At 45.5% G+C, this 64,324-nt stretch overlaps 1 protein-coding gene across 1 annotated transcript; it reads right to left on the reverse strand.

The window, feature by feature from the left end:
- Positions 1-8,161: 8,161 nt before the first annotated feature.
- LOC144111866 (nose resistant to fluoxetine protein 6-like) lies at positions 8,162-60,720 on the reverse strand. Its single transcript, XM_077644892.1, has 15 exons — positions 60,175-60,720; positions 52,132-52,343; positions 49,978-50,089; positions 49,679-49,763; positions 49,498-49,589; positions 48,451-48,630; positions 47,146-47,239; positions 40,432-40,518; positions 31,016-31,187; positions 30,370-30,452; positions 28,804-28,926; positions 26,205-26,325; positions 24,840-25,029; positions 10,903-11,045; positions 8,162-8,799 (listed from the first exon to the last, which is right to left on the reverse strand). Exons 1-15 carry the CDS (start codon positions 60,461-60,463, stop codon positions 8,503-8,505), a joined length of 2,280 nt encoding a protein of 759 aa, XP_077501018.1. The 5' UTR covers positions 60,464-60,720; the 3' UTR covers positions 8,162-8,502.
- Between the last annotated feature and the right edge of the window lie 3,604 nt (positions 60,721-64,324).

Consider the following 64,324-nt stretch of genomic DNA (forward strand, 5'->3'; position numbering starts at 1 on the left):
TTGGCAAGTTCCCCTCTCAGAAAGCGCGAGCGGGTATGCCGCTTTCATCTCCCCAGCGGGCACCTTTCGACCCTCCATGCTTAGTTTTGGGTTGAAGAATGCCCCCTACAGCTTCTCGAAACTCATGGACATCGTACTGAAGGACATGCAGTGCTTTGCACTCCCTTATTTAGACGATGTGGCAATTTTTTTGGAAACCTGGCAAGAGCATCTAGAACACCTAAAGACCGTGTTTTCCAGTTTACGACAGGCTGGACTGACACTGAAGGCAGAAAAGTGTAGATTTGGTTGCGCACAGGTGACGTACTTGGGCCACGTTGTAGGCCAGGGAACTAGGAGCCCATTCGAGTTAAAGATTGCCCCGATCGCAGCATTTCCGCAACCACGGACGAAAACGGCCATTCGCTCATTTTTGGGATTAGTTGGGTACTACCAGCGATATATTCCTAACTACTCACAGCGGGCTAGTCCCTTAACTGACGCCTTGCGAAAGGGAGCACCTACTAACGAAAGTTGGGATAACCAAAAAGAAAACGCCTTCAAAAGCATGAAGGAAGCACTCGTGTCCCGACCCTTCCTTAGACCCCTGACTATGGGAAAGAGTTCATAGTCCAGTGTGATTCCAGTGATAGAGGGCTGGGTGCTGTCTTAAGCCAAGTTGGCTACGACCATGAAGAACACCCAGTTCTCTACATCAGCCGCAAACTGACCAGTAGAGAAGAAGCGTACAGCGCTTCCGAAAAAGAGTGCGCGTGTTTAGTTTGGGCAGCGCAGAAGTTGTCGTGTTACCTGTACGGAGCAAACTTTGTATTTGAGACTGACCATTGTCCTTTAACGTGGCTGCGACAGATGTCCCCCAAAAATGGACGCTTGCTCAGATGGAGTCTGGCTCTCCAACAGTACAATTTCTCGGTGCGTTATAAGAAGGGGAAACTGCACGGAAATGCTGATGGCTTGAGCAGACTGATGTAAGCGGGAGAACTAAGAGGAATCTCCTCCTGTGTGAGTGTTTTTTTTTATTTTGTTCCGAGTAATCCGGCTGTGGCAGTTTCAAAAGGAGATGTTTCGCGCTCAGTCGGCACAACATTAACCCAAATTTGAACACAATTTTTTTAAAAGTGTATTGTTGTCAATGGAAGAAGCCTGGTGATTCTTTGGCGAAGTCCGAGCGCTTGCGGGTGGGGCAGTGCTTTGCTGTTTGGAACGTCCCACCTGCGCTTTCCTTTGTTGGTGGTGCTTTGGGTTCTGCCTTGGGGGCGATGATATTGCAATCCAGGGGACCAACACGGACGCCATCTCATCTCTTCCTGCCCAGCGGTCGTCAACGCTGGACATTCGAGATTTTTCGGGCCGCGGAGGAGCTGTAAGGTTTCTGGCGACAGCCGGTGGTCTGATTCAGCTGCGTATTCGGCCAGGACACCTGCAGCCGGGGTCCCTGCACGGCGATAGGCATCTGGGTTCCCACGCTCGGTCATCGCGAGGTTTATTGGATTCAAGACGGAGGATTCCACTGCCGTTTGAAAACAACATTCTTCCCGGAAGACGTGTCCGGCTGGAGCGTGAGAACTGTCGCCCCTTCAACTGTGCCTGCTCGCCGGCGCCTCGCCCATTCGGACTTCCCGGAAGACGGGTCCGGCTTGAGCGTGAGAACTGTCGTTCGGAAGCGAAGACACCGCTCTCTCTGGTGGGGGGGGCGATTGTCCAGCGGCACCCTCTCTCTCCGGCGAGGCATGTGACGGGGCCGTGTCCCTATTTGAAGTGGTGTGTGTGTGTGTGTGTGTGTGTGTGTGTGTGTGTGTGTGTGTGTGTGTGTGTGTGTGTGTGTGTGTGTGTGTGTGTGTGTGTGTGTGTGTGTGTGTGTGTGTGTGTGTGTACGACCGCGCAAGTTAGGCCACGCCCAACCTGACGAAGACATTCTCGGACCTGGGGAATCCTAGGGACCGGACCCTTTTAAAACCGGACGACGAGTGCCATGAGGAAGGAATCCTCGATCATCCTCAGATCTTCTCAGATCCTCCGACCTTCCCCCATCACCCTCCAATGGATTCCAAAATCTTGTAAATAATGTAAAATAAACCCGCTATACAGTTTCCTTCATAACCAAGTCCGACAACGTCATTCGGAGGAGGGACCTGCGGCGCTGAAAGAGTCAGCTCTCTCAAGGACCCCTCGTCCCCAACAGCACCATGGCACGAATCTCGCTTTCTCAAACCTGTTTGCTCTCGCTCACAGCTAAGCTGTTCGTCGCTCATGCACCGTTCTCCGATATCAATTTATCCATTTTTCGGCTATAAACTTTCCTTTGCGACAACAAAAGTTCTAGAAAAGATAAGGACCATTCCCCCCCTCCCGTCAACTCCCCCATCTCTCGCCTTGGAATGACGCGATACATCACCATTCCACCGCTACGGCTGCTCTATATCCTGTGCCACAGCCATGGCTCCACGCGTCCTGCCTATGGCTGGCACGGTGGCGCCTAGCCGCACAACCAGCGCGCCGCGAAAGCATGCACGATCGAGCTGGCGCCGTTCGTAGTCTGCGCAAGCGAAAAGCCACACCTGACACCAGCTCCAATGTATTTCATAACCTTGACCTGCAAGGTCTTATATGTAAGTCCACCATCCTTATATCTTGTGATAAGTTTGAAAATTAATGCGCTTTTGAGATTAATTATTGCTTTCACTACGCGCCACTTCATTTTTTTCAGCAATCGGCAGGAGAAGAGAACGAAACAATGTGCGAGGACGACTGCTGTGTGCCTACTATCACTGCGAAATGTCTAGCTTGACGTCGTGCGCAGTGCAGTGCTGCCCGAATAGTAAGAGTTTTATTTTCGTCTTTGGTGAGATGAATTCACCAAGCATTGACCACCTTCTCTATCAGCTCTTTGGAACGTCATGTGCTCTAACATATGATGCGTACGGGAAAACATTTGTCATCTACCGCTTATGCTCGACCGTAATCATAACCTCTTGTTCTTCCACTGCAGGGCAGCCCGCAAATATATGTGCAATTCTTGCGTACTGTTTCGCTTTGGCCTTCATAGCTGCAGGCGCGCTATATGCGGGTTCAACTACAGTAACGATGCGGCAAATGCTTCACAAAGGAGCCCCTCCAGCCAATGGCGCGGACCGATTCTCTCCTGCCCCTTGGCCGACCCCCTGGACCTGCTATCGTGAGATTGCAGGGGGTGGCTGATGAATCACCATGGGTTAATCGCAGTAACCGTGACGTCAGAAAAATCGGTAGATGCCATTGGCTTAAGGGTCTCCTTTAAGAGGCATCTGCCGATCTTTCTTGCATTGTATGTGCCTAAAGAAATTGAGCAATTTCTAGTTTCAGCTATATTTGCTAACTTATCGCCAATGAAAAAAAAAAAGATGTAACTCTGGACTGTCCGACGGGTGACTTTGTGTGCTTTTAAAGACAGAGTTTCGTTTCCTGCGCTACATGTACGGCAAGCGACAAAGAAGAACTGTTTGATTTTTTTTTCAAGAGAAAGATGCTCTCAGTTACCTGCGTTCAGTGTATTTCGAAAAACTGTGCAAGCCGTCTCTTTCACTGCATACAGAAACAACTTTGTTCAAAGATGTTGTTTTGATGTCCATGTGCAGGAGATGCTACAGTCTGTGCCTTAACTGCACTTCAATAGAAAGGTTAAAAAACATGTGGTCCCAGTTTAAAGGTGCGTAGTTATGATACAAAAACAAGACAATACGTCAATTTGCTTTGAAAACGTGATTAACTTGATTTTGTAACTTTGAACAATTTTTATTGGGGGTGCGACACGGCCTATTATGATTATAAATCAACCATTTGACAAATTCATGAAATTCAAATCCGCTTTCTTCAATTATTATGATGACTGTTTCTAAGTATCAAATAAAAATTATTCTGTAAACTGTCTTGCGAGTATCTTTACGCATGCGGTGTCTCACAAAATTCAGTGTTATTTAATCATTTCTCTTTTTGCCCTGTGACGGCCATATTTAGGCTCATCATGACATCATGCATCTCTTTGCAGGTTTGACGTATAGGGAGGTCATTGTACAAGAACTGGAGGAGGAATTTGTTTGAATGCAGTGCAACGGTCCTCCTGCAAGAGGAAAGCAATGATTAGTCCCGATATCACTAATCAGTTCACTGAAGTACAGATTCATTAGCATGAATGCCTTAGCCGTGCCACAACAGCTTGCCAAGCTTCGTACGTTGTCGAACCTGAATTTTCAAAAGCTGGATACCAGTGCTTGAAAGCTGGAAAGCCGGTCTGAAAGCTTTATTGACCCATGTGGCGCGATGAACGTCAAGACAGCGTTGGGCGCTCCATCACCCGAACGCTAACGTCATGTCAGCTGGAAAGGCGGGCCAACTTTAGAAAAGAAAGCGCTTTCCCGAAATGCCAATGTGGGACCGATCCTGATGCCAGTTCTTGCCATCGTTATGCCGTCTGCGATCCAACGTGGGTGTTGAGCTTGGGCGTGCGTGCACGGGAAGCGTCCGGTAATCTGGTTTATTCCTATACGGTAGTACGTCTCCGCTATGCTAAAAATGTTTAGCTCACGGCGACGGCTACGCTAAAATAGAACTTAACCTGGGGCAGCTAGTGCTGGAAAAAAAGGACGGCGCCCTTTTTGCACGTAGAAATAATATTAGGTCCAGCTATGCAAATTAGGATGCAGTTTCGTTCCACGCCGATTTGTTCCGAACGAACATCAAATAGACTGCTGAGAAGATTACAGTTTCATCCTGGACAATCCTACGAGCACTCATACACGTAAAAAGGGGCCGCGTTTATGTTCCAGAATATTCCATGCCTCAGCTATCGGGTGCCAGTTTTGGATGCTTCTGGTGCTGCTAAGTTTTCACTTTACCTGATGCGTATCACATGAGTCAGCTTGTTATTGACTTCCGAGTAGTTGCACATTATCCACATGCTATCTTTATGGCGGGGATTCCTGGGCTCCAGCATACGCTCTGATCACCAGATAGCCAGTGCGCCAAGGCTTGTTTTAACGTGATAGCATTACGGCACGTTCACCAGAAAATTCGGTGCCGGCGTTCTCGACGTCGCTGTTGTGAGCGAAAAAAATCACGGACATGGCCCTGGCAAATGGGGCACATAGGTCACATGACCTTGCGGCATCATCACAATCTGCCCAGCGTGGCAGGGGGCAGTTAAATTATTGGTCGCACGGGAAGAGCGACCGGGGCCGAACGAGGCCCACCGCTGGGAGCACCTACCATCGCAGGGCAGTGGGGCATTCCTTAACCATTGCACCACTGCGCCAGGAGTGGTATGAGGACTCCCATATATCTAAAAATGTAAAGTATAGAACGACCTTCCACATTTGTGGAAATGATTCCATTACGCTGTCGCATCATACCCTTCAGGCGATGCTTAGGTGTCCGTTCCAATTTTTCTTTTTTCTTACAGCTTTAGCATCCATTCTGTGCGGACTGTACTACACTTCTGCGCTACACCGGCACACGTGTAACAAGATTCAGAAAACTTAACTTCTTTCAGAACGTATCGCGATGTACTAGCATGTTTCTGATAGGGTAGTGCCCATGCATAGCGAAATGAAGTCGCAGTCTTGTGTGGGATACAGTTTGTCAGTACGACCCCTCGGTCATTCGAGGGAGGTTTGCTCGATTTTCAAGTGCAAGTACTTCTCTTGGGCACACTTTCGAAGATCTAGTGTAACTTGTGAAATGGACGTTCATATTTTACACAACGCGATTCATCTCCGGCAAGTTAATTCAATAGCACCCGGGCATTCATGTGTGACTTTTTGGCACTAGTGCCACCATAATCGCTTACTGGCTTGCGATTTTGAGATTGGTGCGTGGAATGGTTGATGGAAATCAATAAAGTTTTTCTTTCTTGGTGACCCCGTGCGGGTCACCAACAAGAAAAAACCATGACAGTTCACCTAAACGCTGAACCGCGAGAAATTTCCTCCAGGTCGGTAATTATAAGTACATATACGTAACCTTAAATTAGCATCTCAGCCCGGCCAGTCATATTGAAACAATTCGCTCTGCCGCTTCCAAGAAACTTGGCTTTATCCACCACACAATAAAGCCTGTCCCACAGCCCATAGGGCTAATAGCTTATAACAGATATATAAGACCTAAACTTGAATACGCGAGTGTATCATGGGATTCATTTTTTTTAAACGATGACCATTTCCTGGCGGTGGCACAAAAAAAAAGTCATCCGCTTCATTTTCAACAGTTATCAGAGGCATGCTTCAAAGTCCGATCTCATGACTGCAAACAATATTCCACCCTTGAAAAAGACAAGACCACTCGCCAGGCTGAAATTTCTTCTCTCACTTTATCCTCAACGGTTTAATTTCAGCCACCGGCGACAACCTGCGCCCACGTTTAACCCGACATACAAGGCACATTCATGATGACCACAGCCTTACGCCATACTTCGCGCGCACGAACTTCTTTAAAAACTCGCTCTTTGGTCGCATTATTGCTCAGTGGAACAGATTGCCAGCTCATATCTTTGCCGCGCGTGTTGTTGCCGATTTTGATGCGCGACTGTTTCCTCCCAACTGAGTTAGTGTCCTCTTGTTCTCTGCATTTTTTTGTTAATTGCATTTCTATTTTTTCTTGAAGATTCATTTTAAATGTTTGGTTATTGTAGCACTCGGCTGCTTTACAAAAACGTTTTTCGTGCCACTTGACTGTCGGCGCCTTGATTTTTTTATTCTGGGAAAGTGCGGTTTTTCGAGCGATTCCTGTTACCCCCTTTTGCCGGTATGCTCCTCGTCCGCATGTCAGATCCTTTGTGAAGATCGTTATTCGTTGTATTTTGACGTACTGGCAATTGTTATCTCCTTGGCTGTTCTTGTAACATTGTCCACTCTGCTTGTCCTCGGTCTTCAGTTATATTACACAAAGAACAACAAAAAACGCTGACACTGCTGCAAGCATTCAAAAATATGTTTTTCTGCAGGTAGCTAACTGACGTTTATTTGCAAAATACAAGTGATGTTGAATAACCTTTGCCTCCTGAGGAATAACGTCGCTGATCAGAAATCGCTGATCACGCGTGGAAAACGGGAATTTATCAAGCGCGAAGCGTTTTCTTAATATCTGTATCTGTAATTGCCCGCATTATAACGCCGTGCGCGCTTAGGGATATGCTATTGGTTATCCACAGAAAGAGATACGGGATGAAATATGATAGATAATATATAATGAAGTATCTTTTCATTCGAATTTCACCTGGCTCTAATTCTTTTAGTACTTCTTTATTGCCCCGTGTCCGCGCGTTCTTCAAGCAGTAGGGGAAATGTTAAGAACTACATAGTATCAGACAGAAAGAACTCTATCATAGCAGTCTTATACTCATTACATGCCTTCCAAGTTCCTGCACTGCTTACGAATAAACTTAGGGCACAAGGTGCGCTTACCTGTCCTTAGAAAAGGGTGTGCGGAAAAAGGCGACCTAATTGTTATCACTTTCCAGCGGTAACCATGATTAGAAAACTGCATTAAAATTTAAAGCAGTACATGGTAATAAAATTCTTGAGTGCAAATAAAAGCAAAAGGGTGCACCTTTAAAAGCTGGAGCTCCAGCAGCGGTGACTGTTCATTTCTTGTTTACTTCTTTATTGTGCAAGCAGCATTAAAATCACTGAATCTTGCCTGCCCGTAGGGCTAAATACAATAAAATTCTCTTTTAGATTGGTCATTCAGCTCTTCATCATCAATATCACTGACTTTAAATTCTCGATAAAGTGCACGCCGACCTCATCACGCTCCTCTTGCCCACCGGCTGTTTTGGAACACCAGACAGCAATTTTTTCCTTGTCGTTCGTTTATTTTTACACTGGAGAGCAACTGGCTCATGGGAGTTCGCCATCATCGGCAAACAACCGTGAGTTTTCTGTGCAGTTTGAAAGCAAGCGCGATTGTATCTAGGATGCTCACTGAAGGAGCCCTATACATAACGCTGCCTTATTAGATAGCGTTGCTTTATGTGCTCAATATAGGATTTCTTTAACCGCCACCTCCAGGTCATGAATGTCGCCAATAGTCTTGGCAGATTCAGGGTGTCCGGGCTTGTCGGTAGTTCAGGGTCGCTGAAAGAGCCCAGAAAAGGCAAAGGCGAAGAAGTAGCACAGGAAAACGCAAGTGGTTACTTCCAACAAGATTTATTTGAAAGCACGTCAGGTTCCTACACACGGGAAGCGCCCATAACAACAAAAAAACCCTTCTCGTGGCCTCTAGGAAAGTGTGAATGTGACCACAAAAAAACAAAGACTACTCCAGCGTGGCTGCTTCATTGTCTCGATAAAAAGCTTACTCTAATGCAGTCCCCAGAAGCAATTATATCCTTAAGCCACAAAAGGGCGGGATTTGTGATCCCATCTTTTATAACGGACTTTCAACGGCACTAAGGACATAGCACTTGCATTACTTTTCTCGAGAAGCATAGCGGTCCTGAGTTTGTTCATTACGATCTGTGCAACTAGAGATTCAGAGATGACACGTTGTCAGGTTCCCCTTTTCGTAATGCCACCCATTAGACGTCTTCTTGTCGTCGCTGTTTTCTAGCGAGGCTACCTTTTCAGCTCGCCGAGTCGGGGCTACCCTCGGTAATTTGTGTTCAGCACCATCAGCATGTGGCAGCACACCAATAGCCTCCTTGCTCATCCTTCTACGTAGTGGCTCGAAGATGAGTTTCTCCAGCTTTCCCGTCGGTGCCTCGCAGATGATGAACAGCAGGTAGCTGAGCAGGAAGCTCCAGACAAGTATAGTGAAGAAGAAGGACATCTGTCAATAAACGGAAGCAAGGCACAAAATGAATCAGTGCTTGAAATAACGGGAATTATAATTTGTTTCGTAAACACCTTAAGCATGCAGATGAGCGAGCCAAACATTGAGTTTGAAAGGTGCATGTGAATATCTCTCTAAAGGTTTCAGGCGCAACACTAGTGAACTGGTATCACCAAATATGCTATGGAACAAAAAAGTTTAGTTTAGCTGTTCCCAGTGTGTGCCACTTGAATGCAAGCAAGAGATTGTTCAGATAGCTTTTTTATTGCTTTTTTGAACTTTTTCGTTTGCGTTGAGCTTTTCGCAAGCTTGCCTAGCTCTGCTGTGTTTTTGCAGTAGCCGACGCAGGGCGGCAAGCTCACACTTCGGGTTTTTCGCGTCATTCGCGATTTCGCAAAACATCCCGAGCTCGCGCTTCAAACTTTTGGCGTCTACTGCTTTCCCGCCGCAACCCGAGCCCCCACTTTGGGGTCTTGACGCACCGCGCAGTTGTATACTCGACATTCCCCTTTTGTTGCATTCGCTTGCGACGTTGTACAGACTACCCCAGCTCCCCTTTGGCTTGCCGACGTTCCCAAGCGTTGCTTTGCTTCATACATTGCACTACTCAGCTGCCACAGCGACAATCCGGCACCGTTTGTGACATCAGTGCCGCTCCGTCGCTTCTGGCGAGGCGCCCTCTACCCATCTACGCAACTGCGTCGCTCTCTGCTCTGGTGCTCCAAATCTCCGCCGCTGCATCGTTGACCGCTCCGGCGACTGACTGAGCCGCATACGCAGTTCTTTCCCTTTCCCCTTCTGTTCCTCCTTTCTTGCTACGATTGCGCTCTGCCCTTCACGGTCGTGTTATGGTGGCGACACTAGACGCGAATGCGCAAGATCGTTCTTGTAACAGCTAGCGCTGTAAAAAAGCTAGTGCGCGCTGCCAGAGTCACACTCGCGCAGCACTGACGCTGGTGGCTCGAAGGGAGCAGGAACGCTCTATGAGTTATACCCATTTATTAGACTTATACTAGAGAAGATACACTAACGGTTTCATGAACCTAACAAAAGCGGGCAGGTGAAATTGTGGTATATAAATTCCCCCATCGCGCTGAAGGAAGCGCTAGAGCGCCGAGTTCTGGGAGCTCGCCAAACTGGGTCGGGTTTACTAACCAGTCACACTTGAGCATGTCGGAGAGCTAGGTGGTATTTTACTGTGTCCAGTCGGGAAATCGGAATTATAGAGTGCAGTTAAGAGCAAGTTTATGAACGGAATACAGGATTATGAATGCAACATATTGCAATTTTTTTTATCTGCGTACAGTATTTGCATTCAGCGTATAACTGACGCGCACAGCCCATTGTGCCCATTGAAAAGTGCACCGTTAGATCTTAGACAACGCGCCCGGGGTGAAAGTGAATTAAATATATCCGCGAACATCACATTGCATGAACCCTTGAAGGTCGGTATGCGCCTGTTCAGCCTATATTTCAAGACATTCAAGACATCTACTGAGTACCACCTTCTAGTGCCCTTTAGATGCTGCTGTGCGCCACATATTACGCGCTTACAATTTACGATGAATAATAGAAATATCGTTTCAATTGGAATATTTTAAATGTTTATTGGTTAATAGATGCATCTCGTATGCAGCGTACAACGTCGGCAGTCTGAAAGCTTCCAGGCAGCTTTCCTTTCTCTTTTGCCTTCCTCTCACCTCATTTTGCTCTGCTCACGGCAGTGCTAGTGGTGGACATATCACCAGTCACAAGCCAGTGCACGTTCTCTCTGTTTAAACTAATACACTCTCTCATGTACAACATAATTCATTACTTCCTGCGGTCATACGAAATATTTATTAACGCGGCATAGTAGGTGAGTGCAGTAAATTTTTCTCGCCTCGTTAGTGTCAGTATTCTAATAGATCAATAAACCTGATTTAAAAGAACACAATATACAGTAGCATTATAAACGAAACTTGGTTCTCAAAAGTCATGCGCGCGTACTGGTGAAGAAATTCAAAAAAAACGAATTCACGTCTCGACCTAAAATGGGCTCAATTTTTCACATGTGCATATCTGTTAACAAAAATAAAATATTTAGGTCAGGTTACTTACCACAAAAAAGTGCGAGAAGAACAACCTCTCCCTGGAGATGTGCAACCAAAGCTGTACAAAGGGCACGTGGATGATGTACACGCCGAAGGCTAGCCTGCTCAGGGGCGTGAAGAAGCTCCACGACAGGAACGTGTTTAAGAAGCCTGCGTTCGCGGAAAGACAGGTGGAAATACAAAAATGATTTCGTTTAATATAGTAAATAAAACAGAATACACATATGTATGAGCAGAGATGGTAAGAGAAAAGAGCACAGTCGTGTTAATGCATTTTCGAAGCACTCGCTGCAGTTGAAAGGGATACACTAGCGTCGTAAATTACTGTCCTTTCTAGATATACGAGAAGATACAGGGGTTATGAAAACACACATGGTGCACTGTGGAAATTAGGCCTGTAGTAATGTTTTCGAAGGACCTAAAAAAGCCTTCCTTCCACTTTACAGTCGTGAACAGCCGCGCTTCTGAAAATACCTATTCTTTTCAGTCGTATTTAAGAAAAAAGAAAGCCACTCGTAGACTGCCATCAAACCCTGTTTGATTTCCAATAGACGTGTGTTATTCAATGTGAATGGGATTTCGGTTCCTCCGTTGTGGGGCCGGTTGGATAAAATATAAAGAAGTGGCCATTTTATTGCAACGAGTGCTGGCGTCATCCCTCGGTGCGAAGGTGAGACGGCCATCAAGATGTCCTCCGTGCTGCTCGCATGGTCTTCGCCCGCGTTTACGTTCTCAGCAATAGATGGTGACATTGCGCCTACCATTTAGAATTGACTAAACGAACAAGAAATGAGCACAACTACGATAATAAACAAAGACCAGCTCCTAATTCCATCGCTGTGCAAAATCAGAGCGAGAGGCTCAGTCGACAGACACGTTTACAGCTGTCTTCCAGAGTGAGAGTACGCACATTCTGTAAGTAGACGTGATTTTGCCTTGCCATTGATTACTTAAAAAAGATGTTAAGAATTATATGGCACAACTGGAGCGCTAAAGCGGTTTGTAATTGACCTCTAAGGCGCCCTAATTTTTCTCAGACTGCGACACCTGAAGCCCTTGTTAAAATCCACTTAATGACACCGCACATGTAACATCGACTACATTACCTATATAGATTTGCGCTCTCGGGCATGTTGTAACAAAGCACAGTTATTAGAAAGATGAGGATTTCGCCTCAGGATGTGAGTACCTTTTTAGAGTGTACTGCACGTTCATGTGGGCAAAAAAGGAAAAAGCAACTAGGCACCATTTCTGGTGACTACGCTGGGTAATTGTAGCTCATTCTCCTGGGGCCATATTCTGTACGCTGTCCATTCTTCATTGCCCATTTCACGTCCATTTGGTCCTCTGTGAATGGTCATTCAGATATACCCTCCGCTTTCAAGCGTCCATGGGGTGCGACCCGACCATTGAGCTGTTGGCGACTGGACACCACCATCGGCTGCGATTGGCTGCTGTATACAGCTATAGTGGTGAGGTGCATCGCAGCGCTCTGTCAACAGCAGGTGATTGGTCCTGACCTCCGGTTGCCATTGGCTGCGATAGGCGGCCAATGGTGACGTCCGGTCGCCCACATCCAATGGCTGTGTCGCATCCCACAGACGCTTAAAAAACGCGGGCATATCTGAATAACCAATGACCGAGGACCAAATGGACACGAAATTGACAACTGGAAATGCACAGCTTTAGAATACTGACTCTGCTCCTCAAAGAAGAAGGCAATTGGTGGCATTCACACCGTCTTAGTGTCGTGATGAATCGCATGAGGAGTTTGCTGTGAATTATGGTTATTTCCGAACATTTTATTATTTTCGCCGGTCTTGTCAATTTTTCATTCCATGCGGCGTGTCTAGTTTCTTGTCCATCTTGCCACTGAATGTATTGGCGCTGCGAACTAATTAAGGCTTCGACTGCTTCGGGCATCGACATGACGGGCAGCAGCGAGTATAAAAAGCTTTCTTCCTGATGCAAGGTTTCTCTCTTTAAAAGTGTCATAACGGCTGTGCATATCGTCCTTCCACCTTTCGGAAAAAAGTTAAAGAAGCATTTTACAGGCGTATGTAGCTTCCTGAACAGCAGGAGGGCAACGAAATCCGGTCCGGGCATGGCGACTTTTGTGCAGCATTGCTCAGCTTTGTGCAGGTTGTTGGGGACGAGGGGTCCTTGAGTGAGCTGACTCAGCGCCGCAGGTCCCTTTTCCGAATGACGTTGTCGGACTTGGTTATGAAGGAAACTGTACAGAGGGTTTATTTTACATATTTTACAAGATTTTGGAACCCATTAGAGGGTGATGGGAGAAGGTCGGAGGATCTGAGAAGATCTGAGGATGATCGAGGATTCGTTCCTCACTGCACTCGTCGTCCGGTTTAAAAAGGGTCCGGTCCCTAGGATTCCCCAGGTTCGAGGAGGTCTTCGCCAGGTTGGGCGTGGCCTAACTTGCGTTGTCGTACACACATACACCACTTCACATAGGGACACGCCTCCGTCACATGCCTCGCCGGAGAGAGAGGGTGCCGCTGGACAATCGGCCCCAGCAGAGAGAGCGTTGTCTTCGCGTCCGAACGACAGTTCTCACGCTGTCAAGTCGGACACGTCTTCCGGGAAGTCCGAATGGGCGAGACGCCGGCGAGCAGGCACAGTTGAAGGGGTGAGTCACCCCTGCTCGGTTCTGGCGGTCGCTAACTGCCTCCGTGCCGCACGGTCGATCTTCCGGGAACAATGTTGTTTACAAACGGCAGTGGAATCCTCCGTCTCGAATCCAATAAACCACGCGAGGACCGGCCGTGGGAACCAAGTTGCCTATCGCCGTGCAGTGACCCCGGTTGCAGGTGTCCGGACCGAATACGCAGCTGAATCAGACCACCGGCTGTCGCCAGAAACCTTACAGCTCCTCCGCGGCCCGAAAAATCTCGAATGTCCAGCGTTGACGACCGCTGGGCAGGAAGAGATGAGATGGCGTCCGTGTTGGTCCCCTGGATTGCAATATCATCGCCCCCAAGGCAGAACCCAAAGCACCACCAACAAAGGAAAGCGCAGGTGGGACGTTCCAAACGGCAAAGCACTGCCCCACCCGCAAGCGCTCGGACTTCGCCAAAGAATCACCAGGCTTCTTCCATTGACAACAACACACGTTTAAAAAATTGTGTTCACATTTGGGTTAATTTTGTGCCGATTGAGCGTGAAACATCCCCTTTTGAAACTGCCACAGCCGGATTACTCGGAACAAAGTAAAAAAAAAACTCACACAGGAGGAGATTCCTCTTAGTTCTCCCGCTTACATCAGTCTGCTCAAGCAATCAGCCTTTCCGTTCAGTTTCCCCTTCTTATAACGCACCGAGAAATTGTACTGTTGGAGAGCCAGACTCCATCTGAGCAAGCAACCATTTTTGGGGGACATCTGTCGCAGCCACGTTAAAGGACAATGGTCAATCTCAAATACAAAGTTTGCTCCGTACAGGTAACACGACAACTTCTGTGCTTCCCAAACTAAACACGCGCACTCTTTTTCGGAAGTGCTGTACGCTTCCTCTCTACTGGTCAGTTTGCGGCTGATGTACAGAACAGGGTGTTCTTCATGGTCGTAGCCAACTTGGCTTAAGACAGCACCCAGCCCTCTATCACTGGAATCACACTGGACTATGAACTCTTTCCCATAGTCAGGGGTCTAATGAAGGGTCGGGACACGAGTGCTTCCTTCAGGCTTTTGAAGGCGTTTTCTTTTTGGTTATCCCAACTTTCGTTAGTAGGTGCTCCCTTTCGCAAGGCGTCAGTTAAGGGACTAGCCCGCTGTGAGTAGCTAGGAATATATCGCTGGTAGTGCCCAACTAATCCAAAAATGAGCGAATGTCCGTTTTCGTCCGTGGTTCCGGAAATGCTGCGATCGGGGCAATCTTTATTTCGGATGGGCTCCTAGTTCCCTGGCCTACAACGTGGCCCAAGTACGTCACCTGTGCGCAACCAAATCTACACTTTTCTGCCTTCAGTGTCAGTCCAGCCTGTCATAAACTGGAAAACAAGGTCCTTAGGTGTTCTACATGCTCTTGCCAGGTTTCCGAAAAAATTGCCACATCGTCTAAATAAGGGAGTGCAAAGCACTGCATGTCCTTCAGTACGATGTGCATGAGTTTCGAGAAGCTGTAGGGGGCATTCTTAAACCGAAAACTAAGCATTAAGGGTCGAAAGGTGCCCGCTGGGGAGATGAAAGTGGCATACCTGCTCGTCCTTTCTGAGAGGGGAACTTGCCAATATCCTCGTACGAGATCGAGGGTGGAAATGAATTTCGCGCCGCTCAACCTTTATATCCTTTCCTCTATGTTGGGAATCGGGTATAGCTGATCCCTGGTAATTGTATTCAGCTTTCTATAATCCACGCAGGGACGAGGATCTTTCCCTGGGGCCTCAACAAGAATTAGCGGTGAGGTATAGTCACTTTCTGCTGGCTCTACAACCACTAACTCCAACATGCACTGAATTTCCGCGTCCATTATTTCTTTTTGCCGCGGTGATACCCTGTAGGGTTTCGACCGTACCGGCTCATCAGAGGTGAGCTCGATTTCGTGTCTCAGGAGGTGTGTCTTTCCCGGGCGACTGCTAAACAGGTAAGCGAATTCGCTCAACAACTGCTTTAGCGTGTCGACCTGTGTCCCGCTTAGGAAATCTGCATTCACGGAGTGAGCCAGAATGTTCTCCACGTTGTCACTAGCGTCAGCACCTCCCTTCCAACCCTGACTCTCGCTGTCCAGCTCTTCTGGTTCATTTAGAGTCAGATTGACGATCCCGCTGCGTTCCACGAACGGCTTCATCAGATTACAATGATAGATTCTCACCTGCTTTCCCCTGCCTGGAAGCCTTAGCGCGTAATTCGTCTCCGAAAGTTTTTGGAACACTCCTACTGGACCATCCCAGTGAACTTCCAGCTTGTTTTTTTTTCGATGGCCGGAGGATCATCACGCGATCGCCCGCGGTGAAACCTCGAAGGCGCGCGTTTTTGTCATAATAGACCTTGGCGGCCTCCTGGGCAGGTTTCATATTTCGATTTACTAATTCCTTCGTGTTGTTAAGGCGGTCCAGTAGGTGAAGCACGTACTCAACCACTGTCTGGTTCTCTCCTGTCCTTTCCCACATTTCTCTCAGCATTCGGAGGGGAGAGCGGAGGGCTCTTCCATACACGAGTTCAGCTGGGGTAAACCCCGTAGCTTCATGGGGGACTGTTCGTAAAGCGAAAAGTGTGGCCGGTAGACAATCCTCCCAGTCTGCTTTATGCTCATAACAAAGAGCACGTAGCACCCGCTTCAGCACCGAATGCCATTTCTCTACACTGTTGGACTGCGGATGGTACACCGAGCTGTGTAACAATCTTATTCCTCATCTTTCTAGGAATGTGGTCGTCAAGGCGCTTGTAAAGACCGTCGCCTGATCGGCTTGGATTTCGGCCGGAAATCCTATTCTCGCGAACACTGACAAAAGGGCGTCGACTATTTCTGTGGAGCTCAAGTCCTTCAACGGAATTGCTTCGGGAAATTTTGTGGCGGGACATAGCATAGTAAGCAAGTACTTATAGCCTGATTTCGTTGTAGGCAAAGTGCCTACTGTGTCTATTACAAGCCGGCGAAAGGGTTCCGAGATCAATGGAACAATTTTCAGTGGAGCCTTCCATGTCTCTCCCGGCTTGCCCACGCGCTGGCACGCATCGCATGATTTTACGTAGCGTTCTTCATCTTTGAAACAACCCGGCCAATAATATTCCATTAATAGCCGCTTCTTTGTTTTATTGATTCCCAGATGTCCTGCCCAGCCATTTTCGTGGCAGAGACTCAGAATGTCCGATCTGTATTTTTCGGGCACGACCAGCTGATCAAATGCTTTGCCTTTTCTGTCCTGGTAGTGTCGGTATAGTAAGCCTCCCTTCTCATGCATCGTTATGTTGCGTCTCGCGATGCCCTCTTTAGCTGTAAGGTGCAGTCTTTCCAAAGTGGGATCCTGCTTCCGTTCTTTTATTAGGGACTCCCTGTTCACCTGCAGAAGGCGATCAAAACTGCGCGATGTTGGAGATAAAACGGATCCTTCAGCGTTTTCTGATTCCTCTACCGACTTAGTGGTTGAAGTCCCTCGTCGCTCATTTGCTCGGTCAGCTGTCTGGATTTCATTCCTCGTTGGTTTCCTTCCCTCCTCATTTGATTGCAACGATATGCTGGCTGGTGCGTCTCTGGCTACCTGAGGTTCGGGAATCTGACTTAGCTGAGATGCGAGCTGACGAGTTTTCGATCTTGTGAAAGCTTGTATCACCCCGCTTCCGAGTTTCTGGCCTCTCTCGCGTAGCAATTGGTCTGATCGATTTGAGAAGAGGTAAGGATATTGAAGTGGCACGGCCTTCGAAACTGCGGCCTCAGTGATTAGCTCTCCAAACGGTCCACAAATTCTCACTCTAGCTATGGGAAGGCATACACTGTGTTCTTCTACTGCCTGTTTTATCCACAAGACTTCTCCCGCAAAATCGTCCACTGACACGTAAGACGGGTGGACAACGTCCATCGTCGCGGCGCTATCTCGAAGCACCCTGCACGGTTTCGCGTTAACGTGCAGCTCGTGCAGGTATGGCTTAAGGAGCTCTATATTCTCGGCGTTATCCTCGACGCACGAGAACACCAAACGTTGCTTTGTACACTTGGCTGCAAAGTGCCCGACACCATTGCAGTTGTAGCAACGAAATGGCCTACTAGCCTCAAACTCTTTTTTCGCGGCTTTGTCAGCTCCCTGTCTCTTCGCCTGTTCTTCAAGCTTTTCTGGCGCTACCTTCGTTGCCTCCGATATCTCCGAACTTCTAGCACTTCGAGTCTTTCTGCAAGGCCCTTTTTTCGCATCGCGTTTCGAGCGTGTGACGCACCCTCTTCAGTGCTCAAGCTTCTGCGCGAAACGTACTCCTCTGCTAGCTCAGCTGCCCTTTCAACTGTGTCGACTTTTTTCCCTGTCTTGAACCCACAGTTTCACCACTTGGGGAATGCTTCGGTAAAATTGCTCAAGGCAAAAACACTCGATGATTTTGTCTCGGCTTTCACAAACCTCGGCTCCTTTTAGCCACTCTAGCAGATTCGTCTTTAGGCCATACGCGAAATCCGGATAGCCCTCGCTATCGTTTTTCATTGCGTTCCTGAATCGCTGTCGGAAAGCTTCGGCTGACAGCCGGTACCTTTTTAGCAGGCTGGCTTTGACGTTTTCGTAGTCAGCTGCGTCTTGTGTGCTAAGTCTCGCTATGACTTCAGCTACTTCACATGGCAAGAGTGCCAGAAGCCGTTGCGGCCATGTACTGCGAGCAAAGTTCTCCCTTTCGCAAGTTCTCTCAATGTTTCCCAGGTAAAATCCTATGTCCCTTCCACTTTCATAGGGCTGCATGAATCTGTTCATTCTATATGATTGTACATAGCTTACTCTTTCAGGAGACCCGGCTCTCGTACTGTCGCCTTTTTTCGATTTTCGCTTTCAAGCTGCAATCGCTTTATATTTCTTTCTTTTTCAGCTTCCCACTTTTGCCGTTCTTTCTCTTTTTCCCATTCCGCTTCCCTTTTTCTTTTTTCTTCCTGTACCAAATTCCACGTATCTACCAGCTGATCGTCATCTACGTGTTTTTTAATTGTCTTGCATATTTAAAGTTTTGTAATTTTTTCCTGTACTTCTATTGACAGTTCCTCGCATAACAACAGCAAGTCCGACTTTGACAATTTCATAAGGTCCATGACAACGCTTTCTCCGCTTTGGCAATGCTATCTTCAAAATGTCGTGAGATTACCCTTTCTCAATTGACATACACTTCCCAGTGATTCTAGATTATTCTCTCAACATCTGAAGCCTGGCGAATCCTATATCAAAATGCCGAAACGCTTACCGGTTGAGAAAGCACAATGTCGCACGGTCCATCCCAGCTGCTGCCAACCAGTTGTTGGGGACGAGGGGTCCTTGAGTGAGCTGACTCTTTCAGCGCCGCAGGTCCCTTCTCCGAATGACGTTGTCGGACTTGGTTATGAAGGAAACTGTACAGGTGGTTTATTTTACATATTTTACGAGATTTTGGAACCCATTGGAGGGTGATGGGGGAAGGTCTGAGGATCTGAGAAGATCTGAGGATGATCGAGGATTCCTTCCTCACGGCACTCGTCGTCCGGTTTAAAAAGGGTCTGGTCCCTAGGATTCCCCAGGTTCGAGGAGGTCTTCGCCAGGTTGGGCGTGGCCTAACTTGCGGTGTCGTACACACGCACACACCACTTCACATAGGGACACGCCCCCGTCACATGCCTCGCCGGAGAGAGAGGGTGCCGCTGGACAATCGCCCCCACCAGAGAGAGCGTTGTCTTCGCGTCCGAACGACAGTTCTCCCGCTGTCAAGTCGGACACGTCTTCCGGGAAGTCCGAATGGGCGAGGCGCCGGCCAGCAGGCACAGTTGAAGGGGTGAGTCACCCCTGCTCAGTTCTGGCGGTCGCTAACTGCCTCCGTGCCGCACGGTCGATCTACCGGGAACAATGTTGTTTACAAACGGCAGTGGAATCTTCCGTCTCGAATCCAATAAACCACGCGAGGACCGGCCGTGCGAACCAAGATGCCTATCGCCGTGCAGTGACCCTGGTTGCAGGTGTCCGGGCCGAATACGCAGCTGAATCAGACCACCGGCTGTCGCCAGAAATCTTACAAGGTTCGCATCCTTTCAACACATGCTCTAAGGCCCCACTGTGAGTTCAATTGTGCTCTTAATTTCTGTTAGTGTTCTGCACTGTGTGACGCTGTTCCAAGCCGCGAATTTATGAAAGGCACATTCGACTTCGGCACTTGTGTAATACAAGCTGAAGCGTACATAACCTCCTAAAAACATTGATGGCCTGCAAACTAACAAGCAATAGACCTTTTGGGTGCAAATTTCACAAAACTCTTTTATTGCATCGAAATTCTTATCTTGAGTACTTTAAGCCAACGTGAATTTCTCATATTTCGTTTTATCGAATGCGCAAGTTTTGAAATAACGATTATTAGAGGGGTTATTGGACGATTTTGTGAACACCGTAAAAAGCTTGCGGCGTGTTAAGGTGGTGTCATCGTGAAGATTACACGCAGCAAGAAATGCAGAAAGGCTCAAAAGTTGGCTCTACCCTTCCATAAATTTGTGTCCCTTCAGTTCTTATTGTTTAGTAATATAATAATAAAAGTATTATTAATTTTTATTGCCCTTCGAATTTTCATGTACACATTTTTTACCACACGTATGTATAGAGTGCTTGTGGGTGGGTAGGCAGGTCAGCGGGTATGTACCAGGCAAGCATGTATCATTTAAAGAAATCATCAGAACAAGAGTCAACTCGGGTATGAAGCAAGATTTTATTACATTTGTAACAAAAGCAAACAATCAACAGGAAACAAAGAAAAGGAGCAGGCAGTTTCCCAATAAAAAAGTCCAACAAGCATTCAGAAGAATCTAATTGGAGTAGATCCATGAAGCGGTGTCGGTCCACATCGAATGCATACTTTTAAAGATTGGTCCATTGTTAATGTCGCTTTCTTTTCATTCGTAGTCCCTTCTGCAGACTCCAGTCCTACTAAACCCTATTAACTCTGCCAGCTAAGTTCATACATACTTTTATTCCAGGCAGCCACTATCGGAGATTCTCAAGCAAGGAAATAAACATGACGTTTTAAGCAGTGGTCTTTTATATCTTGCCGGTTTGTAATCTTTAAGGAAAAAAGGAAGAAAAAACGGACCGTGGTGAATTGACAAGCAAATATTCGACGTATCTCGACACACGCAGCAGATGTCAAGCACGGATTTGCGGCGTTCGAAGGTCGCCATAGCCGCTCAGGTTTTTACTGCAGGCGCCATAAAACTACAGCCTGCGGAGTTGTTCCAACCGCGTCGGGGCGGGTCACAACCCAACCACGGGTGCACGGCCCCAAGCCCGCGCGGCGACCACGCACGAAACCTGGTCTCGCGCATCCATCGCGTCAGACTTTTTATTGGCAATTATTTTCGACTAGCACTCGATCATGCTAGAAAACTGTTTCTGTTTTCAGTTCGCTCATTTTGACGGATCGGACCTGCAGCCGCAAGCAATTTGTTACACTTCAAAGATGAAGTACGTGAGATCCAAGTAAAGATCCAATTTGTCTGATGAATACTTGAAGCCTCTGCTAATTATGCGCACAATAGGTTTGTAGCCACGGTTCACATCAGCTGCACTGTTCGCATTACACCTCTCCTTTGTGCTTCTCTGTCTCCCTTGAAGGGAATATCTTTGTACTAACATTCCTACGGAGCTAGCAACCACAAGACGCCGCGCATATTTGGACATTTCATTTCTGCTCATATGGCCGCGTATTTATATTGTGTGCGTTTTGCATTTCTAAAAATATTAATTTCTGTTTGTGTTACTAGCTATTTGTACATTTGTGTCCATAGGTTGTGTACTGCCCAGAGAAGTTGAATTGAAATATTAAATATAAATAAAAGGTTGCCATTTATGCCGTAGGTCTGTGTTTTATATTATTGTACTTTTTCAACTTTATCTGCTTGATAAATCTAAAATTTCTAAAACCTAAAGCATTGATAAGTCTGAATTGCATAAGTCTTGCCGAAAAGTTGGGAGAACCCTGGTCTATATAGTGCTGCTGAGCACCACTCAAGTCCGACAGAACTGTAATCGGTAGTACGCGGGGCATCTAATGCCACGGGCAGTCTAACCGCGGTTAAGCTTAACAGTTGTTAGAGAACTGAAATTATCGCGAATCGCAGCTCGCCGATGTCACACGGCTGTCCTCGGTTCTTGGTTAGCGCAGCCAATGGCCGCTTGGGTGGAACAAACTAAGTGAGAAGATCATCGGCAGAGCGAGGCTACATTTTCAGATATCTTTGTTATTTACAACGCAGTATCTAGAGTGCCGTTCGACAGTGCCACCCGTTGATAGCACTGCCTCAATCATCATACGCCACCGCGCCTCCCACAAGCCGTCTGCGCCAAGCAAACACGTTGCTGGCGGTTTAGCATTGCTAAGCACGAAGTACTTTGCGAAAGCACAGTTTTTCGCAGGTGGACACCACCGCAGCTTACCTGAAAGCACGATTGAGGTGTCCGCTGACACAGGGTGCCAGTTATGCGCGTGTTCAACTTTTGCATCGTCAATGAAAATTCACCTAGTGCACACCGGCGGCCTATGCTCCAGTACCAGGTTTGTGCATCAATGTTGCCAACGTCAACGCGTATTCCTCAAGTGCTGTGTATCTGCCGCAACGTGTTCCACACCAACGCATGCAACGCACATCTCTCCGCCACCAGATAGCTCAAAGCGCGAATAAGTTTGACAGTAGTATTTGCGATGAACAACACCACGTGCAATGCACTGCGCAAGAGGGTGTTGCAGTTCAACACGAGGTGTGTGCGGTCGAATCACCGCGATCGTCGAAATCTTTGTTTCGTGGGCAGTGCGCTTTCTTGTGGGGAGTATATGCTGCCCTATAGAAGAGCAGCCTAGCTGTCTCCCCTGACAAGATGCATGTGTGTGCCTCCCAGAGTATTGATGTAAGGGAAGGTGGGGACGTGCAGGGGTATGGTGGGACCGTATTACACAGCCTGGTATTTTGAGGCATACGCACTCAGATTTTTCTTTTCCGCACTATATCCATGCAATAAAGAAAAAACGCTGCGGCGATAGCCTATAGGGCTCTCGCGCTGCGGCCTGCGAAGCTTACCTGTCCGCTCAACCGTGGGTTTGACTCTCAGTCAGGGATATTTATTTGATTTATTTTATTTGTTACTTTCCCTTGGCACAAACCCGCAAACACCGCAAACGTGCAAACATACCAAGATCTTGCTCAGGGTTGACCCATCGAAATAGTACCTTCGCACTCAAAGGGTTGTCCCAATAAATAATAAGCCCTGGGATAAAAGAATGTCAAAAAGGAATTCTTCTTAAGGACGGCTGACCCGTATCGAGAAGCTGGTTGCAGTGAGAACTGCGATACTAGCAAGTTTCTCCTCACAGCTGCATAGTATGGCGGCCAAAGGCGCGCCGCGGCTCGCCAGGTCTGCTTGTGCGCTAGCGCCCCTGCTACGGCGTCGCTGGAATAGACCACATCTTTATTTTAGTACGAGACAGTGGGGCTGACAGCAGACGTTTTTAGCATACCGGAGACGTGCTACCGGAGACATATACCGGTTTACCAGACCCCTCTTGCGCACGCGCAGTGGCCCCCCTCATCCCAACAATGTCCCTGCGCATGCGCAAGAGGGGTCCGGTAAACCGGTATACATCTCCGATAGTACGTCTCTGGTACGCTAAAAACGTCTACTAAAACTATGCCATGAGTAGAACGTTTGCTATCGCGCTAACGAATTGCAAAGCGCTGTCCGCTGTAGCTTCCATATGAAACCAATTATGCCTAGCGACGACTAGAGAGTAGCGCACTGCCAGAGCGTCGTCGTCCGCCACGCTCGCGGGTTGCACCACTGAGGTAAGCTCGCGGCATCCGGCACTGCGAATGTTGGGAACTTGTCGTCTGCTCTCATGATGCGGTAAGGAGCGGTCATTTTTCGACGTTAGGGCGATAGAATGCGCAGCCTGAGCACCGTGGTACGGTGCTGCAGTGCTCTTTTGCGGCCCCGTCGGTCGGTCTCGAAGGATGTGTAAAAGCGCCATATATGACGGCACTATAGACACTGCCTATTTTAATGTGTCGCTCTTAAAAGGTGATTTGGTGTGAAGAATGTACGTTGTTGATACGGGCCAGCTGTTACTAGGACGCCGACGAGCACTTTCCTTCCGAAGAGGCCGCCATTCGGTTAGAGACGCAAACCAACGTCGTCAAGCTCAGTTCTCGATAACCGTGGTTAGCGGTGTACTCGCAGTTTGGTCCGCAGTGTGAACAGCAGTAACCACGGGTAGCGAAAACCACGGTCATCGTAATCGCAGTTAAGCGTGCTATTTTCAGAAGGGTATAAGAGAGGTTAGGTCATTTGAAACGCCTCTTTAAAAGTTCCCCTCGGAGGCGACGGCTCAGCGAAGAGAGATACCATGGTCTGCAACGATTTTCTTTTCGCCAAATAATGTAGCATAACCCGCTCGAATGACCATCCGCTATTCTTGTTTAAAAGACTCTGATAAACTATCACTGGCACAAAATTTCTCTCTCCGTTTTCTGTTGAACTTTCAGCGAACGTCTCTGTTGTCTGCTTTGATTGTTTTACCGTGTACAGCTGCACCATCCGCGTTCTTTCTTGGCTGGCACTTAAATATGTGCGCTGAAACTGCTGCGTTTGTATCGCCTTTTGTCAAAGGTAACCAGGCAACGGCGTTTGCTTCTGAGACGTATTGTGGAGCATGCAGTTACGGCACCCCTAAATACCAAACGATCTCCAGAGGTGAAGACAAGGGTTTTTCGTTCGTAACGTAGATTTGTAACTGAAGTTTGTCATAAGCGCTCATATACACGCATCAGAAAAAAACCGCGTTGCCTAATTGTACTTTCGGCAAAGGTGTTACATAAAACTGTGGAAATGCACTCTCCGGACTGAAGGGCTAGCCATTTCTGTTAGAGCCTTTTCAATTGATCTCCTCCAGTGTTTCCAGCCTTTCTGTCTCAAGTTGGGTTTTATGCCTTTATTCCACTTCTAAATATATTTGAGTTTCTTTGACGATGTGTGGAACTCGCCACATCACGTTGGATTGAAATTAGCTTGAAATCATTAGCTCATTAGCTCTTGCTTTACTCATTAGCTAATGAGAAACCGTCTACCTAATGAGGAAACCCTAATTAGCTTGAAATCAACTTTCTGTCGGGCGTATTAGATTCGCCTGACTTAATTTTATTCCATTAAGACGGAATTTTTCTCTTTGTTCTCAACTGACTTCATCGTTTGTGGAACATTTGGTAAGAATGGAGACAAATGATGGCAGCATATAGGGCTTAGACATACCTCCTCGTCCAGTGGCGCAGGCGATAGTGACCCAGGACATAAGAATGGACCACAGGATCCGGTCGAAGAACGCCAGAGATAACTTCCCAAACTCAGTAGTCGGGTCTTTGACTTGGTACCAGGGTACCTTAATGAAGATGCAGAAGAGCCCACAGGCTATTGCGAACAACCAGGCCGCGAACTGGCATGCCTGAAAACAGAGAGTTTTAGATCAAAATGAAATGCAAACGATCATTGTAAAACGTGTGGTCGCAGAAAATTTGTGTATAAATGTTTACAGAAGGTGGCACAAGAGACGTAGGAAGTACACAGTTTCAGCGACCGCAAGCAAAGGGGCCGATTCAGCAGGAATGCCCTTTAAATTTACATAAGGAGTGGTCTCTACTCATTTTAAGGAGAGAATTTCATTGCGGCCACATTTTGAGTATGAAACTGAAGATGTTGTTTGCGTAAAGAAGGAAAAACCTTAATTCTTCAAGAGAATCTTACCAAACATTTCTGTACAAAATAATTTTTGAACGGAAAGAAGAGTTTATCAGCGCAATTTTTTCATAGATTGTAAGATTTCACTATAGCAATCAATATATCCGCAGTTCTCCCTTCGGCAGTATTGACTTTTTTTGCTATCGTCAAAAGTGTTAGCCTCTGGCTTTCTATGGCAGTCTTAACTGCTTGATGCGAGCGATGGAAAAACTATAAAAGAAAGATTTTGTTATATATTGGAAGAGTGGACCATTACCTTGAATATTTCGCTAGCAATACATTACAGTTTTCGAATATTCAAAATTTTGTCCATGAATGTTGGACATGAAACCCATGCTGGAGCTGAAGTCCCTTAGCTGCTCTTCCAGCTACAGAAAGAATCGGTTTCCTCTGCTTTAAATGAATGTCACACTGAACTCTCTGACGCGCTACCAGAGCAAGCTAACTCACGGACGGTCCCTTGGCCGGAGACTTGGAAGGCTGTACAGGCAAAGCTGGAGCTCCTTCGTTTCTTGCTCAACACGTTCGTGAGCTGGTGGTCGTGATTAGGCTCCCTACTTACGTGCTTATTGCCAGGTGTGTCAGAGAAGCCCACCATTAGTCCTTAAAATTTTGCTTTTTGCTTTAAAGAGCAGCTGTGTGTGTCATAGTGAGGCCTGCATGTATGTGAAAGGACTCCGAGTTAGCATTATAGATTACGGTTATATGCGGTACCATACTGAAAACCACCAACCAACTTGCTGAATGTTAATGAGGAGGCGGGCTTCAACTAAAAAACAGAATGTTGAGGAGTGGGCCAAATGAGGCGAACAATTCGCTCGGGAATCTTGGATGCCGACAAAGCAACTTTTCCCCGAAAATAAACAATGGGCGAGCTTTCACCTTTGAAATCTTTTTCTCCTTAAATATTCCGACGAAGAAATATGTCATACAGCCGACGAAGTAGCACACGGCGTGGTAGAATGGGTAGAAGTAGTAGTGGAAACCAGTCCTGAGGAATGTCCTGCGGAAAAGAAAAACGAAACATAAAGAAGTATTGGTGTCTCTCTTAACTGTTCATTAAATGGGCGGATCTGTATCCCCTTCAGTCCCTGTTAATAAACAATGTTAGTAATTTTTCAAGTTTTCAGATTCTACAATATGCATGCATAGACGGCATACATGCTCCTTGATGGGTTATATTAAATTTCTGCCGAGTCCTGGTACCTCCATATTTCAACCCTACACAGTGGAAGTCAGTATATAGCATGTGTATTATGGCAGGTACGGAGCTGTCATGTATAGAATTTTCGATAAGGCCGCTATGGACGAGGGTGGCTATGATGAGCACTCAGCAGACTAGGCAACAAGGAGCATATATAATGCCAAAATATATACCACCAAAATGCCACCATAAACATAAAAGTAGAAGGTTGGACGGCCGCCGCCATAGTTCAATTCCTAGAGCACCGTAAGAGACATACGGCGGTCGTCGGTACGTATCGCATTGGCGGCATATTTTTTTCCTCGGCTTACTAATCATTTTACTCCGCAGCATAAAATGAATACACTACTAATTTGTCATTGACCAAAACGAGAAATTAAAGAACACAATTCTTTCACGCTTTCTTCAATTTCAGTGACTTATGGCTTCCTTCATATCCTAACGAGTCCCTCATTCCCCTAGCCTTCTCGACTGAATAGGGTCAGTAAGGCCTTGGTTCTGCCAGTATTGATGCCCTAGATAGCATATGATGGTTCTCGCGCGGATACCGCCTTCGCCGTTTGATCACCTTCAATGTGGCACTTGCGTTAGTTCAATACGTGCTGTTTCCACCGCTCTGAATCAGGGTGGCCCTGGTTAAATCCCTCATTATTAAGTTATACGCAACAGAAATATCGCATTCCCAGCCTCCTACGTTTTCTGTGCTTCGTCATCAGCGCCGACATCAAATGATGCCGACCGTCACGCCTAGGCAGTCTTGAAACCCCTCAAAAATCTAAAAGCAGCGCCCTCTCTTCTCAGCGCCCCCTGCTCAACAGTCACCCTCTCCCCTTGAAACCGCGGCTCCCCCTACACGGTTCTGAACAAAAAAAGCACTTTTTAGAGCACGGCTACCGTTACACGGCTGCCGTTGAGCCCACAACCTGTGTTTGGCTTCAGCTAAGCTATTACAGCCTTCGCTATAAAAACAGTTTTCCTGTGACTGTTCGCTACCTTGGTTAGCATTTCTTATGCAAAGGCTGCTTATCAGCCGATTTCTACTAGATTACTCGATACACTGTCGCTCTGTACGCAGTGCTACGCGTATGCTATAGTGCGATAGCATTGGGATATTAATTTGGTTTTGGGTGCATAATGAACTTGTTTATACTTTCCACGCAAGAGAGCTTCAAAACAGAAGAAATTTTCGCCCACGACTTCTGAAAATGTTAAGATAACAGAAAGGTATTAGCCTGAAGTGAAAGTACGCCAAGTGGCAGTGCGAATTTCTTTAACTACAAGTGTCTCTGTTTATGTAGCGCAGCATAGATTCTAGCATTTCGTTCGGGCTAAACCGTCATTTTTTGCCTGTTTCATTCGTACTAGATTTCACTAATCGGCGGTTATTATTGTTACCGTGTGTCCATCTTGCATGCATGCGGAATCTCCGCGACTATTTCGTTATTTTCCAGACAGAATTCGCTATTGTACACTTTCATCTAGAAACCCTCAGTGAAATTAGTAGTCGCCACCGCCGTCCTGTGTTCATTTACTAGTGCGAAACAATTACTTCAGCGGTACCAATCCCGAGCAAGAATCTTGTCTGGTGTTGTCCCGTGCTCCGAGTGACGTTGCGAAAGCTGCAGCCAATGGGTAGAAGCTCGGGTGAGTTCGGAGGAGCGTCGCGCCAGCTGTCGCCCATGGGAGACAGGTGGCAGTTAAATTATTGATTGGTCGCGAGAGGTTGCTCGGGAAGAGAAACGTCGGTCGTACAATCCCTACCGGTGGCTGTCAGAGAAACAGCCACCTGCCAGAGCAGTGGCTCATCGCTTAACCGCTGCGCCACTGAGATGGTAGTGGTACGAGGACTCACCGCGATCTATGAATGTTAAGTAAAGAATAACCTGTTTAGCATATATGGATATTAACCCAATAAAGCTATCGCGTCACACCCTTAAGGCGGAGCTTAAGTGTCTTCTCTAATTCAATAATGAACACCTGCTTTCGCAGGTCTACTCGGTTTAACTACGCTAAACCCTCATCACGTTAAACCCGTACCACTTTTTTTTCTGTTTCCTGAAATGAAGAAATGCGCGCATGATCGCTCGTCTTGAATAAACGCGAGCATGTACCCTGAAAGTGGAAGTAAACGCCAGGGATTATTAAAATTTTTGATGCTTGTGCTTGCCGTCGGCTGGATATTGTTGCATGTGTATGGTAGAAGGCAACGAATTGACTGCTTTTGTTCCGAGCAGGTCATGTTAGGTAATGAAATTCCCAACATTTTTTTTTACTCACGTTATTGACTCGGTCAATGGAACGATAAATGGTGTCATCTCGTTGCCGGCCACTTGCCATGTTGCCACGGAACAGCCTACGAAGGACAACAGCACGAAGGCAGCCGCGGCTATCCTTGGACGACTGCAGCGGGGAAAAGAAAAATGAAACAAGATATTTCTCAGCAGCCCGACCTGTGCATCACTCAGGCTGGTAAACTTGGCACTAATATAAAAGAAATTGTGGGTGACTACTGTGCTCTTTACTTGCCAGTGATTTTTATATTGCATTAAAGGTGGGCTGTCCTGCCCTGTGAAACTTGAAGTATCTGCATGTAAGGATCACTATAATAAATTTTTATGCCTATTCTGCTGCTTCTTTCTTCATTTGTTCAGTATGCTTAGTGTTTTACGTGGCGCGCTTTAAAAAAATGACGCAGCTGCTGTTCATGTTAATAAGAAGACAACGCAATTCATTAAGAAAGAGCGGTGAAAAGAGCAAGTTGCCACCGAGACTACGTTTGCCAATGCAGATGGCAGTAAGGCTCCTTCAGAGCCTCTTTAAGCAACCTTGTAGGCTTCTATCGGCTTCCTGTTAACTACGTGATCAATGGTAAAACAAACTTGTTTCTTTTCTTTGAATACAAGTAAAGAAGACGCGAGTCAACTGCTTAGATGAGCAGTTTTGGGGCCTGTTGCCCGCATAATTAACAGCATTTGGTAGTATTTGGCGAGTTATTGAAAACAAAGCTCATATAACTAGAAAAACAGAAAGGTGTGATAGCACTTGAGCTCAAAAAGTACAACATTCGTTCTCCCGGAGAAAAGTATCAAATTAAAGACGGAGACATAAATCGCACGCAAAACTGCTAGTCTGAAGGACTCTAAGGAGGAGGTGAGTAGTATGAAAAACAAAAAGAGAACCGTTCGTTGCCGCTATACTAGTTGAAATGCTCAGACGGTAACTCTGATCAAATCACGTACTAATAATTAACCGGCTGTTTACTAATCTACATTCACGATATTTAAAAAGTAATGGTCCAACAATGTCAGCGTGCCTGCAAGAACATAAACACACAATAGAAAAATGGACGTTATTTCAGAGAAATCACTGGCGCAGTGATTAAAAAAAGCATCAAATCAAATGTTTTATGTGCAGATAAAGCCAAAGCCATTTCTGCGAATCCGAAAGATCTTTTGGCAGGTTACAAGTAGTCGGAGCCAAAAATAGCTGCAGAGTGTTTGAAGAGTTTCGCACGCTTCATTGTTCCAAAGAAACTATCAGCGGAAGCAGCACGCTGTCGTCTCAAGGCGACACCATAGGACCTGATTTGGACCACCACCGCGTGTTTCCTGTTTTTCTCTTTGATATTGAGACCAAAGTGAAAGCAGCCCCCCCCCCCTTCCTTGCAATCACCATTCTCTCTCGTCACTTCAAAGAGAAACAGGAAAACGGCACGCTTTCAGTCACTTCATTCGCAACGTTAACAAGTAGATTTTTTGCTAATACTGCACCACGGGCTACGCGTCTTCTGTAATGACTGAATTGGGGTATGACTGAAAATAAGCATATAGAAGCTTGTCTTACCTCTTCAGCAGCAACAGAATCGGCAAACTGACAAGGAAGAACTGGAAATCCAGAGACAGGTACCACAAGTGTCCAAAAATTGGCTGTAATCAAAGCATAACGGGGATATGCTGACATCCACTGTGTTCTGGCATTTTCGGGGCGCTTAACTGATTGCTGTTTGGAGAGACGGTCTTACTTTCAACATATATTGAATATATCAGATGCCTAGCATTTCTAACGCGGAGTGCCAAGCAGCAAAGATTGAGGCGCGCTTTTGTAAATCTAAGACGCAACCTTGAAAACCTGTCATACTAATTCAGTGCAAGCTTATTGAGAATGCCACGTGCTGCTTATTCTGGTATTGCCTGTTATTTTGCGGTGCGTGAATGTAATCCAGGAGTGAGAGGTCAAACTTCATAGCGTAGAACGTCACCGGCACTGTATTGATGCTTTTCTGCACTCTACAACAAATCAGTGAAGCCACCGACGCACTCACAGAGGTATTGAGACTGGCTCGAGGAGCTGTGAGGTAAAACATAGGACAAAGCTCAAACTTTGACCTATCTAGCGAATTTATGGAGTTATCTTCCATGCATGCAGCGCTTTCTGATTTCTGCAGCGGCCGGTATAGATTATACGTCCCCGTACATAGAGGCAAACGTACAGTATCTACAGTGACTTCGAAGTCATAGTTTTGGACTTGAAGAAGCAGATACAGCCACTGCCTCTGAAATTCGTCATTGAGCTTGCGGAAGTACGCCTTAGCGTCTGGTCCGGAGGTGATAAGAGGCAGCAAAAACAGGCACATGAGGCAGAAGAACACCGGAACCATGGTTCTGAAAAAAAAATAAATGCACAGTGTAATCAATCGCTGAAGCAGATTCGCGGTTCAAGGTGCTTAAAATCAGAAGTTACAGTCGGCTAATTAAGGCTCGAAGTGTGAAGGGAAAATGAACGCTGCTGTCTCAGTGTCCAGTTTCCGCTTTGTGCTATGTGCCTAACAGGTCTGCCTTGTCAGTTCGGGCCCTGAAACTCATTTTGCTAAACCACATCAACGGCGGAAATATTTTTTAATTGATTAAATCTTCGTATCAATACTACTGGTTGTTTGATAGAAAATAAAACAAAGATCAGTAATCGCGGTCACACTAATCGCCTGAGTGCACGATGGGAATCTCAAATATCCCACTACCGAAAAAGCGTCTTGGAGAGCTAAAGGCGCAGCGGCGCATATTACATGCAAGGGAAGAACTATGAAGTGGATGAGGAGCAGATGAGCAGGGACACATGGGTGGTAACGGTAGAAAAATTGCGATGGGATTCTCCAAGACTCGTTGCAGGCAATGCGTTTAGACGAAAGAATAGCCAGTCCTTAATGCTGACTTTATGAAATGCTGCGTCGAGACGGGGACCCTCTGGAGAGCGCACATGCCTGTCAAACTTCTACAACCGCTGTTGGAGCCACCTATAGCTGCTCAGCAAGGGGCAGGTCCATCTGGCGCCCTCGCAGGCACTGGAGATAGACGTGAAACACAGCAAGGAAGAGCCACGCGATGTAGGGTACGGCTGTACCACTGCCTCAATTTTACCGAGAATCAGGGTCCGTATTCCGAGTATGGGTCATAATAAAAGCGTCATAATCTGCCGCAGTGGCTACACCTCATTTTTCAAAACGCCGGAAGCGGATGTGGTGGTCCGGATGCAGCAAAAAGGGTTGAAGAAATCGGACGGTGAAGTCAGACACATAGCGTACGCTCCTCTACAGCAGATGCTCAAGGACAGCCAACATGGCGGCACACTCTGAAGCCGAGCGTCTCGCTTCGAAGTGAACTCGTCGGTATTACTGTGTTTTTCGGCGCGTGAACAGGCTATAAACAGGTTACGGGACTCTCGCTTCGTCTTATCTTGCCTATAGCAAATTGGATGGACGATAAATTTGGCCTGCTTTTTATTTGGTTGGATAATTCTGTAGCTCCTAGGCCTACCGAGCAGCGGTTTGTTGCAGAAATTGTTCTCTTCATTCAAACCGAATGGTGCCACTATCACCGGAGTTATCGCGTCTGCGTAGGTTATATGATGTAACATAAAGCATAATGACCCTCGAAATAGTTGCGTTTACTTCGCGCAAACGTGCATTACCCATTCTAGAACTCTGTATTAGCTGTTTAAGCATCTTGCATCATGATCGTGTGTAATGCCTGCCAGCGTGAAACCGCTCATGTGCACGGATGGTCACTCGACAGTGACGCGCTGCTACACCGACGCGTTTGACATGCCAGAGGTGGTTTTTCGGCGTCCCTTACTGTTCTCGGTAGCCGCGGTGGTGTGGCTCTGTATTTTTCTCAGGAGTTAGGATGCAAGTTGGTTTTCATGCGCCAGTGTAGGCATGCCGGCGCCTTGCATCATGGCGAACTTATGAAAATTTGGTCTGCGAAGTCTCCCAGCGCATTTATGAAGAGAAATACAGCAAATTCTTTTTTTAGCTGACCCCTTTTATTTGTTGACGGCAGAAAATTAAAAACCTATATGCGGCATTTCGCGGCTCTTGCAGTACATGCATAAAAGGAATGAAAAACGGAAATTACCCTCTGCACAACTGTCCGATAACAGCGACCACTTACGTTCAGCTATGTTGCAGACGGCAATTCGTCACGGCATCTTGGTTCAGCACAACACGGAGCGCGCATTGCGCAGTGAGTGAGTGCATGCTACAAATTTTCTTCTCCGTTCCCTTTTACCCTCAAGGTAAATCTAAAACGCCATGTTATGCGAGCAAGATAGCTGTCTTTTATTTACCGTAGGCTATCGACGGCTGTAGCGGCTGCCTTCTGTTACTGAAAAGGTATGCGTATTGCGTACAATATTTTCTTCTTTAAGCACACCTCCGACTTTTACGGTGCAGAAAAGAGTATCTGAACTATTGTTTCTGTTCGCCGAAGTCTACTGGGCAAATAAAGCTGCTTTCATATTACCCCTTTACGGTGGAATCCGATGGGCAGCTAAACTTGTGGCTGAATGTTTCTGCTCTCGCATTGGTCTCGTTCCATATGTCGGCAAAGAGCAAAAGCGCCGCTGGACGTTTCCCTGTGGCAACCGCAACGCAGTGATATCCTGCCGCCACTCACAGTCGCAACTGAACCGATATCCGCTTCCGGCGTTTTGACCAATCAGGTGCGGCCGCTGTGGCAGATTATGACCCTTTTTATTATTACACAAACTCCGAATGCGGCCCCAGGTTATGAACTTATCTGTTGGAGAGGTGGCGGGTAAGGGAGTGGCCAAGTAGACATTCGTATTGTGTGGTCTGTGGAGTTTAACCACTCAAAGATGCATATGGACTATGTTTCGGGTACATTTGGACTCCTTTTGGGTACAACGTTCTATATATTAAGAGCGCAAGGCTTTAAAGGGGCGCTGATGACAACTCGAGGCAATTTTTGTTCTATGAAAAAATAGATGCTATGGGTCTTTCTGGCGATGTAGATGCTTGTCCGTCAGTCAAAGAAAGACGCATTAATCGCTAAGAAAAGTGGTAAAAAATTTATCCGCCACTTGATTTAAACTTGAGATTCCAAGACCGGGAAAAGACATCGTCTGCGCTGATCGGAACCAAATATTGCTTTCATTCAACCATAGGGATTTGCGTGCAAAAAAAAAAGAAAAACTCTCTTTACGTAGCGCAATCTGCTTCCAAAAAGAGACAGTGGTGGTGGTACCTGTATTTATTTCTTTTTGTCTTTGCTAGCTTATAAAAGCTTTGTTTTCAATTAATGCAGCGCATTTGTCATTGAAAAGCTGGAATCTATCGATACAAGCCAACTCCAGATTAGTCTTCATTTTCCCTTTATCAAAAACGAGGGCCACTGGGCGACGCGAATGGCTTCCAGCAAGCGCGCGAAGCTCCGGTGCATCCGCTTCTGTGCGCGGCCCTTTCCTGTGAAGGGCAGGGAGTCGTTGCCATCCGGGCTGAGCCCCGTAAACGTCGGAGCGCCTTCAACAAAGGCGCGCGTAGTGGCGCCGGTGGCCTCCAGCGCAGGAGGAAATGTCAGATGGTCTTCGGGCACCACACGCGCCATTATCTCGAATCTCAGTAGTTCATTTTCCTTAAGTGAAGGATGCGGTCAGCGCAAAGATATCGAAGAAACCGTGTTTAAAGGGTCACTAAGGGCAAAGAGGGCTTGTTTAGCATAAAAACAAAGAATCAGAGATTTTTTTTCTGGAAAGAAGAATTGGATGGAGCTGTCATCAGTGCCCTTTTATAGCATGCGCGTCGTGCTTCGCACACTGTCTATGCACTCTATACTCTTAAAAAGTAATCAGTTAGAGAGTGCCGCTTTTTACCAACTACGCGTTACTACTTTTTTATCAACTCTGACTGCTTTCTACTACCTGGTTGCTAAATCTGTTGTGCCGTCTTAAAAGTAGAGTTAGTAAAAGTCGGCACTTACGTTTTACTAACTTCGATTGCTTGTTACTGCTGTAACGGTTAGCAACCATTCTTAAACAGAAGGTTGTATTATATAAATGGCACATATAGTAGTGCGAATGGCATGTTTTTTCAATAGAATATTTTTTCTGCGTCATACGTTTGTGCACATTTGCCATTTCTGCAATAGCAGGTTGCAAAGTTAAGGATGTTATCTTAGCTGACAGAGGTAAGAGGCTAGAGAGGGCCAGACGTACGAGGAATCCATGGCGAGCAAAGAATTAACCTGCGCATGCGCAGTGAACGTGCCTAGTTTGTGTCACCTTTGTGATTTTAGGCTTTCCGCGCATCGCATGAGTATGCTCGTTTGATTATATTGCTTCGAAAACGTAGTAGGCTCTGATGCCACCGTGTCAATGTCAAAGTACAGTCGTCAGCACGCTTAACACGAATGAGAGAAAGCGTGTCCTAGAGCGGCTTGGACTAACGCCAGCACCGCGATGTGTTGCGCGCTCTTGCCGAGATAACATCTTGGTATTTTTGCGGTGGCTGACGATAGCTGGAGCGCAGCTGGATTTGACTACTCACCTTGTTATTTCGCTTGTATCTAGCCGGCAGGGTGAGTCGCTCACTTGACTGTTTCGCGACTTTTCTCTACTGGCCGCGGCTCACGCGGGCGCAGAACACACGTTGCGGTTTGCTCATCTCCAAAAAGCGCTAAAGTGGCGTGTCTTCACACCGCTCGAGCGCTTTTCCAGGTCGGCCTTAAAGCCTGTGATCTAAAGAAATGAACATTCGGAAGAGCAGAGCAAACGTGGGTTTTTGGCGGTTGTAAAGATTGGACAATAAATTTTCAAATACGGTGGCCTCCTTGCGCTGGTCCTTCATTTCTCACATTCTAGGACAGCGTGTGTCGCTGTGCTCTCGCAGGCTAGTGTCTGGCTTCCTGTTTCGCCCACGCTGCACTGGAGATCCAGCGCAGGTGCGCAAGAGCTGCTCGTGTCATGAGCAAGAGACGTCGATGCAATTCAAAGTAAAATTTTAATGTCTGATTATTAGCGAGAGGCGCTATATAAGCATCCGTTGGGATAAAAATCTGACTCTTTTGGAAAACTTCGTTTGGTTTTATAATATTTAATGCCCAAAGCGACTCAGGCTATGGATGCCGCACGAAAGCCACTCAGGTTGTGGACACCGCAGTGGAAGGGCAGCGGATAATTTCTCACATCTGTAGTTCTTTGACGTGCACTGGCGTCGCACAGAACACGTCCGTACAGCATTTCGCATCCACCAAAATACGACCGCCGCGGCCGGGATTGAACCCGGGTCTCCTGAGCCAGCAGCTGAGGACAACAGATATTGGATGCCGTGGTGGCATTATTATGCAAACTAGGAAGCCTCTGGCCAGAGATGCAACGAGTCCAATGGTATAAGCCGTTGGAGGATACCGATTGCCTTATAATTGATTGCTCTTTGGAATATTCTGCGAACTAAGTGAACTGTTGCCACGTGCTCATATCCGGGCACTCTTGATGCGGTCTTTACCAAGTTACTCTGAAATGGCATGCATGGCACTTGATTTTCCGCGAAGATTGGCATCAAGAAGAAATAATACTGTAAAATGGCGTTGCTCGTGTAAGAATATCATCAAGGGCACAGACCACTTGTTACGGTTCGGGGAATTTTATGCCTAGAAGTCTAGAAATTTATAATACGACAGCATGAAGCGATATGGCAGCTCGAAGTGGATAGTTTTCAGGCAGCTAGCCGGTTGAGACAGCATGAACGCGCTAACGCCGATATAGGCGCGGCAACACCCAATGAAATTTACGATAGTTTGGGATGACGCTAGACCAGTGTTATATAAAGTCATGCATCTAACAAGTGTGTGCTAAAGATTCCGCGCAGAGTGCCGAAGGAAGGGCGCCTCGCTATAGTTTACATGGCCCGTACAATGTCGCAGCGAGAAATAACTGCTACAGTTGGGCGGCCAGTTTCCACGGTTAATCCGAATTGTCCGGGCATTCAGAGACGAAGAACGGATAGAGGATGCTGCACGCACAATTCTGGAGCGGGCAATAACCCCTGAAGAAGATATTCTCTTTGTAGCCTCTTCAGTGGACAACCCCTTCCTGACAGCGCGTAAATACGCGATGAGTTTGGGCTACAAGCTAGCACGGACACCATGCGCAGAAGACTACGTAAAGCGGCCATCCAAAACCGGGTCGCCGCTAGGACGCCAGTGTTGGAAGCGCCGCATCGCCACCAGCAACTCCAGTTCGCTCAAGAACGCGAATAGTGGACGCCGGACGACTGGGAATACGTCGTTTTTACAGACGAAGCGACGTTTTCTACGCGGTGAGACCAACCCCAAAGACTTGGCGTCCTGAACAGCACCGGTAAGTCCTTAGTGCATTTTATAGCCATGCGATGCTGACAAGTCGTTTTTTTTCTTCAGCATGACCGAGCCACCATCCACGCCGCGCGAGTTGCGCAAGATTTTCTGGATCGCCAAGCGATCATGCAGCTTGAGGGGCCCAGCCGCAGCTCCGATCTAAACTTAACTGAAAATGTTTGGGGCATGAAGAAATTTAATCTTTCGAGGCGCTTGGGCTCGAGTTGCACAACGGCGGACTACCTCTGGATTGCCCTACCAGAACAATGGGAGATCGTGCGGGCTGGCAGAGAGGTTGTTAACGCGCTCGACAATTCCCTGCCTGAGCGAATGGACGCAGTGAAGAGCGCGGGAGCACGCGCTACTGCATTGTCAATTAGGCAGAATGTTCTTTTTACTGTCAACAAGTGCTCTAGCCTTTATTTCTCGTTGGAACCAGGGCTGGTTTGTTCCTAATTTGTGCTTGTGCTCAAAATCGGCTCGTTTCGGTTTAGTTGGCGCCTCTCGCTAATAATCAGACATTAAAATTTTACTTTGAATTGCATCGACGTCTCTTGCTCATGACACGAGCAGCTCTTGCGCACCTGCACTGGATCTCCAGTGCAGCGTGGGCGAAACAGGAAGCCAGACACTAACCTGCGAGAGCACAGCGACACACGCTGTCCTAGAATGTGAGAAATGAAGGACCAGCGCAAGGAGGCCACCGTATTTGAAAATTTATTGTCCAATCTTTACAACCGCCAAAAACCCACGTTTGCTCTGCTCTTCCGAATCTTCATTTCTTTAGATCACAGGCTTTGAGGCCGACCTGGAAAAGTGCTCGAGCGGTGTGAAGACACGCCACTTTAGCGCTTTTTGGAGATAAGCAAACCGCAACGTGTGTTCTGTGCCCGCGTGAGCCGCGGCCAGTAGAGAAAAGTCGCGAAACAGTCAAGTGAGCGACTCACCCTGCCGGCTAGATACAAGCGAAATAACAAGGTGAGTAGTCAAATCCGGCTGCGCTCCAGCTTTCGTCAGCCACCGCAAAAATACCGTGATGTTATCTCGGCAAGAGCGCGCAACACATCGCGGCGATGGCGTTAATCCAAGCCGCTCCCGGCCACGCTTTCCGTCATTCGTGTTAAGCGTGCTGACGACTGTACGTTTGTTGTGTCCAGCACACAGGCGGTCGCTCTTATTGGTGTCAGGTGTTCTTCATACTTAATGTATAGCTCTTGCGGATTTTTTTCCAGAGTGCAAAATAACACATAACACCAACACATCATACTGGAAACCTAGCACCATGGGATGCAAGTAGTTTTTAGGCGTTTGGTGGTAGCTGCTTCAACCTGCATTTAAAAGAGTGCTATGCACCTTCACCTGCGCAAAGAAGCAGTGACTAAGAGGGTATAGTAGTGCATTCTTCAGTTAAGTGGCTCTGAAACACCTTCCGAGGAGAGCCCATGAACTCGCGCAATCACTCAACTGTGTTGTCTAGGACAATTGAGCCGAACAATACAGTTCTACAAGCAGCATTGGACCCACAATCACGCGCGAAATTTGGCCACTACTTTCTGGTGACTTTTTCCTGCTCGCGCCCTTTTCCGTCGCTCGCACCTGCGTACAACAGTTGGGAGATGGCTATTGGTTATATTCTTTCAGATGGAAGGCAGATGCCGTGGCCAGTAAGCCGCATAGCTCCGGCGGGTCAGGAAGTTCCGCCTTCGGAGGGAAAGGCGCGAAGCCATTGAAATTCAAATTTTGACTTCAGATAACTTAGCTTCTACAAAGGACATTAACAAAAATTCTTGCTGCACAATGTTCGGGAATCTACGTGCTTTAACATCTCATGCCTACTGCAACTTTAATACAGCCCATTTCAGAGCCCCTTTAAAGGTTGTACTTTAAACCAGGTTTTTGCAGAGTAGTTTTGTTTATGAGGGTTTAACATCCCAAAGCGGCTCGGGCTATAAGGGAAGCCGTTGTGAAGGGCTCCGGAAAATTCGACCACCTGGGATTCTTTCACGTGCACTGGCATTGCACAGTACACAGGCCTCTAGAACTCTGCCTCCTTCGAAATTCGACCTCGGCGGCCCGGATAGAACCCGCCTCTTTCGGGTCAGCAGCTGACCGCCATAACCACTGAGCCACCACGGCGTCTGCAGACAAGATGGCATCGCTTACTAGTCATTTGGTAGGGCTTGATAGTTTGATTTGACGTAAATGTTAGTTATTGCTACAACTTTGAAGGGTTAGTAAATTTTGCCGCCATGCAATTAACTACCTCCAGTTACTAACAGCGTGGCTACATATTGGTTACTATTTCGCTAGATAAAGAGTAAGGCGGCCGCTTTTTTTTTAAGTGAGTATGCATCTGTTTCGCGAATGCATACACTCGGCAGAAATAATATTTCAAGAATCCTTCGAAGACTTGCAATACCTAGACACAGTTTTCGCTCGCACTTTATCGCTTGCTTGCGCCTCTGCTTCGTGAATGGCTAACGTTTTATGTTGATCCAGCTGTATGTTGGACTCTTAGCTTTAGTGCCAAAGTATAGAAAACGCTGCTGTGCGTATGTAGTTTCATAAATTGTTTTATTCAGAGCGCCAGTTTGCGGGTCAAGGATGGTTTTCGTTTTGTAATAACGCTACGTCTACAATTGCATCACCACATTTTCTTGCCCTGTGGCCCTGCGAAACGGCCTACTTTTTCACGTAGCGCTTCTTTCACATCTTGTTCAGAAGTCGCAGCTTGAAGTCAAAAGTTCTTTTGGTCGTTTATGAAATAAAATAAAATAATTATTTCATATCATAAGTACTGTCTAAGAGCCACGAAAAAAATATTAGTGTAAAATGAATAATTTACAACAGTCAGACTGCATTCACAGAACCAACGCGAGGTTATGGTATTCTGAAAGATATATCAGACAGAAATTGTCATGGGCTGCATATGACAGACAACCGACTGCTTATATGGGTGACACATTGTACACAGCGGGTAGACAAACGTACTCCATAACGCCAGACAATGCGATGGTGCGGCTGGGCTAGTAAATTCGCAACCATGGAATGGCCCTGGATGGCGGTTCTGCCTAACCTTCCGTGCATATATGTCTGCTGATCTTTAAGAGGGGTGACCCCTCTGACGACTGCTTGATGCAGACATGCGTAGATAAGAAGTATGGACTCTTATCTATGCATATCTGCGAAGGTAATCCGTATATCTATGCATATCTACATCCACCCACTTGTCTACGGATGGACGGAAGATCACGCTTACCTTATGAACCTTCTGACTACGGCAATCACGAAGACGATCACTCCATTCCTCTTTTGCCTGTGCACGACGAAAGCTAAGAGAAATCCGCTGCAAGAAAGCATTTATAATATAGGTACAGTGGTGGCTAATAAAAGCACATTAATGTATTTAAGCGCTGTTTGGACAAAGTACGACAAGGGACGTTTTTTGTACTATCTACGTAGATTACTAATGTGTCATGGCGTGCAGCACAAGGTATATTGGTTGCTTTTACGTGCACATTATGTTACTGAACCCACGCTTTCTTCTCACTGCGTGCTTTTGCGTGAAACCAAGCTGCTTGCTGAAGCATTCAATAGGACGCGGTGGCTTTCATGATTCCGGTTTTCGACGTGGTCTGTCTCGCCTGAACCTGGTTGCGTTGTTAAAGCCGCCTCTGCGCAGTGTCGGTAAACCAGGTTGAGGTCGGCAGCTGACAAAGTTAACCTTCTAAAGCATTCGCGCTTCGGTGATTGAAGCAGCGCGTTTAGAAGAAATCTCTCTCAAAGCTGGGCTTGAATGGCAGATGTAAAAGCGCTATCTGGTCAGTCTTGAGGGTCTTAAAACCGAGAACTTTAAAACAAAATAAAGGAAGGATTCTAGCAAGCATGGCCCGCACTAAACCCTCACATAAGTTTTGCGACATAAATTTAAGAATAAACATGGTTGTTCAGGTGTGTGCACGTACAAGAACGGTTAGTTACTGGGCACCGCCGACCTTTCGGTCGTCAAAGTCGAACTCACGGGCCTTCACAATAACCGCCTCAGCAACGATCCCTCTGGCTAACGTGATTGGCCAGCGGATGGTCGCCGGCCAGTCCCATACCAACATTTGGCAGTCACGTCGAGCGAGTCGCAAGCGTCTTAATCTTCATCGGCCTTCACTGCAGGGCACACCCACGCAGCCGCACTAGGCGCCGGCACTGATTCATCCCGTAGCCTGCCGCTGTGAAAACACGGATTACGCTCTACACCTCCTGGTTCAAGAGGGCGTCATCGTCGACTACTCCGTAACCTGCTACGTTGACTCCCACGTGACCCCATCCACTACAAAAGGAGCACCTTCATCGACATTCGCAGCATTTGGCAGTAACGTCGAGCGAGTCGCGAGCATCTAATCTACTGCGGCCTTCATTGCAGGTTAGTGAAAAGAGCACGTTGATCATACGCATTAATATTAGACGCTCGTCTCTGCTGCCAAGTGTCTTGTGAACTTCTGCTGCTATCGTTTCTGTTTGCTGAACCTTATCGAGTGTGCTGTGTGACTGTAAGGAGACACACGTTTAGGATTGGCTGGAAAGGAGGCAGAAAAAATGAAAGAGGACTTTAAAGCTGATAAGCAAAGTTACGGGAAGAAACTAAAGCTGAAATGAAGCTACTTCGCGAGTCGTTGGAACGGGAAATGCGCAACGAAATTCGAGAACTGAAGAGCGAAAAGCAAGGCTTAGTTAAAAGCATCGAGTTTGCACATGACTCTATCAAAGAGCTTGAAGAAAAGGTAAATGCCGAAATCGCTGAAAACAAGAACCTTGCTTCAAAACATGCAAACAAATCTGGAAAGCAAAGCGCTTGATTTGGACAAGCGACTGATTCTGTCTGAGCCATACTCAAGAAGGGCTGACTTAGAAATTCAAGGTGTCATCAAAAATGACAGCGAGTCTGTGATTTATATAGTCTCAAAGATAGGAAATGCAATTAAAGAACCAATTCAAGAAAGCGAGATTGAAGCCTGTCATCGAGTACCGACAGGAAAGGCAGATACGTCGAATATTGTCGTTCAGTTCCGGTCTCAAGCCAAACGTGATACAGTCCTCCCGAAAGCCAAAACAACGAGGGTGACAAAAACTGACGTTGGCCTGGAAAATTCTGATCCTCTGTACGTCAATGAGCACCTTTGCCCGGCACAAAAGAAACTTCTTGCGTTTGCTGTAAAAAAAAAAAGCATGAGCATCGGTGGAAGTCTGTTTGGTCACAGAATAGAAAGATATTGTTGAAGCAAAGTGGCGGCTCGGCTCTTGTACCGATAACCAGCGAGAAGGACCTCATCAAGCACTTCTCGCAATAAAACATTCGTGCTGAGTCAGCAGCAGGCGACAATCATACCTCACTTGGCAACTAAAATCTCGTCCTTCTGCTCTGTAATCAAAAAGAACTAAACAAAAATGACCTATCACGAATTTGTCCTACCACAACAGGTGAAGCTAGGGCACCGTAACTGTGAAACTGCTTTGTACCTCAGTGCGCCCTCAGTGGGCAACAAACAAGATGAAATCATTCTGTTATTAAAACAGTTCTCTTTCGAATTTACGGTTTTGATACTCTCTGAAACATGGTATCAACCTGGCTGCAGGATGCTAGAGCTGCTCGGTTATGAAGTCTTTTTCCTTAACAGACCTAACAAACGCGGCGGCGATGCTGCTACCTATACTCTCGCGTGCAAAAGGTGCCACATCCTGCCTAATCTTAGTGAAGTTACTGAAGATTATGAAGTGTTAACATTGGAAAAACGAAACCAGCTGGTTTCTGTAGTATACCGCCCCCCAAATGGCAACATGAAAAACTTTAGAGATTATTTTGACCAGATTCTAGAATATGCATCATTTAATAAATGTTTCCTTTTGTGCAGTGATGAATTTAATATTAATATTCTCGACCACAACGTTATTGTACGTGATTTTAAAATGAAGCTTCTTTCCTGTGGGTTTGTGAACTTAATAGAAACAGCAACACGTGTCACGTGCACGACTGTGTCGGCACTTGATTTAATAGTTGCGAATATTCAAACCAATGTGCTCTCTTGCGGTACAATTGCTTCTGATGTTAGCGATCACTGTCCGGTGTTTGTTGTCTTTCAAAATAAGCATGCTAAGCGAAACAACGTGAACGAGACCATTAGTGTACAGCGCATCACAGATGCCTCATTGGCAGCATTTAAGCGCTATATTACGAACTTCGACTGGTCTTGTGTGCTGCAAAAAACGGACGTCAATGATGCGTACGACTTATTTTTCATCATTTCCTATATCTTTATTTGAAGCACTTTCCGCTAGTAAAATACACTCCTTCCAATAAGATAAGGAAACCATGGATCGCACGAGAACTGTTCCAAATGATAAAGGACAAAAATCGTTTGTATCAAATGTTCCTTGAAAAAAATAAAAAGATATTGCTTGGAAAGCTTTAAACGATGTCGTAGGTCGCCGTGCGAATAACTATGTTGCAAAAACTATGCTATTAAGTGGCAAGGAAATAAAATGAAGAGCACTCGCAGAATATTTTAACACACACATTTTCTCAATCACATTTCTTCATCTCAAGATCCTACGGACAATAATATCGCCGGTTACTCTAGTCAGGTTAGCGAGACTATATTTTTCGAGCCTACTGATGAAAATGAGGTTTATAATGTGTATATGGGAATGAGTAACAGCAAAGCCTTAGATATCAATACAATGCAGATGAAACCACGTAAATATGTCTTACCCACAATTTGTCCCTTGCTTTCTCACATCTATAATTTTGCACTGGAATGCGGGGTTTTCCCCAACAGAATGAAAACGGCAAAAGTGTCCGCAATTTATAAAGGGGGCGACCGAAATGTATTAGCAAATTACAGGCCCGTTTCAGTACTCCCTGTGTTTTTGAAGGGGCTGGAAAAGGTTATTTCGTCAAGAATAACAAAGTTTTTTGACAAACATAGGGTAAAAACTGAATCACAATTTGGTTTCAGAATGGGTAAATTTACAAAAACAGCCTTTCTAACAATGAAAGAAATTATTTTGAACAATATTAGTGAGAACTTGTCTACGATGTGCTTTTTTCTCGATTTCAGTAAGGCGTATCATTTCTTAATTCATACGGTTCTTGCTAACAAAGTTCAAATGTATGGTATTCGTGGTAAACCACTCAGTTTGCTTAAAAGCTACCTTCAAAACAGAAGTCTGCCGGTGTCTGTAGATAAGGAACTTTCTTCCCTTTTGCCTATCAGTTATGGTGTCCCACAAGGGAGCATACTAGGACCCCTTTTTTTTAATGCATACATAAATGATATTGTTAGCATAGATCCTCCCATTGATTTTGTAATATACGCCGATGATAGCACAATACTTATTTCCGGCCCTAACCTTTACGATTTAATTGCGGAATGTAATGTAATAAATTATCTAGGAGGTCAATGATGATTCGATTAAACATATATCCTACAAAGTCCAAGGATATAATAAGTCGCGCAAGAAACAAACCGGCAACACCCAATTGTATGCTCAACTTTGAAAATCAACAAATAGAAATTGTTGAAGAGCACGAAATCCTTGGAGTATATTTTTCGTGTCATTTAAACTGGGATGCCCACGTCCAACACCTCTGCAAAAAACTCTCTTCGATCTGCGGAGCCCTTTCACGATGCCGTGAAACTTTACCTCTGAAATGTAAATGACAAATTTATTATGCATTATTTTTTCACAACTTGAATACTGTAGCTTAGTATGGGCCGCAGTGAAAAAAAATAAGATAAATAGCTAATATTGATAACATGACTACCACCAAATACGCCTTCCAAGAACGTAACATTGTCCGCGTTGATCTTTTGTATAATTTTATATCATTGCAAAAAATATATTTTTCCACAGCATCAGTTGTCAATTTTTACTCTACCCTAGCATCTTTGGACACGCGTCGTGCTAACATACATACCAGAAGTACTAACTCATAGAATATACCTCGTTTTCGCACCGATTATAAATTACAAATGTTGTCTTATAATCTGGCCCATTTTTAAACACATATCAACATACAACGGGGTATACAAAAGCTGAGCTGCGGAAATATTTTGTTCAAATGCCATTCAATGTCTCCACTTGTTGATTGTTGAACGTTTGCTTGAGTGTTAACGTATTTTTCTTTCAACATATGTATGACCATTTCAATGTTCTCATTTTTAAACATTATTCGAGTCAGTGTATATATGTGTCGAGTGTTTTCTTTATTCAATCTACTATTGTATGCGTGACTGGTATTGCAAAATGTCCTGTACAGCTGGTGTGCTACTGCTTGTAGGGGTTTCCGGCACCCTGTCAAGCTGCCCAGGCCGCTTTTAGCCAGGAAACCCTCCGGTTGAGCCTGGAAAATAAACTTATTTACTTATTATTTACGAGGTTGCGAAAACGTTTTCATAATGCTCCCCGGCCCCACAACCTCATAACGCGAGGTTGCTCTTACGTGAAAAGAGATCTTGATTTTTCAGCGCTTGTGCGCCTTAGAATCCTGACAGTCGTCATAGGTATGGTGTAGGCGTCAGGAATCAGTTACATTTATTTGAATACGGCAGCGTGAATTTCATCCCTCATTGCATGATAGCCGCCGCTTCCGTATCGCTACGCTGGTTTTAACGGCGTCCGTGGAGGGAATGCGAGGTCGCTCTTCTAAATCTGGCATAACTGCAGACAACGTAAGTGTTGACTTAGACGACCGACTGGAGCGGGTCGTTGTAGGGTCTGACATGCATGGTCGGCTGCCAGGACAACGAATGGGCTAGGGGGATAAACGAAATAATTCCTTGAGGTCCCCTCTCCCCAACGTTCAATCGAAGTCCACATAAACACAGCTCACAGTCCATAGACCGTCTTCTTATCCCCGTAACCTCCCTCTTATAAAACAGATTTGACCACGCCACTCCTCATGGGCTGTGTTCATTGTTTTTGATAACCACAGGGGGCCACGACTCCGTTTTATTCATTTCTCTTTCGTACAGTAATTGAGCACGAGCTTTCACGCATTCATGGGTTTCTGTTCCATGTTTTCTGGAGCGGTACAAATGCGCGGTGTTTTCTTAGGGTTTAGGTTCCTTCTCTCCTAACGGCATTTTGTTGTCATGTATTGCAATTTTCACCTTGCGCCAGCTCACACGACCGTCTTGCAGCCCTAATGGGGCAGCGTTCCTCCTGGAACATGCCTGTTATCACGACTATCAAGGTGTTGCGAATCCATCTTCTAACAATATGACACTGTGAAATGGCATCGTGTTTAAACTTTAGTGCAGGATGTATCTCAATCACTCGCATGCTTGGCTTTGCTTATGGACGTGACTGGACTTGCAACTGCCTGAAAAATGACAACTAGCGCTAAAATACACAACGGACAACGAAAAGACACCGACGGGACACACGCTAGAGTTACTGGAAAAGAACAGGGCCCAATAGGAGCGTGATTAAAGATCTGTGGGCTAGTTGGTTCTTTTCATTAACTGACTGAAACACAGTAAGTAGTGCTGAAATAAATAAGGAATAATAAAAAGACGCCGTCGGGATACACACTAGATTTTAGCGCTAGTTACCATGTTTCAGCCAGTTAATCAAAAACGCTGACTTGCACAACTTTCATCACGCTCCTGACTTGCAACCTTGCCTTTGACCTGCGACGCCGAGGGAGTGCGGTCATGCGAATATCCTACGTCTGGCTCAAGCTTATCCGCACCTCCTAGTGTCGTTGAGAACCCGTGGGAGAGTTGACGAGAAATTCGGCTAACCAAGGAACGGAGAAATTGGACTAGCCAGATTCTTAGTTATTGCAGTTGGCTGCAGTGTTAAAGGGTTGGGAGAAGAAGCAGTAGATGATGCAGGAAGACAAGAGGAGGATGTGATGCGACCACCGCCCGCATCTGCCGCTGAGGGCTTTCCTGAAGCGCCGTGCAATACGCACTTCAAGAAGAAAAAACAGTCGACGCTCATATATCCCACAGTTGTGAATATGTTCGCCCAGTTGTCGGCATATACTATGGCGTTCACCATGTTGGCTGGAGAGGAAAACAGCAAGTATGAGTAAAGCTGAAGGTTTTCTCATTGCTCTGCGCGCGCAGTATGCAAGCTGTGCGGAGCTGTGGGGCAAATAAAAATACAGTGAAATGCGCGACCGCGGCAAATGTGCGACTGCGGCATTCTTTAACGCACGCTGCCATTGCACATCACGCGGGTGTTTTTGGGTTGCGGCTGCATCGAAAGGCGGCAGCCGCGGCTCGTGTTGAACGTCGCCCCCGTACAATCCGAGCCTCACAGCCAAATTCACTACCACCGCGGCATATGCCTGAAAAAAGCATTTTTTGCGTTCTTTATTACACACGGTTGTACCGAAAGATAGTTGCCGATTGCAAAACCAATTCGCTCGAGGCATATTTCATTTATACCTTGTTAGGGCGGTGCAAATGTCGTCACTTTTCATGGGGCATATTAGCTGTATATTGACAGACAAAATTTTTTAAACTTCTCACTTCGAGGAAGCTTCGTCATAAACAGCGCTCGCACCACAGCTTTTATGCATGAGGATAGCGCAATTTCATGTCATAATCAAAATTTCATGTATGTTCACGTGGCTGAGGTTCCTGCGGCATCAAGGCAAATGAATAGCTTTTGACATTTTATGTTCCAATGAGCACAAGGCTAGAAACACCGTACTTTATTATTCCTGTGGCCACATTTCGATGGAGAAGGAAAGAAAAAAAAATGACCACTTGCTGATATTTCGGTTCACGTTCATTATAACAGACTAGTCGAAACTAATTCTCACGCTTATTATGCAGCGTTCCCGCGGTATTTTTGTGGCACATAATTGGCCAATAACCGCTGAACATGCTTGTCTTTCTGCAATGAAGCGTAGTAGGAAAAGTGCGTTGCTAACCGGCGCGCTTCGCTTACACTACGCTCTGGTAACTGGACTGCTATATTCAGAAACACTTGAAACGTTAGCTTCTTAAGCTACCCCAACACGATTAAGGACAGTGGCCGTCATAAACAGCTTACAAAATACAAAAATACATCCCGTCAGATGAAATAATGATACGAATGAGCCCTGGACATAAGCCCCTTTTATGCTGTCGAGGGTGCCTTTTCGTTGGCAACTACATTACAAATGACAAACCGACACCTGTTGCGACAATGATAGAGTATATATGTGCTGTTATTTTATCAAGAACTTGCAATGGTTTCTTTTAGAGGCCAAAGGCTTACGTACCCCAAATGTCCGAAGGGGCACCGTAGCTGTGTCCAACAAGGATATAGACAATGCTGAAGAACCGGATGCCATGCAGGAACCTCATGCTGTAGGCGTCAGAGCTCTTGTTGGTCGTGATTTGAAGCATCATGCGCGTATTTGACACCACAGAGAATGATGTCAGAACCGATAAAAGAACACCTGAAATGAAAATGAGCGAGAAGTAAAGGAGACCGAATACAAAGAAGTTCATATTTCGTGTAAAGATCATTACTGAACTGCCTTGGAAAAAAGTTTGGCTTCGTGAACTGGTTTTTAAGGAATTAAGCTCCACGGCAACGCGAAAAGGGATAGTCGTATAAGGGAGTATATACGGCAGGTCTTCCTTTCCTATTTGCACGTCCATGAATGCGTGGACGTGTGCTTTCGCACTATGATTAATTCGCATCTGCTTTAATGCAACTTTTTCGCCCGTAAGCGAGTTCCGTGGGCATGCACGTGGTTCTCAATGGCACAAAATCCGAGGCTTGTCTCACAACTTGATGCTTTCTGTATTTTTTTTTTTTTTGGGGGGGGGGGGGGGAATATAACAATTATGCGATACTTTAGTCGTCATTTCGCTATTAAGCCTTGGAGAAATTTTCTAAATTGACCTGTGAAATGTGAAATCCGGTTTTAGTTAAAACAAAAATATTTCGGAACGTTGTGAAAAACAATTCTTGAGTAATCTTCAATACTGAAATATCAAGACATGAATAAAGGGAGACAATTTTGAAGAGGCCGCAATATCTGTTTAACGATTAGCAATCGAGCCCTGATAGACTAGGCAATTAAAGGGGACTCGAGGAAAGGTGCATTGCAGAAATTGTCTCAAACGCGAAGATCAGCTCGAAACGGCGAGCGTATGCAGGTTGAAGAATTCGGCGCTCATGTTCTCAGTCCTCTGGAGTTATTTCTTTTGTCAATCGTAACACTTGCTCTACTATTAGTAATGTCATAGTGGCATTTGTCATTCGGTTTTATCTAAGTTGGAATCGGTGACGTGCGTAAATATTCAAACGTTTTTACCTTTGTTTTCACCTTTCTGCTTTCTTCGTGAGCAGTACACATCAACGGCAGTTCCAAGCACGATGAGCAGGACTAGAGTGCCTAGAAATGCTCTGAAAAGAAAGGAGCAGTAAATATCTTTCTCCTCTTCGCAGAACACCTCGGATAAAGTGCGGTGCTACACATAACTGCACATACTTACAAAATAATAACCTGAGTTCTTGTCATATCTGGAGCCAATGCTGTCACGCAGTCAGTGATGGTAACGTCAAGAACCTTTGGAAGCACTGAAAGAACAAATGCAATACGCCTAACAAATGCAGAACTTGAGCAGAAAGCTGGGCGCTTGAGTGTTCTTTACGTTCGCGAATCGTGGTGTCCTTAGCCACAGCAACTAAATGAGATGTTTTCGCCGGAAGGAATGGTAACGGCTGATTGTCCCACGGGAGCGGGGAATTTTTTCTGCGAGCCTCGCATGGGTTCAGTGCTGCAGATACATACCTGCTTTCGCCATCAGCTGCAGTTCATCTTGATTGCAGACGTCGAGCACGCAAATTCCTAATCGCATGATTGGGATCCTCTGCTCATAGATATGCCCTCGAAATTTGGCTACCTGCACAGAGAAAAATACCTGTCGTAGGCACCCCGAGCTTTCGCTTGCCAAATCTTTCTGTCTATAGTTTCTCGCTACGGCGCCCGTTGAGACTAAAACTGCAGGCTGCCAGATGGTTCTACCTAAAACCACTTGGCTGTGCGGCATGCAATGTCGATGCCGATGAATTGTCGACATTGACCGTTCTCGACGACAACAATATTAGGAGCGCCGTGCTGTATCTGCCTAGTGCGCTGCAAAACGGCTTTCTTGAATAAGCGCAGCCTTTTCTTAGTAATCATGCAAAAAGAAACAAAATAGCTCTCTAAATCTCTAATGGTGGTTCGATTATTATATTTGATAAATCGAACGCCTTGAGCTCGCCGTGTTGCCTGAGTAGTCTGTACGGTCCGGTAGAATATTACTAGCAAGCATCAGGCTTCCTATATTTCGTTTGACTCGGAAGAAAAATGTAGCTCATATGAGTATGAGAACAGTTTATTGTTTTCTTGACTTGTGTTATTTCCTATCTTCAAACGACTGATTTTAATCAGTTGTGCCGACGAAAGCGCGCTTTGAGCGTTTAATTGTTCGCTTCAATTATTTTGCGAAAGTTTGTTTCAACTGAACTTCTTTACGCAGCACAATATTTACACACGTCAAAACTAATCGCTTGCCTGGCGGCAATATATGTACTGAGAGCACGTTGGTAATCAGGACTCCAATATATTTTATATCACAACCTAATTATTACGTAGCGGTTAATAAGACCATGCCTTCTTCCTCAGGAGATGTTAGTGGGAAGTCGAAGTTAGTCCCGAGCTCAAGGTCCCTCTGTTTTTTTTTTTCGATTGAAAGTTATTTGAGGGCGTGATTTAACTGAGGTTCGTTCTCATGCCACCCTTATAGTGCAAAGCACGTTTTCGCAGCCCTGCAGGCCTAAGACAGCCAGTCCACATCAGAATCAGCACGTTGTTGACTCTAGGGGGAAGGACAGGGTAGGCACCTCGCACGCAGCACTTTGACGACACGGAGAGTGGGGAAGACGCATGGTAAATAGATGCGGACAAAAACGCATGGGCTAGCAGGCAGGCAAGCGTTATGGTGCGGCGTGTACAGAATTTACCGCGCTGTTGTCTATTCTGCAGACTGCATTGTACGGAAGAATTCGTGGACGTGTGTGTGCTTACTCTTAGGGCCCTGCACGACCAAATTATGCCAGAATTCGTAAACAAGAAGGAAATATTTGTTAACGATGTTTTACGGTATTAGCACTACCATGCCGACAACTGGTCGCAGCAAACTGCAGCTTATAACGGGAAGGTTTTACAGCCGTCCTGTTTTTCTCGTTCCTAGAACAGCATTTATGGGTATAGGTCTTGATGCAATAGATGAGTGCTTTCGGCGAAATAAATAAATGTGATGCAGAATATTATACGAAATAATTGTTCCTGTTTGTTTACATGTAAACAGCGTTCGATTTCGTTAGAACTATACTGAATGGCCAGCATTATCTAACAGCATTGTCGCCACATTCTGATTTTTAATGCGTCAGGTTTTTGTTACGACGAGGCGCAGCTGGGGGAACATGCGGGCTGTCGAAATGTACCAGTAGAATTCTATCTATAGGAGGTGCTATCAGACGCATAGATTCAAAACGTCGCATAAATCCAGCGTGCTTCTAAGGTGTTACGCTGTAAGATTGTTGCAGCATTATACTAATTGTTGTCCAGAGAACGTTTTGCCTCCACAATACAGCTAGAAAGTAAGGAACTGTTGGTACCCCTCGCTGAGGTGATCTTCAAGGGCATATTTCAGACGTATGTAGTTATTCTAGTTTACTGCTCGAGACTCATTTTTCTCTGTGAAACAATAAAAAATTAATGCAGTGCCAAACACATCGTGTCTGTGCAGTTCTGAGGATTTTGCCTCAGACTTCTCTTATGCCTTCTCTAATGTATTAAATATTTAACTTTTTTGTGTCCGGTAATTATGAGCATTAGGTACAGTAACCTAAGAAACCTCTAAGCAATACTCAACAAGCGAGCAGGCGTGATTCTCACCCGTGGATGTGTAATAGACATAGCTGCGGCGATGAGGTCATCCAGGTCGGTTTTGTTTCCGCCATATGCAACCACGTTGCAGTACTGGGCCCGGGCTGTCTCGTGACCGTATTCATTGCGCACAACGGTCTGCACGCATTCATCGAAGGCACCTAGGTCCACCCGCGTGGTCGCCAAAGCTCCGCTAGGGTACTTTGCGGTGGCGTCTATCACTGCGTGAAAAAGAAGCATTTCTCAGACCGGGTGCAAAATCGTTTTCTTTGGTCCCGCTGCCGAATACATGGAAGAGATATAAACAAGACGCCTTTGGTGTAAACTATGGCTTTACTGCTTTACCTGACAATAGCAAAGTTGTAATTTTCTCTAGTTTTGCTGACACCAAGGAATGAAGCTACCGCAGAGCATAATAAATACTGTTTTTTGAGTGGTGCCAAATGATTCCTTTACCAAATTTTACTGGCCTGAGACAGGAACTGTAATATCTCATACGCCATTATGCCTTTAGAAGGGGTGATCGCCAAATGACGATTAGTTTTATCAGTGCCGTTTCACTGTATTGTTTGTTAAAATTGCGTTTTTTGCCCAAGAAAGGCACGCAATCCGCGAAAGCCTTCAAATTCCGAAAGAGAGAGAGGGTAAACGTTTATCCTTTGTCGAAAGTGTGGTGGGAGCCTGTGAGGATGCAGCCTCGTCAGGAGGCCTTGACCCTTGGATTTAGGTCATCTATGTAGCTTTAAAATATTTCGCTGTTGGGATAATTTGTTGTCAGAAATTATGAAAGGATTTTAGCACCAAGATACTAAACCTAAAAAAGAAGGCAACACGGGGGCTTTGTTCTCTTCATTCATGTGTGTAGTACGTCCTGGCGCTAAAATTTTGTATAATCACCTCTATGGTTCTGCTCAAGACGTGGAGTTGGACATCCATGTCGGAGCCACGCAACGTGGCTTGCCACTGATCAGAGTTCGACAGCTGGAGGCTCTCCGGCGGAATGTCCTGAGGGCACTTATGCAGGATGTGGCCAAGGTTAGCCTTGGGGTGACAACGCAGTTTGATAAACGGTATACTCATTCGTACTCCGACTGTAAAGATTTTATACATTTGCCGCCTTCAAAAGCGGAATTAGTTTCTACCATTGCACCATTATGTACTTCCAGACAATTCCGAGAGTCCACTTGCGCTAGATAAATGTAATGCAACCGAGAGTTTCAAGAACTTTCCACAACAAAGCAGCGTGCGTCGTTGGTCTTGAATTACCGCCCCAAGTAACCGACCACGTAGTGCTATTGTGACGAAGGGGAATGGGTTTTCCCTCTTGCCTGCAAAAATGATGGAAATATGACGTCTGATGTTAGTTTGTTAGCATATTATATGTATTTATCAAATTATGAGGCGCTGAAGGTGTTCTTCTATGCTCTATGTTTCTGGGTTTTCATCTCTAAATTTCTTGTAGTTGACGCTACTTGTCACGTGGAAATGCAGGAGGAAGTCGCTCTGAACCTGCCCAACCCGTAGCTATATGAACGCGAACAATTTCAAAGAAAGACGGATACTTCTCCAGTGATGTGGACGCTGAGAACACGCAGCCATGTTGAATCACCCCCGATTACTTCTCTGGCGGCGCCTACGTGACTGCCTTAGGGCATTTGGCCGTTATGAGGCAACTCAACGTGTCATCGTTTTCAAGCAAGCCTACAAAACATAGTGTGCATAAACGCTGTCTTTCTGCACAGTGCACAGTTTCTGGCCGAGGATGTCATGGCCTCCGTGCAACTGTTAAGAGACACGTTTTTTCCTTATAAAAGGAGACACTGAACCCGACGAGTTCAAACATGAGCCGCGCGTGTTTCATGAAGTCTCGCTGCCATTTCTGCCTAATTTCGCGGAGCTGGGAAAAGCCATGGTCTCCAGAGTGACAGCATCGGAAAGGGATCGCACAGAGAGCATCATTTACGAGGTGTATGCAGCCACGCCCAACACAGACTTGAGGATACCTTTGACAGCAGTGGCAGCTGTGCGTTCATTGCGAAATGTCTCGTTTGAAGACAACTCGTCGCATGACGCCTTTGTACGTAAAATCTGCGTGCCTTTATTCTTCAAGGCCGGCTATTCCCCTTCGACCTGTGCGGCCACTTATTGGTAAACTGCTTTCTGTCATGTCTACGGCAAAAATTCATGACGCCGACTATATCTGATCACACTGTCGTGGCACGGTTCTTACAGCACCTCGGCGACGGTTCCTCCACGGCGCTGGAAATAATTTTCTTGTACCATTCCTTTCAAGACTGCGCAAACTTCACAAAAATGGCGAGGAATCACTTAGCATAACGAAGCCGCCGCCATTCTTCGGCGCCATCGATACTACCACTAAAGACATTGGAGAAGAAAGCGCTACTGCGGCATTAACACGCTTTCTTGTTCTACAACGCTTTTAAGGCGACAGCGTTTAATGGCTATTGCTCACGACCGTGTACGTCGGTGAGTCCTTTCGTTACGCTCTTCAGCAACTCGATATGAAAAAAAAACTTTGTGCAGGATGGGATTCGAACCACCATCCTTCCGTTCAGCAGCCGACCGTGCGAACGACTACGCTACTTCCTGACAATTTATATGTACTTCTTGTCTAGGACGCTGGGGAGAGTTTGCTGAAAGGCGTCGAATCAGACGGATGCCTCCCAAACGCCCTGCAGTGTCTCCAGAATTTAAGACTCAAACACAATTGTGTACTTAATCAACATCTTAACCACACATCAGTGACACAAGCAGCAATACCACGCTAAAGGCTTTCGCCTCAACGAACTTTAGGTCAACAAAGTGGCCCCTGAATTTTTGCATATCGCCGTGTGGCGCCGGCCCACATGATTCCCCTTTTTTTAAGGACAGCACCCCAGGACTTATAATACATCCCGTCCGCTTTGTACGAAGGCTATATGAATTGTCAACTGGAGAGATTTTACTACCGTGCTAATTTTCTTCTAATTCACTGTTCCAATTCTGTCTCAAGTAGATGTAGGCGTATAATAAATAAATAAAAAGAAAGAACTGAAGAAACATTTAAATACAAAAATTAATAAATGCCAATATTCTCTTTGGCTTCTTTTCGGATAGTTAAAGATGCAGAGTGGACATAAATATAAAAAAAAATTCTTTAAAATGTTGTCTCTAATTCTTCCGATTAATTATATAGTTTTATAGCCCTAGAATTCCTAATAAAATATTCCCAATCGTCTATAAAGCCGAATGTCAATTTTGTAACGAAAAGACAAAAGGGAAACCTTCAACACGTGGTGTGAATCTCCAAAAACAATTCAAGAATAGACGCAATCAGGAACCCGAAGCAAGAGCAGCGGGAGGTCGTGCTGACCAACCCTGACCTTGCGCACCGTTGAGGCTTGGTGGCGACAGCAATGGCGGGAGCGAAAGTCCAATGGCTTCTTGGAATAGGGGAGCCATTCACCATCATTGGCTGTGCTTAATGGAAGTTTTATTCGTTTATGCGTTCCTGTTTATTGCCAGATGCAAATATATTCCTGGAACTAGGACTCCCAAGCTTCAAATTTTCGTTGATGAAAAGGTCACCACTTGGGAGCTTTGAAAACAATTTTCTTAGATTGTTATTCGTTGGGCTTATGTTCTGGATATTTTTAACAGATTGCTTGATGGGAACTTATCTGCGATTTCTAAAGGCAATCTGACGAATTGAATTATTGAAGATTTAATGGTAAAGTTTCCGTCAAGGTTTAGAGTAATTTACTGCATTGTTAGGTTTAGTTTTAGTTCTTTTTTATCAAGTTATGAAGTTTATCTCTATTACCTTTAATTTTTTTCCTTGTTCATATGAATGCGGATCGCTCTGTATTTCAGGTACGATCTTGCAAACTAACTATAGCCGTTAAGTGGCCTACTTGCGTTGCATTGCACATGACAGGGAGAATAAAAATATTATTGCTTCGATTAAAACATCGCTGTGAAATCGTTTGAATCATATCAACAATGCACAGAACAGCAACCACAGGAACAGTGAAGGTACGCAACATCTAAATATGAAAAATATCAACCAAGACTAGTTTGTATAAGCCGGATTTACAAATGGAAATCATGTTCAAAACAAAACAAGCAATAAGGAAACAAATGAAAACTTGGTTTGTGTGAGGGGACAGAAACGAAGATAAAAAATTAGCAGAATGAACCTACAAGCCTGGATAAGCAACGCAAAAGCATACACTAACAGCATTACTACCGCCATTTCATGTATCGCCAATAACAACAACAATGTGAGAACAAGGGGAAAATTTTACGTACGCAAAACGGTAAAAAGGTTCCTAAGATAATAATCTAGAAAAGGTAGACTGACGAGTGAGGCTTTTTACTGGAGGGGGCCAACCAAAAAGGTATATTCTTTAGAAGAAACGGAGATAGAAGCGGTTCTAAAGCACTCGTGATTGCTTCTAAGAATAAAAAAGGCCCATACTTCCCCGTTTTGCTCATTACTCAGGTTTAGCTAGAAATCTTGCTTTTTCATGCCAGGAACTACAAGCTCTACGGTGAAACTGTACTTCCTGGTTTCCACCCTAATTGCTCCGTAAAGATGGTTTTTACTCATGCGTGTTTTTTTTCCCCGCTTTTGCATTCATTTTCACTTCTTTTACAGCCTTCATACCTCTTCGCGGCACATGAAACACTCCTGTAGCGATTTTTCAGAGTAAGCTTCCATTAGTGACGTTTTCTGTCTTATTCAATGAATTTGGCGTCATCTCGATCATTTCCTATGTAACCCCAGCCGGCTTCCTGCTTGTTTCTGGGTTTTTCCAGGCACGCCCGTTTACTTTTTACCTGCTCGAAGCTGCATACACCCTGTGTTTGCTCACTCCGCAGGGTACTGTTAAGCGGCGCTAAGCCGAAAAACGGTACGCCATGAGGGGATGACATTTCATAAATTGTGGTCCTACGCGAGAGGTCGGTCCGGTGCCACTGCACCCCTCGCAGCCTCAGCTAGACTAAGTTTATTCATTAAATTTAGACGAGGTGCCTCCGTTCTGTTGCTTCTCTTTTGTCCTTTGTCGCTGAAGCGCAGATATATATTTAGAGTTCCTGCTGAAGTCCATGTGGTCTTTCTCGGCTAGCGACAAGCTTATACCGCAAAGGAAGGAAATAAATGAAGATAAAGTTAACGAGTCAAAACATGTCAGATATGTTGAGATTCAAAGCAATGGACACCCTTTTTATAATTCACCAGTTGTAAACATCACTTTCCACCGTAAAACAAAAAAGAAGCAAAGAAAGCACTACTTAGGTAGGTACAGAAAAAAACACCGATAAATCCAAATCATTTCCTCCTGGACTGTCCAGAAGGCAGCTAGCAACGAGAACACATCCGATTAAATTGATAACGAAACAGCTTGCGGAACATTGGGCTTGCCAAATCTGCGCATCTTGGCTTCCTAACGCTGTTCAATAATCTCGCTGCATCCGTGTTTACAAACGCAGCCAAAGAGGAACTTGGGAAGCGTTCAGAAGCCTTTTTGCTGTTTAGATTGCTTGCTGCTAGCCCACGTCGAAGCGCTACACTAATGGATAGCAATTGAAGGGACAGGAAAGCAGGAAAGTATGTGGCTAATTACGGACCAAGCACATACAGAAAAGCGCGGCCAACCAGAGGTCGTATTCAGAGCGTTGTTGATGCGGATCACTTATTTATGCTCGGTCGCCTGCTCAGCTGTTTTCTATACCGGGTGTTTTTTTTTTATAAGTTTCTGTTTTAAAAATTAGGGTTTTTGTGGAAAATGAAGGCTTTTTGCGGCATAGTAATACCAGTGTTGGCGGACGTCAGAAAACAGCTGAATCATGCCAACTAGTGAATGATTACCTAAATTTTAGGAGTAAACATTTAAACTATTAGCGATGGGCACCTGGTTGCATTTAGAGAGTTGTAGCCGTCCGTTAGTAATAGCGATATCAATTTTTAGAATTTCGAAAACGTGAGCACCCTCGCCTTTGTCACTGAAGAAATTTTGGCTAGATTTTACCAAATTGCCTGCGCTCTCGGAGAGTATGCAGGCAACGCAACCCCTCCAGAGAACGTAACTAGTCGAAATAGCGAAATTAAAATTGATTGAGCCACGGCGGTGAGGGCAATTGCGGTTACGAAATTTAAAAAACTGATTTGGCTATTACTAACGACCATATACAAATCTCTAATCGTCACGAGGTGCCTATCGGTAATAGTTAAATATTTAAGTATTAGAATTTAGTTAATCACTTTAGTAGTTAACAAGATTCACCCGTTATTTGACGTCCGCCTACACTTTTATTACTATGACACAAAAAGCTTCTCTTAACCTAAAAAAACTGTGTTTATAAAAATTTTGCGTCTTCTAAAAAAAATTTCCCGGTATAGCTTTCTACCATATCTACCCAGAACAGAGGCGTTGGTAGATATAGCACCGATGTTTCTCATTTTTGTCGATTAAGTGCTCAGGCTACATTTAAAAGCATGAGGTTCACGTTCTTAAATATTTGGTTTATACAGGAAGGCGTGTTTTATTAAGCCGCTTGCATATACAGCCGTCTGGATTACCTGACGAGACTTTCGTTCCAGTCTTTTGTGTCCTGTTACATTGCGCTGTTCCAAACAGGCGAAATTTTGCACTTTTTTACTCATGAGGCGAGAAAGAAAACAGTCACCGAAACCAAGTAGAGTAGACGAATGTATCTTTCTGTCTTTATATATTTTTTTCATTTGAAATGAATAATATAAGTACTTGATGACTGAAACATAATTGATGACAAAGCAGAAAAGAACTACCACATGCCGCCTAGCCCACGACATTTGAATTTCGAGTCCAGTGGACTAGCAACTGAGCCATGGCGCTGGCTGTCGCGTCTTTTGCTTTCGGAGTATTAATGTTCGGTGTAACGTTACCTTGAGAGTGTTCATTAGCACCACCCTCCTGTATAGCGGCGGACGTAGTACTTGCTAATACATTACCGCGAGTGTCATGTGGAATGTCATCAAACGGTGAGAGCAGAAGCTGATCGTGATCATTCGTATGCTGCCTATGGTATCAAGCTCTCAGAGCTGTGGCCCTCTTTAAGCTATTGAGCAGACAGAAAAAAAATGAGAGGCTTGTAATGTTATAACACGCGTATAGAGGTAGGCAATAGTCACCTAAACCTAGTAGCATAGGGGAATGTTTCTGTATTTATAGTTTTTAATGAAAAATTATTAGTACAATTACTTTATAACTAAAAAATAATTAGTCAGAACCGATGACCTACGAAAGCGTCCGTGTCCTTCAGGAACCAAAACGGACACATAAATATTGGCGCAAAATGTTCAGCATGCGCTTTTCAATGCCGGGCATTGCGAACACTCACTAAAAAAGCGTATGCAAGTAAATATTTTCAGTAAGCACGAACGTGAACAGAACGCGTCGTTTAATAGCGTGTTTGTTTGCTGCCATTTCTTTTCTGCCCAGGCGGCGAGAGAGCAAGAGAGAGGGAGAGAAAAATATTTACGTTCCGACCCTGGTCCGAAGTTTAGCTACTCTGCATAGTATTTTCACGCAGGTACTTTGCCTCCTTGCAAGATGTACCCGTTTTTTATTTAGGGCTGTGAAAGTATTTCTCGACTACTATTTGCGTTCTGCCCTTCCAGCCTCTAATTCAACCTAGATGTTATCATTATGAACTGGAACTTTTCCAAGTCTCTTCCCCTAAAACTACGAAATATCGCTTTATGTAGGTTAGACTGGTACTGGTGCTGAACAATTGCTAATATTCAGGAAGGGATTAGTTATTTCAAAACGAGTTTCGCAAGCCATATAACGTTTGATTCCTAATGAAATCACTGAGCAGAGTGCGTATGCCCAATGCTAATTGTGGCTTTGGGCATGCGCACTTCAGGTTCGCATTTGCACTCCGCGAGGGAAAGAATGAGCACTGTATTACAGGTGAGGTTAATCGCTGAGTGAACATCGCACTTCACGCGACCGCATGCGACAAGGCACTTGAACTTCATGATCTGCTCCGAGCGTAACTCACATCGCAGCGCCCACGGCTCCAAGTTCCGGACTCCGCGCACCAGCGTGAGAAGACCGACGCTGCAGTCGGCCGACACTTCGGCTTCCAGGAGCTTCCTCGTCAATGACGGGGACGCCCGATTCATGGCACTGGCGATCCATTCTTTGAGCTTGCTTACATAGCTCACGTTTTGCTGCTCCGTCATTGATGCCGAGGAATCCCCGTCAGACCCACTGCCACCGAGGCAACACGGGAGGCACCCGCAAAGAAGCACCGTCACCACGATTAGAACCACTTTTTGCACACTCATGATGTTGCGAAAACCTCCTAAAACATTTGAAGGGGTGCAAGTTAGCAAAATGACACGAAGGCTGCTTGCAGATACTTAATTAGGCTGATGCATGTCTTACAAAGTTGTCCTCCGCTAAACTAAAATTCAGAAAACTGCCAGCTCGATCGCTAACGCCTGAAGCCCTTCCTAAATGGGAGCACGAGAGAAGGGAATTTCCAAAGAGCGCATCTGCATGGGAGTCCCAGTAGTAGTGTGTGAAGAGATCAGGCGCACGCGTGCGAAAGGCAGCCAATCGCCATTCACCCCTTTTATAAAGCGCGCACTCATGACGCGCGTACGGCACGCCGTTCCAAAAAGGGCCTCTCCCGTAGAAAGACGGAAAGAGCGCAAGTGTGATCGGCTCTTCGCCCTCGCCTTCTTTCTTGGCAGGGACCTTCCGATGGCGTGTGGCGTTGGCATGTTTGGAGCATTCAAAGCGTTGTGTTTCTTTTTTATGTTTCTTTGTTTTGGCCGCTGCCAAGTCGTTTTGGCTGAGTAGTCGTATCTCGACATCCTACAGGCATTGTTTCAACGCGTATGCGTGAAACATACTGCCTGCAGGCTGTCTGACTGCTGCGGGGATTTTTCTCATGGCTGTTTTGCGGAAAGCTTACATTATGACGGCTCGCGCAGTCTTGGCATTTTAAATAATTTGCTCATCCTGTCATCCTAACGGCTTCTTTGTTTTTGTCTTTCCTCGTATGACACACCTTCAGTGCAGTGGCGACTACGCAACATCCTGCTAACCTAGTATGTAACCTTTCGGCGTTAAATTTTTGCCTCTTGTGCAATTACGATAAGCATAGAGTTTCTAAATACTATCTAGAGGGAATGCTAGCCGTTCTGCACTTAATCCGCCAAGGACGCCCAAGGTATGCTGGGAAGACGTGATTTCAGAGTGACATCTGGTGGCTTGATGTCTGTTCAATTGATTGGGTTTCGTGGTTGTTCAGTTTCGTTTTCATTGATGTTTTATGCACCCAGCTACCCACGCAGTTCATTCGAGATCCGAAGCATCCGAAGTCACTTTACTCGAAGTTTGCGGAGAAAAGTGACTGGTGCCTACTGAGCCTGAAGGACGTTTGCCCCATGGTTTGGAGCCATTTACGCAGTAAGCTGGGTTTGTTCAGCGCAAACCTGTGCATTGAAATGCGAAGGAAGGGTACAAAGTCCTTTGTGAATTTAAAACAGAACAGTCTGCTACTGTGACCGCTATATATCACTGTAAAAAAATTGCTCATTTAAGGGTTGTGTTTTGTGTCTATAATTCGCACCCTTGCACCCTCCCAAAAGGATAAAACTTAGGCTTATCACACCCATAGTAAGGTGGGATCGTTACAGTTGCACCCTTTTTTTCGACTGCTTTAGTTTCATAGATTTTCATTGCTTCAAAAGACTGACATTTTATTTTTCGGTGCACTCTTCGAAGAAAGCTAGCCAATCCTTATGCGAAAAGCTGCTGACGGCGTGTCTAACTTTGCACTACAGTCACGGCATCCCCAACTATAAACATAATTTCGAGATGTGTGTTTCACGGTGTTTCTAAGCTTGTTTGCTGTGGAGTAACATTTGTGAAGTGTGCATCATGGTCACGGCATTTTTTTTCTGAATATATTCGAAAAAATAACAATAGAGCTTGCCAAAAGATGCTCGCCTTCAGCAAACCCGTTCGCACAGTTACACGATAGTATGATGTGCCACGTATTTTAGCCGAAGGAATATAAACAGGTGTAAGCATAACTGGATTGATTTATACGAAGCTGCACTGAGGTGACAGAGCTTAACACAAAAGGCTCAATACTTTCGTGCCATGACGCGCATCCTTTCTCCAAGTTTAATATGCCATTTCAGCAAGCAACTATTTGGAATCAATAATGCTTAGATCTTCAGCTGAAATAATTTCGTTAAATATCATATTACGGGGGTAAAAATCGCAGTTATAGCTGCTCGCATAAAGGCTGCAGCCGTCACTTAAGGGAAAGCTCAAATAGCTCAGATAATTTAGAAGCACGCTTGATTCAACTACTGCAACTTTGTTCAACAAGTCAAAGAACACCCTTACGCACCCTTGCACTCGAAGGAGCTGCAACACCCTTCTGCCCGTGCACTTTTGAAGGGTTTATGGGTGTATTAAAGGTGCTGACGTGCTCAGCGCACCCTTTATAAAAAGACAAGTAAAAATAACGGTGTGGAAAGAGTGCTTGCATTAGCGTTACACCTTTAGGGGTGCGAATTTTTTTACTGTTTTTGCAGATTGGTTGTAGGAATCTCGGAGGCACTGTCTAAAGCGCAAAATATTTCGACAAGTGCCACTTAAGTTAACCGTACCGGTTGTGGATTGCATATGGTTCATTTAAATCTTATTTTTTGCAAAACTTCACAAGTATGCATTCGTAGTCAGTATGTTTGGGGATAACATTAGTCAAGCCAAGCAAAAAACCTCCTATTCCTGGCATTCCCACAGTGGATAGAATTTTAAGGAATTCGCATAAAAAATGCCACCAGCTTTCCGCCTTAGTAATATTTAGAAACAATATAACGATATATTCGTATTTCTGCCCTCTAACTGCCACTGAAAAGTCGAGATCGTGCAGGTAATTCTAGTCTACTACGATTCTTTTTACTCCAAAAACCCGGTTTGTACAGAACTGAAGACTTGGTCACGTCAACATCAACTGCATTAAAGAGGCTCCTTCTAACTCGAACTACGCGTAATGCTAAAGAATTCTAGTTCGAGTTACAGATATTCGACTAATTTTTTCCATAGCCTAATGCTTCTGGGGCGTCTTTAGCATTGCTAAAAAATGCGCACAACTTGTCGGTAAACTGAAAAGTTTGCAGTTATTTTCTCATCCTCACATACTACTTTATGTGGCCATTTATTTTTTATTGTCTACAGAAATACGAAAGCACTTTCGAGCTCTTGTGTACGATATACAGCACCGTAGGTTACCAGTCACCGTTTTATTTTTATTCAACGTTCGCCTCACGATGGTTTCGCAATTAATGTCTAGTTGTAGTAGCTGATCTTTATTCGCTGCACGTCAAACGTATGTGATTAATCATTTTTTCTCTGAGGGGTTTCGTTTCACCAAGCGTATTCTTTACGCACATTTTTGCGCTCCATTTTTGTCTCTGTTTGCTCTCTTCTGCACGGTATATTGTTATTTTCAAAGGTTTTCTTGCATGCATGAATGGTTTGTCTGCGTTTTGTATGTTTATTATGCGTTTGAGTTCGGCCTATGTGAACACCTCTTTAATGCGAAATCATTAATGACTCATCGGCAATGAAACCCAACGTCGGCGTTGACCAGCAGCAGTGGTCCCAAAAATCCCACATGACGTAACCGTGGTATAAAAGAAAAATAAAATTTCCTCCAAAGCTGCTGGGAACGGAACCCAGCACTTTTATGTTGCGAAGCAAGCACGCAATCCATAGGCCACAAAAGCTTGTTGGTTCTCTACGAAAAATTTGAAAAATTAAGGTTGTTTTCCCGAGTTCCTTTTTTATGCTTATTCTGAGTTTTGCCCTATAATTTATAGCAGAATGCTGACTGAAAAGCGATCGGCTTGCTTTGGCTACAAAATTCTCCTAATCCCAGCAAATGAAGCAGCACTGAATTGAATTTGTTTTGCTGTGTTTTTCTCAACTTCGTGAACAACGAAAGAAAATGACGTTCACGAGATAATCATTTTTTTCTTTTGTTCCTTATACCCACTAAAGGTGCCACTGATGTACTAATGTCCCTTCATTTGATCGTCGTAGGGCGCCGATTGCCCGCTTTCAGGTTCCTGTAATTTTTGGTTTTCTGCAAGTAGCACAAGGTCAGGGATTTTTTA

The sequence above is a fragment of the Amblyomma americanum genome, unplaced genomic scaffold (assembly GCF_052857255.1).
Source record: "Amblyomma americanum isolate KBUSLIRL-KWMA unplaced genomic scaffold, ASM5285725v1 scaffold_12, whole genome shotgun sequence".
Lineage (NCBI taxonomy): Eukaryota > Metazoa > Arthropoda > Arachnida > Ixodida > Ixodidae > Amblyomma > Amblyomma americanum.

Bases quoted from the DNA above. Each gene is read 5' to 3' on its own strand.
- LOC144111866 (XM_077644892.1), bottom strand. From the start codon at position 60,463: ATGAGTGTGCAAAAAGTGGTTCTAATCGTGGTGACGGTGCTTCTTTGC. The intron at 40,519-47,145 runs GTGCGTATTGCA...GCTTTCTTGCAG, and splicing joins GACTGTTTTTTCTTCTTGAA to CGGATTTCTCTTAGCTTTCG. The intron at 31,188-40,431 runs GTAAGCGTGATC...TTTTTTTTTCAG, and splicing joins GTAGTCAGAAGGTTCATAAG to AACCATGGTTCCGGTGTTCT.